We start from the raw sequence: 60,948 nt of genomic DNA, 5'->3' as shown, positions 1-60,948 counted from the left end.
TATATCAGAAATCATGGGGGTAATTTATCCCTATTTATATCAGAAATCTTCTCATGTCGTTTTAATTGAACTCACTGTTTACTCAGTGTCTACTAGGTAGACCAGATTATGCATTATGCATAGCCTCATGCAAGATTTTGGAATTACAAAGATGAACAAAATGGCTGTGGTCAACCCTGACGGAGTCTAGTCTACCTGGAGTGTCGGTCTGTTACTCATATCATACACTGAGCAGTGGTTCTCAAAGTATGGTCTGGGGGCCTCTGGGAAGGGAAGAGGAGTCCCTGAGACACATGTGCGGCTGTGGGTGGAGTCCAAACTATATCCCTATGTTCACAATAATATAGCCTATTCTTGTTACGTGCAGTAGGTATGTTCTATAAGGTGACTGTGACACTGACTCAGTGAATACTAAACTATTGGTCCCAAGGGAAAAATAACATTGTTCCTGCACATCTCTGCTCACAAGATTTTTGTCAATTGCGCAATATAAAACCTGGTCTTTATGCGGGTTTTTGTTTAAAGGCACTTAAGCATGAGGGGATGGGAGGCTTGTGGGTCATCTTTCATTCACCTCCCCAACTTCGCTGGGAGGATCTCGTGACAGGACTTCTTATGGCCTTCTAGGTTCTGATGAGGTGAGAGGCTTTCTGCCCCAGTCCCCTCAACATGGAGTTTCTGAGCAGGAATCTGGAATTCCTGCTCAGCCTGGAATGGGCTCTTCTACAGAGGGTGGCCCACAATGCACACTGCAGTCGACACAGCCCCCTGTGTTTCTGCGTTGTCCCTTCTGGTGTGTGGGACAAAGACCAGGGCAGTTGGCACCCTACATTGGCTGGTTGTATCTACCCTTCGACCAGCCAGGCTCATCCTCAGCCTCGTGTGTGCTTGATAATCAGAGAGACCCAAGGGAGATGCTGGCTAGGCCCACACCCCAGGGACTCTGGTCATAGCTGGGCCATCTCAGCCCCAGATCCCAGCCTGCAACCTGGTGATGAGAACGCTCTTCAAGTTTCAGCCCTCACAGAGGAGCTTTAGTGACAGAGACTAGAAAAAGAAGGAGCAGAGAAGAGGACTTTTTTTTTTTTTTTTTTTGAGAATGTTTAGGTCAAGAAGAGAAGCAGTCTGGATGTGAGGAAATGGCTGGGAATGAAGAGTGGAGATTTAAAGCAAGAGCGCTGCTGAGGGTTCTGATACGCTTAGTCATATTTGACAAAGGTAAGAGAAAATTGGAACCATTTAAAAATTATTCTTTGGTGGTCTAGCTGGTTTCTGTGATCATAACACTGCTTTTCAATTCAGACTGTGGCTTGCTTCATAACCTGTCAATATATAATGATTAACTAGGAATTTCTATGCCTGGGGAGAGACTCATGGTGCATGACACCCCTGAATGTCCCAAATTGCAAAAGAGAGTTCTATTATTTTCTATGTAAGTACAAATTCCTTAAGCTTTCTACAGGCGGTGAAAAGAGAGTGGGCATAAAACTCCAGCAGAACTTCTCAATGGGGGGATGCCTGGGTGGCTCAGTGGTTGAGCGTCTGCCTTTGGCTCAGGGCGTGATCCCAGAGTTCCAGGATCGAGTCCCGCATTGGGCTTCCTGCATGGAGCCTGCTTCTCCCTCTGCCTGTGTCTCTGCCTCTCTATGTCTCTCCTGAATAAATAAATAAAATCTTAAAAAAAAAAAAAAAAAAAAAAAGAACTTCTCAATGGGAATGGTCCTACCATTTGGGGCAGGAAAATTGTTGTGCAGGGCAGTTCCTGGCATTGCAAAAAGGTCTTACCCAGTGAAAATCAAAAGCACCCACTCCTCACTGTGACAATGAAAGATACCACCCCACTCCACACACACGTTTTTTTTTTTTTTTTTTAAAGATTTTATTAGCTCATGAGAGACACACAGAGAGAGGCAGAGACACAGGCAGAGGGAGAAGCAGGCTCCATGTGGGACTGATGTGGGACTCGATCCCAGGACTCCAGGATCACGTCCTAAGCTGAAGGCAGATGCCCAGCTGCTGAGCCACCCAGGCGTCCCCCCCCTTGTTTTAAATACACCCCCCCTTGGGACTGGAACTGCCTCCCTGGAGAACTATTGCCAGTCAAGAGTAGTTGGACAATATCTGAGAAATTCAGCTCAAGCTTCCGCTGCCTGTGTCATACTGTTTAACTTCTGCAGCAACCCATGTTGGTGGGGCAGGGGAGGAGGGGGCCCATCCTGTGAGGCATTCTTATGAACTAAATGTTTGTGTCTTCCCCAAAACTCATGTGTTGAAACCCTACCTCCTCCCCTCACTCTGCCCCCGGCAGCCAAATGTGATATTAGGAGATGGACGTAGTTTGGATTAGATGAGGTCATGAGGGTAGGGCCTGCAGACTGGGATTAGTGCCCTTATAAGAATCAGGAGAGTGCTGGCTTTCCCTCTGCTTCTCTGGATTTGAAGGCACAACATAAAGTTGAGATGTAGATAGCTGGCACTTGAAAGAGGGCCTTCACCAGAACATAGCTGTGTTGGAACCCCAAGCTCAGACTTTTAGCTTCTAGGACTGTGAAAAGTACATTTCTCTGTTTACAAACCACTGAATTACTTCTTTCTTTCTTTTTTTAAATATTTATTTATTTATTCATTCAGAGAGAGAGAGAGAGAGGCAGGCAGAGACACAGGCAGAGGGAGAAGCAGGCCCCATGCAGGGAGCCCGATGCAGGACTCGATCCTGGGTCTCCAGAATCACGCCCTGGGCTGCAGGCAGCGCTAAACCGCTGCGCCATAATTTATTTTAAAAGATTATTTATTTATTTGAGAGAGTGAAATTGAGAGAAATCGCAGAGTGAGGAGAGAGCCTGATGTGGGACTCGATCCCAGGACCCTGAGATCATGACTTGAGCTGAAGGCAGATAGTTAACTGACTGAGCCACCCAGGTGCCCCCCACTAAATTATTTAACTTTAGGCTGAAAGCTCCTTCCCATAATTAACTATATGTTGAAAATAAATTTTATTTATTTCTTTATTCATGAGAGACACACAGAGACAGAGGCAGAGACATAGGCAGAGGGAGAATCGGGCTCCCTGCAGGGGAGTGGGACTCACAACATGAGTCAAAGGGAGACACTCAACTGCTGAGCCACCCAGGTGCCCCTCCTTTGGGGTTTTATTTATTTATTTATTTATTTATTTATTTATTTTTTTTATTTATGATAGTCACAGAGAGAGAGAGAGAGGCAGAGACACAGGCAGAGGGAGAAGCAGGCTCCATGCACCGGGAGCCCGACGTGGGATTCGATCCCGGGTCTCCAGGATCGCGCTCTGGGCCAAAGGCAGGCGCCAAACCGCTGCGCCACCCAGGGATCCCCCGCTGCGCCACCCAGGGATCCCTCCTTTGGGGTTTTAAATTATTTATTTATTTATTTATTTATTTGAGAGAGAAGAGAGAGAGCATGAGGGGAGGGACAGAGGGAGAAGAGAATCTTAAGCAGACTCCCCTCACTGAGCATAGAGCCTGACTCAGGGCTGGATCCCAGGACCTTGAGATCATGACTTGAGCTGAAACCAAGAGTTGGTTGCTCAACCAACTGCGCCATTTAGGCGCCCCTCTTATAATCCTTTGTATTTCTGTGGTGTTAGTTATTATTGCTCTTCTTTTATTTCTGATTTTGATTGGGATTCTTTAAACCAATTTCATTTTTTCATCTGTGCTAGTTCAGTAAATCTGCTAGCGTATGCTAGTGAATATGCTTCCTGTTGTTCTTTGGCATTTACAAACAGCTTAGTAAAAAGTGTTCCTGAAGTAGAATGTAAAGTTGTATAGTAGAAAAGGCTAGGCTGGTGATGTGTTCAAATGAACATATGCCAGTCAAACGGAAAAAAGCAGATGATCAGCCTATAATCTGGCTGTGAGGTCTCTGAGCACCAAAAGTGCAAGATACATCCTTTATAAAACGTAGTAACGGTTTTCTGTTGTAATGTAGCTTAGGCAAAAAGCAACAATATTGATTTTTTCCTTCAGTCTCATGAAACTAAGGATTCTAAATATGCTGAGGTCAGGGACTATTAAAAAATCTTAAATCCTCCTTTAATGTTGGTTGAATTTTTCAATTAAAATTTTTAATTTTTTAGTTTTATTTTTAGTTTATTTAGTTTACTTCTTTACTCAAAGTGTGTCGATAAGTGTTTTTCAATATACCTGTGTGTGAAAACAATGTGAAAAAGACGACTGAGATTTTGATTGTAGGCTTTTGTTTCTACCTTTGAGGAAGTCAGAAGAAAATAATTTTTCTAGTGGAAAATAGAATTAAATGGTAGAAACAGGGAAGTAACACTCAAAAACCTACCGTCCTCCTGTTTTCAAGCTGTTGTCCAGGAATACAGGAAGAATTTTGAATCAGTTTTTTTTTTTTTTTTTTTTTTTGGTCTTCCTTTTCAGAGGCGGGGCTCAAGATTTAGTCTGGAATTCAGATCCTGTTAATGACTGCTCTGTGGCAGCTAAACCGAGAGAACAAGCAGCTGCCCTGTTCATTAATTCAAACAACACCGGGTACAGAGCTTGTGCTGCAGAGCTTTTGCTACGGGATGGAAATCAATGTGTATCCTCAGTGGAAGTTGTGCCTTCAAGGACCTCATGTAAGTAATTTAGCAAGTCAATAGAGCTTCATCATGAAAACTGCAATATGAAAAAAAAAAAAAAGGGAAATAAATTACAAGGAAGAAGAGGAAAACTTTAGTTTTAAATCTATCCCATCCATCTTTTAAAAAATGTCTTTTTACTGCTGTTTCTGGGGTTGCTATTTGTTTCTCTGTTACTGTGCTGGAACTTCTGGTCTAAGCTGTAAGTTGAAAATGAACTCTTTCCCTCAAATTCCTCATGCTTTCATCAGATAAAGTCGGTTTGCTTTTACTTTTTGAATCTTCTGCTTCACAAATGCAATTTACTTCCAGAAATGTGATGTTCATGGCAACTATTTTTACTTTCTTCTTTGATTTTGAAACTTGATGGATAGAGGGGCCCAGCTAAGGCTTCTTTCTCTCCCATTAGCCACCTGCGGGGAAAGGAGTGTGTTTGCTTCTGAGTTAATTAGTATCCAATGGTAATGACAATTACTAGGTTTATTGAAATATAACTATGTCATATAGTGTGCTATATTTTAATGAAATTTATTTAACCTAAATTTTTCCTTGAGGCATATGGAAATCCAGATGTTTTAGGGAATTATCATCACATTTCATCTGGTGATTTTAAAAAATGTATATATTTAAAGATCGTCTAGGGGTGTCAGACTGGCTGAGTCTGTAGAGCATGTGACTCCTGATTTCAGGGTTGGGAGTTCAAGCCCCACGTTGGGCATAGAGATTACTTAAAAAATAAAATATTTTTAAAAGAAAGATCATCTACAGTTAAGAAATAATTTATAAGCAGTTTTTAATCAAATAGCATCATTCTTGCAATTATTTTCGATAGTTAACTTCTAGCTTTATCACTAATGTCTAATCTCTATTTGCCTTCTTCAGTGAGAATATATTATTATTATTTTTTTTTGGTAGCACTCTCACTTATATTTAAATTCAAGGTCAGAGTTTCTGAGTTGGAACTTCTTAGGTTTTCTTTTTCTTCCTCATGTCTTCAATGAAGTCTAAGAAATGGCTGTCTCTGGTTACAAAGGGAATAGTTGTTCTGATTCTCATTTTTCATGTGACTGTTTTTTTTTTAATGTGCCTTGAAATTACCATTTCATCCATCTGCCTAATGTTTGGTGGTTCTATAACTGACTACATGAACTCTGAAATACTCCATGTGGTTTTTAAGTCCCTGTCAAGGTACTCTTCTCCTTCATAATATACCTGTGTTTTCCAATGTTCCGCAACAAAACTTGTCTCCTGTTGGTCTAGTCTCCCATGTACGTTATTATCACTTCCTTATTATGTTCAATCACACCACATTCTCTTCTCGAAAAATGCTCATCTGAAATGTAAAACTGATAGGACTTCATGACAGACTGAAATTGAGAACTAATGGAGAAGTCAAAGAAGTCTCCCAGTTTCTGGGTAGATGAGGAGACCATTCGCTGAGAATGAGAGTAGAGGGCAGCCTGCGTGGCTCTGCGGTTTAGCGCCGCCTTCAGCCCAGGGTCTGATCCTGGAGACCTGGGGATGGAGTACCATGTCGGGCTCCCTGCATGGAGCCTGCTTTGTCTCTGCCTCTCTCTCTCTTTCTGTATGTCTCTCATGAATAAATAAAATCTTAAAAAAAAAAAAAAAGAGTAGAAAAGCCCAAGTTTATGGAGGAGAAGAAAATTTCACTCTGGCCAGTTGATTTGAAGTGCCCATGGAACCTAGCCAAATGCAGGTGTCCTAAAAGGAGTTAGATGTTTGGGTCTGGACTGAGAAAACTAGGCTGGAGTTTCAGATTTTTTTATTTTTTAAATTTTTTTGGAGTTTCAGATTTAGCAGTAATTTAAAATGTTTGTTTGTGAAGCTGTGTGGGTAGATGAGCTTAAGCTGGGAGGATACTAAAGTGAGATGAAAATGAAGCTAAGTGGGGAATTCCGAGAAAACATTAACTTTTAAGTAGTGGTTTGAGGAAGTATAGCAACCAGAGAGGTGGCAGGTAGGCAGGAAATCAGGAACTGTCATGGAAATGTGGGAAGAAGTTTCAAGAATGAGGCAGTGACCACAGTGTAAAGAAGGGGTTAAGAGAAGAGCAGCTGGAGAGCAGAAAAGACTCAGAGCCTGGGTGGTCAGAAAAAGTGAGTGGAGAAAGAGGGAAAGTGGCCAGGAAAGCAGCACTGAATGTTTAACATAACACATAATAAACTGAAGTCCCTGGGTTTCCACAGGGGTTTCCACCCTATAAAATTAAATTTAATAATGTCTAAGAGTCTAATCATCTAGGACTTAGAAAACTGTTATAAGTAGAATATTATAAAAAGAGTTCTGAACTGGCCAAGAGTAAAAGTATAACAAACTGGGCATCAGGGGCATTTAAAAAGTCTGGCGAAACAGGTAGAACAAGAAATGTAGTTGGTGCCTTGGGCTAAGAGTGTGCAGTGTATTTCAAAATAGACCATTTTGTTGGGTGAATTATACCTATCAAAATTCGTATCTCTGACCCATATCATTCTCCAGGTCCCCAGTCTAATGAAAATGACCTTTAGGTACTGCAAATTCAACATATCCAAATCAGAGATCCTTATCACCACCTCAAACCTGCTGCTTCTCTGTTTCAGATCCAGCACTGCCAGCCACCCAGCTGCTTTGAAATAGAAACCTGTCATTCTCTTACAATATCGTCTCTTCAATCCTGTCTCTGCCATCAAGTTCTGACCATTCTTTCTCCACATTCTTTTGATTTCATCCTCTTAATTCCTACTACCACCATCTTTTTTTAACAATTAGTTTTTTTGTTTTGTTTAAAGATTTTATTATTTATTCAGGAGAATACACAGAGAGGAGACAAAGAGAGAGGCAGAGGCACAGGCGGAGGGAGAAGCAGGCTCTATGCAGGGAGCCCGACGTGGGACTCGATCCGGGGTCTCCAGGGTGTCCAGGCTCACGCCCTGGGATGAAGGCAGGTGCTAAACCGCTGAGCCACCCGGGCTGCCCCCACCACCACCATCTTAATTCAGGTCCTGAAATAGGATTCTTAACTGGCCTACCTTCTTCTAGTTCTTCCCCTTCTTTCCAACCCATCTTCCACAAATCTTTTTTTTTTTTTAAGATTTTATTTATTCATTCATAGAGACACACACAGAGAGAGAGGCAGAGACACAGGCAGAGGGAGAAGCAGGCTCCATGCGGGGAGCACGATGTGGGACTCGATCCCAGGTCTCCATGATCATGCCCTGGGCTGCAGGCGCGCTAAACCGCTGCGCCACCAGGGCTGCCCGATCTTCCACAAATCTAATTAAGCAAATCTGATGTCATTCCCTTGACTTAAAAAAAATCTCCCAATTCTAATGAGGAGAAAGAAAGCCTGACCTCCAGGCACGCCTGGGTTGGTTAAGCGTCTGCCTTCAGGTCATGATATTGGGGTTCTGAGATCGAGCCCCACATCTGGTTCTCTGCTCACTGAAGAGTCTAATTCTCCTTCTCCCTCTGTCTCCCCTGCTCATGCTTTCTCTCTCTCAAAGAAATTAAAAAAGGAAGGAAAGAAGAAATCTAAAAGCAAGCAAGCAAGCAAGCAAGCCTGCCTTACCTCAGCAGGACATAACCCAAGGCCCTTGTTGATCTGGCTTTACTTCACATGTTAGCTGCATCTCATTACTTTCTTCCTCCATACATGTAGCCTATAACACCATTAAGTTTCTTCCTGTTCAACTCACCGTGCTTTTTTTTACACTTGATCCACTGTAAAGTCTGAGCAACAGTGTTGTACTAATATGATCATAAGCTTGGGTGCTTGGAGGAGTGTTGATGGGAAATTGAATCCAAGTGACTTGGACCAGTCATAGAGAAAAGACCTGGGATAGCAATGACTCTTTTTTTTAAAAGGTTTTGTTTTTAAAGAAATATCTACACCCAGCATGAGGCTCAAACTTACAACCCTGAGATCAAGAGTTATATGCTCTACTGACTGAGCCAGCCAGGCACCCAGCAATTACTCTTCGATAGGAGATATAATCCCCCCATTTCACTCAAAGCTTGTTAGACTGTATTTCTTACATATGTCATGATTCAAGGAACTATCAGGGAGAAAAGTATACCTAACAGAGTGAACCTCAAGGAATTTATGATCTGATGAGAAAGAACATAATGCTGTCGATTTTTTTAAAGGATTTTTTAATTTATTCATGAGGGACAAACAGAGAGAGGGGCAGAGACACAGGCAGAGGGAGAACAGGCTCTATGCAGGGAGCCCGAAGGGGAGCTCCATCCCAGGACCCCAGGACCATGCCCTGAGCCAAAAGCAGATGCTCAACCGCTGAGCCACCCAGGCATCCATCCTGTCGAACTTTTAATAACAGAGTCAAAGTTAAAGACAAACTAGTTTTAAATACTTCTCCAGTTCTTCTGGAATAGCTATGCAAATTAAACTTTCTGAACTCCAATTAGTCAGGGTTGGCTGAGTTCTTTCTGGCTTACCTCATTTCCCTAGCAGACAAATAAGAAATAAAATTATTTATGGGTTTGAAATACGATACTTTTATAGCTCATAAAGAAAAATACTTAAAAAATCCCAGTAAAGGGCATTTCACAAAAACAAAGACATAGTCATTGTATTTATTTGTACTTTTCTTCTGTAATTGGGAGAGCTGGCATAGGGATGGCTCACAACCAGAGGTACTCTGAAAAGCTGATTGACGTAATAAACTGATTAGTAGTTGAGGGTATATGAGTAGTGATTAAACGGTCCCAAAATATGAATTTCAAAAGGCTCATTTTCTTGTTATGAATATCTTAATCACTACCTTTGTAAGCATATCTTTCAGACTTGTGCTCTTGCAAACCTGAAGTTGACCTGTACAGTGTAGGATGTTACTGAATTACTTTAAGTCAATGTAACCTTAATCCTTACATGCTTTTCCTAAAGGGGAAAGAACTGCTTTCCCATCTATGTCGTCATCAGTGCAACAAGAGTAGTTCTCTCTGGTCTGGGGGGTGCTTATATGACCTGGTTGGGCTATCAACAATCTGGCTTACGCAGTGATATCTGGTTTGTAAGATGTTTTTTACCTTCTTTATGCACTCAAGAGGTTCCTACTCAAATGATATATGGAAATATAAAATTTTCAATATTGGTAAAAAAACCCCCAAAATCTACAGGTGGTTTAATAAGTGCACAAATTCTCAAAATCATATTATTTAGTTACATTTTTTCCTAGCTATAATCTTAACCATGAAGTATTTTAAAAATACATAGTACTTATACACAGAAAAGTGGAGATATCTTAAGTGTATAATTTGAATTCTAACAAACTAAACACACCCATGTAATAAGCACCCAGATTTTTAAAAAAGTGAACATTAACCTGTTCTTTAATTTTTCTTAACTGTGAAGAGAAAAAATTAGGGTTCTTTCTGGATATTTGGTGGTATGGCATGCACCTTTATTATTATTTTTACTTATTATTATTTATTTTTAAGTAATCTCTACACCCAGTGTGGGGCTCCAACTCACAGCCCCCAAGATCTAGAGTCACGTGCTCCATCAACTGAGCCAGCCAGGTAGCCCCCTGGCATGTAACTTTAAAGGCAATATGCCCATCTTGAACATTTCATTGTGGTAGGCAAAATAATAGCTCCCTAAAGATATCCATGTCTTAATCCCTAGAACTTGTGAATATTTCCTTATATAGCAAGGGAGACTTTGCAGATGTGATTAAATTACGGATTTTGAGATGGGGAGATTGTCCTAAGTGGACCCAAGGTAATCACAGGGGTCTTTTCAAGTGAAGGAGGAGGAGAGTCACAGGAGAAGTGATAAGAAGAGGCCAGAGAGGCCACAAAACAAGGAATGAAGGGAGCCTGTAGCTAAGGAAAGGCCTGCACCCTAGGGAAGGCCGACCCACTGATACCTTTAAAAAAAAAAAAAAAAAAAAGACTGATGGGCAGCCTGGGTGGTTCGGAGGTTTGGCGCCGCCTTCAGCCCAGGGAGTGATCATGTCGACTCAGGATCGAGTCCCACAGCGGGATCCCTGCATGGAGCCTACTTCTCCCTCTGCCTGTGTCTCTGTCTCTCTCTCTCTGTGTCTCTTATGAATAAATAAAGTCTTTAAAAAAGAAAAAAAACAAAGACTGATATATATTTGACCTATAACATTAGTTTCAAGTGTACAATGTAATTACTTGGTGTATGTATATATTATGAAATGATCACAATGTGTAGCTAACATCCATCACCACGCATAGTTGCCTAGTTACAAATTTCTTTTCTTATGATACCTATATTGCTGCTTTGATTTGAGCTGGGCGAAACCCATTTCAGTTTCCTAACTCTCAGGACTGTAAGATAATACATTCGTTTTCAGCAACTAGGTTCGAGGTAATTTGCTACAGCAGCAATAGAAAACGAATACACTCTCTGCTGAATCTGTGTCCAGATTCATGTATATTATTGCTCACTTAATAGCTTTATATAGGTACTCCATAAGCATCTCAAACATATCCGAAATTAAAACTTTAGTCCCTCAGCTTTTTTCTCATCTTGGTAAATGGCACCAATCACCCCATTACTAGTGCCAGACACCTGGAAGTCATCCTTGTTTCCTTCTTTTTCTGTTATCCCCTCATACCTAATCCATAATTTTCAATTCTGCTTCCACAGTAAAATCTCATATCATGCATGTGAGTTTCATTGCCACTTTTTTTTTTTTACAATTTGATTCTCTTTAATATGGAATGTATGCATATACTACAAAATACAAAAGATCGTATAAATAGGGCTGGAAGGGCAGCCCTGGTCGCTCAGGGGCTTAGCGCCGCCTTCAGCCCAGGGCTTGATCCTGGAGGCCCGGGATCGAGTCCCACGTCGGGCTCCCTGCATGGAGCCTGCTTCTCCCTCTGCCTGTGTCTCTGCGCCTCTCTGTCTGTCTCTCTCATGAATAAATAAATAAAATCTTTAAACTATATTTTTTAATGTTTTTTAAATCCAACTCATTCCAAGTTTGTCATTGGTGACTCAGTCGTTTGAAAGACCTTTATCAGGCGCCGGGGGAGCCCCCCTCGGGCGGCCCGGGGCGGGGACTGGCGGGAGGTTCCCTAGAGGGGAGGCCTAGGCGGCGCCTCCCCACCTACTGGTCGGCCTTACTTGCATCCTCATCCACACCCCCTCCGTCCTCCAGCAGACGCGCTCCGGGAGAGGCGAGGCCCTAACTCAGGAGAGGGCTCTGCGGCGGTTTCGGTCTGGGCCTACGTCGTGCCTGAGGGAACAGACGGCCTAATCCCCCGCTGGGTGCCAGGCCAAAACAACCACCGCCAGCCAGGACCCGGGGACCCAGCGTGCGCGCGGCTGCGGCGGCAGAGGAGGAGACCGCGCGGGGGCGGGAGCAGAGGCCGGCGAGACCCGGGCCGCCACGACAACGGAAGGCGCCCCGCCCCTCGCCCCCGGCCCCCCTCCAAAAAACCGTTTGGCAAGGGGGTGGGGCTCGGGCGAGCGCAGCCAATCCCAGGGCCGCTCTCAGGTTACGTAAGTGCGCGCTCGCCGACTCGGCGCTCGGGGGCGTGCGAGGCTGGGGTCGAGCCCGGAGGGCTCTGCGCGCGTGGCCGGCCTGCGGAAGCCGTGGGGGCGGCCGTGCGCGGGCCCGCTTTCTGGGGCCGGGTTCGGCTCTCGCCCTCGAGGCGCGGCGGCGGCGGCGGCGTGGGAGGGAGCTGCGCGCCAGCTTGCGGTGAGCGCCCCGCGGCGCCGGGACTCGGGGGCCGGGCCGGGAGAGCATCCTCCGGGCCCCCACGGCCTCTTCCTCCGGCCCCTGCCTTGTGGACCTCCCCGCGTCCCCAGGGCCCGCCCGGACCCGGGCCTCGTCCTGTCCTCCGCAGGCCTGAGTGCCAGGCCCCTCTGTAGTCCCGTTACGGGGTCCGCGGTGCGACCCGCGGAGCAGACAGGTTCCCGGCCCCCCCGCCCCGGGGCAAGCAGCCGGCGGCCCAGACTGGACTCCGTGCCCGGGTAGTGCTGTCCAGGAAGGGGGCGGGCTGTGCTGGGAGGCAGGGTTGTGTCGCGGCGGGTGCAGGAGAGGGCGGGGAGCTCCTTGACAGACCAGCTGCTCTGGGGTGTGAAGGGGTCAACCAGGAGATGACATCGAAGGGCTGGGCTTCCTGACTAGTTCAGGCGTTTATTTTTTTCGCCCAAGTCTGAGCACACCTGTGAAATTGTTAGAGCCAGATAAAGTATTTTTGGTTTCTCTGAAAGAGGAGGGGTGGGCGCGGCTTAGCAGTCTAGATCATTGTTTAACCCAGCTGTGGAGGCCCTGGAAGGAGCCAAACCAAACTAGATGAATCTCAGGCCACTTTTACATTTTTATATACCCCCCACCTCGTTCTCAATCCCGAGTTTCATCCCCGCTGCGCCGAGGGAAGAGTGATCTTTCGTGGCAGGACCCGGAGCAAAATAGGCCCGTGGATGTTAATGATCAGACACTAGGCAAACACGATGTGGCAATATCCTGCGTCCTGGTTTGATTTTAGGTTCTGGTAATTTTTTTTTTTTTTTTAAGATTTTATTTATTCATGAGAGAGAGAGACACACACACACACAGACAGAGGGAGGGAGAAGCAGGCTCCACGCAGGGAGCCCGACACGGGACTCCATCCTGGGTCTCCAGGATCCGGCCCTGGGCTGAAGGCGGCGCTAAACCGCTGAGCTACCGGGGCTGCCCGATTCTGGCAATTCTTAACTGTGGTTTGGGACAAGCAAATTATTTTGGCTGTACCTCAGTGTCCCCCTCTGTAAAATGGGGCTGGTGAGAGGGCTGTCCCGGATGAAATGGTTTTAAGGCTTGTAAAGCTCTTAACACAATGCTTAGCAATTCAGAAGTACTTCTCAAATGTTTGTTGTTACGGTTTCCTCTGCTCAGTGACTGCCTGAGCCAAATGTTCCTGAGTCTTTTCCACAGTTGAGTGGAATGTTTTTCTGGAAAGTGTTGATCACCTTTTGTCAGCATTTAAAACGGGAGAATGCAGGAAGTGGTCTTTAAGAATTGGGTTTCTCAGAGATTGTCAGGGAATTCAAGATGAAAGCCTATTTCTCTGTTATTTATCTGTATTTTAGTTATGATTTTGAAATGGATAGAGGAGATAGGTGCAAATATCTAATCCCTCCTGACTTTCTGACCTTTAGGCTTGAGGGGATTATGGACAACAAACTTACTTTATAGTATCTATTTAAAAGATTTCTGGGCAGCCCGGGTGGCTCAGCGGTTTAGCGCCGCCTTCAGTCCAGGGCCTGATCCTGGAGACCTGGGATCGAGTCCCACATCGGGCTCCCTGCATGGAGCCTGCTTCTCCCTCTGCCTCTCTCTCTCTCTCTCTCTCTCGTCTATGAATAAATAATAAATAAATCTTTAAAAAAAATAAAAGATTTCTTGTTCTTAATAAGGAAAACTTCAAATATGTCTGAAAGGACAAAGACGGTATGACATCCTCTCCCAGTTATCAAGATGCAACACATTAATATGTTTGTTTCACATCTCTGCTTATGGTATAACTTGGTATAAATGTTAGCTAAAGCCTGAAAAGCCTCATTTTTTCCCCCCTTCTCTCCCTTTCTAGAGGTAACTACTTTCCTGAGTTAGTGTGGAACTTTACTGTAGATCAGTAAACAACATATAGTAGTGTTGTGTACACTTTGAAAAACTTTTAAAAAGGTACCCTATTGTATCTAACTTTAGAATTTGCTGTTTTCCTCTAATGTTTGTTTCTGAGATTTATTAATATAGACAAATATAGACATAGTCCAATCATTTTAATTGCCATCTGGTATTCCACTGTGTAAAGAATCGAGTTTTATCTTGTTTGCTTTACATTATACTTGATGCAACTTAAATTGTCCTATTACAGTTTAAGTCCATTTTGCCACTCATTCATTATTTTGCCATTTATCCATTCTATACTGGTTATGGGGACTCTGGCCACAGTTCTCAATATAAAAATATATCTCTGGGATGACCTCTTAGCCAGAACAAATAATAATATATACTGGGCTGAGAAAAAAAAATATTAATTTTGTTTTTGGGGCTTCTATTTGGAAAAGAGAACTAGTTAAGATCTATTACGTGACCTAGTGTCAAGTACTAGATTTAAGATTTCTAAAAATCAGAGACTGGTTTTTCTCAGTTCTGTTTCTCTCAGCTTTCTTTATAGTGCTCTGCACAGAGTTGATACTAAATGTTTGTGACCTTGATTATTTTTACTTTTGGGGCTCTCATAACCCTTCATATCTTTGAAGAGAATGATGGCTGGCCATTTTCAAAACTCTGCACTTTTAGTTTTGATATTTCCAGTGCCTTTAAACTTTCCATTTAAAAAATAAACTTTCCCATTTTGCCATTCAATTCAGAAACAATTAAAAGCATTTTCATTCATTCATTCATTCATTCATTCATTCATTCATTCGAGAGGCAGAGAGACAGAGACATAGGCAGAGGGAGAAGCCGGCTCCATGCAGGGAGTCCAGTGTGGGACTCAGTCCTGGTCTCTAGGATCACGCCCTGGGCTAAAGGTGGCGCTAAACCACTGAGCCACCAGGGCTGCCCTAATTAAAAGCATTTTTAAAAGCAAGGTATGCAACATCCGTTTGTAGAGTGTTAACAAATGTATAATATATGCTGCATGTATATAAGCAAATACATCTGCTTTTCTGTATGCATGATTTATAAAAGTATGCATAAGAAACCAGTAACTCCTAACTTCCAGGGAGACGAACTATGTGGCTGGGGAACACAGATGAGGAGACTCTGCTGTACAGGCTCTTATGACTTCTCAGTTTTAAACCATGTGAATATATTACCTAATTAAAAAAATAAGTTAAAATTATTTTTCAAAACTCCAAACTTCTCCCCCTAAGAAGATATTTTACCGTATTTTTAAGATTTAACTTCTTTCCCCAAAAATGCTTTGGCATTAATAACATTTTTGCCTTTTTCGTAGTTTGTTTATTTGGCTAGTTTAGTCTCAGTTTTGGTAGAATAACCTTTGAGTTACTTGGTAAATATTAAGCATTGCAAGATGAAGTTTACTGTTCTGTTCAAATAAAAACAAATTGACCAGCCATGAAAGATTTGCTTTGCCTCACGCAGCAAGTTGAATATCACCAACAATTTATTCAGCTCAAATTTAATGATCAGTGAAAGAAGGATTATGTAAAGAACATTTAAGACAACCATTTTTGGAAAAATATTTTTGTTTTTAATGATTAGGTAATACTTAGATCTTAGGAATATAACTCTCTTGACAGAATGCTTATTATATTTATAAGTGCTTTCTGTTGGGTGGAATTAGCTTCTACTGGAGATTAAGTTCAGAATGGGCTTATGATGAGGCAGTTTGCGTGCTCACAGAAGTTCAAGCCTAATAGAGATGAGATGGCAGCTGTTGCGATTTTTCCAGCAGGTTTTAGAGTTTACCCTGATCTGAAGGGCAGCTACCCTTCTACTGGCATCCTTCTTCAAGCTTCTCTGTATTCCTGATCACAGATTCTAATATTGACACACTTCGTGAAGCAAAAGCATTGAATAATCCGTGAGGTGGAATTTTACATTGATCTAGAGAAGTTTAAAATGCTCCATAAAACATCTCTTATCCCTTGGCCCTGAGTTTTACTTCGATTGGAAGGTATAGATGGCAGGAGGGAAGGGGTGGGCAGAATAATTGAGCAAATGTATATATATGTTTGGTAGGGCCATAGTACTTGAGGAAGGCAGCAGCTAAAGGGGTGAGGTGAAGAGGAACTGAAGTTTATGTAAAGGTTTTTAAGAAGAGGCAATGCTTAGACTGAGGTTTGAAGGATGAGGAGGAGCCCAGGCCAGAGGGAAAGGAAGTTTTAAGTAGAGGTACTTATATCTTTGAAAGGCACAGAAGAAGTTTGTAGACTCAGTGGTTGAACTGCAGGTACTTTGGTATGGCTTTGGCACAGAGTAAGGGTAATTGTAAGTCAAGAAGTGGTTGGAAAGATGGCCTAGGTCCAGATCAGTAATTTGGACTTTATCCATATGTTGTATATTCTGTGGAGCATGATAATTTATGAACTTTAGAAAGATCGCTCTGAAAGTCTGTGAGAAGCAGGGCAAGACTAGAGATAGGCAAACTACTTCGCGGCAGCTGTTAAACAGTGGTTCAAATCTTAAATGAGGGGTCCATCTAGGGGGAGTCCTGGTGGAGATAAAGAGGAGAAGTTAGATATGAAAGATACTCAGGAGGTGGAGGGGCCCCTGAGTGGCTCAGTCTGTTAAGTGTCTATCTCAGCTCAGGTTTTGATCTCAGAGTTGTGAGTTCAAGTCCAACTCTTGATCTCAGAGTTGTGCATTCCTTCACACCCAGTGTGGAGCCTACTTAAAAAAAAAAAAAAAAAAAAGATATTCAGGAGGTATTCAGAACTGACAGGGCATAGGAGGTACAGAGTAAGGAACCAGAGAAGACAAGGACATCAAGTGTCAAGGCGTTTGGATGAACGGAAGTTCATAACTGAATTAGAGAACAAGAAAGGAGAAATAGCAATGAAGAAAAAGAAAATGAATTCTGATTGGGCCATTGACTTTAAGGTGTGTGAGTCAGGCAATACCTTATAGGCATTTGGAATTGTTGAAAATTAGTAGGCACTGGCTATAGGGGCTAATGAGGTTTATAGCCAGTTATAGGCCTATTTTTAATTTTACTTTCTCTTCCTCAGCACTAATCACAGTGCTTTATGTATAGTGGGTGTTTAGTGGGAAGGTGAATCGATCTCCTTCCTTATAAGTTGTGATTTTGAATCTTGGGGAAGTAATTTTCTCTCTCAAGATGTACATTTCCCTTTCTGTGAGAGAGGGTGTTGAACTAGACCAGTTGTTCTGAGTCACAGTTTTGCAGTAGTCTGGTATGTGGGAATCAGTTGTGAAGTATGGTAAGTAATTTCTAACCAGTGAGCTGATGTTTGCTTGTCTTTTAAATGGGAGCTGATTCATGTCATGGTTACTTACTTGCATTCCAGTGTGTTTTCTTAAGTGTGAGAGAAAGAGGTGGATTTAGTCAGCTGGAATCTCCTAGCTCTGTATGTGCTGGGGTGGGGATTGGGGGCAGGTTACATAGGAGTGGGGGGGGGACAAAGGTTTAAGAAGCACTGTATTAAATGGTGGCTGGAGGCTTGGAACTGCAGCATTCTGTGTTTCTATCTAGGACCTATCATTCTGATGAGAAATCATTTTTATTTTTGCAATTTTAGGAATTCTATTTTAAGAACCTCTCACAAAAGAGACGAGCCATGGAGAAGAATGGGGATAACCGGAAGCTTCGAGTTTGTGTCGCCACTTGCAACCGTGCTGATTATTCCAAACTTGCCCCAATCATGTTTGGCATTAAAATGGAACCTGAGTTCTTTGAACTTGATGTGGTGGTACTTGGCTCTCACCTAATAGATGATTATGGGTAAGATGAAAGCATTTTCTTATGATATTCTTCATTGTAACATGGTGTACTGGAGAGAGCTAGGCTCTTGTAGCCATGTGGACCTCGCCTCAAATCCCAGTTCTCCCTCATAGTTTTTATATGGGCTTGCAGAAGTTGCATCTTCAGTTCCTCAAATAAAAATGGATTGAAAACCTGTGTTGTAGGTTCCTGTGAAGAATGGAGATAGTGATACGAAGTGTCCATCACAATGTGGCTACATGATAGGTGCTTGATAAATGATAGCTGTAAATATTTTTATTATTGCTTGTTACATTCAGGAGAAGTGCCACTTATAAATATCTGTTGTGTGATTCTACTAATGGAACTTCTTGTAATATGTTTTGAGAGTTCTACTAGTACTTCTTTCTTAAAACTCATGGATAGATCGACAGCATATAAAGTAGTAGATATGCAACAAGATTTAAAAAAAATCGAATTTGCAAGATAAAGTAGAATGTAGAATTGCCATTATTTTGATGTTTATCATTAGGTTTGTTATTGATCACAGTCTAAATTTGAAAAATGAAAGTTGGGAAATCTTAGAAGGAACAGAATATCTAAACCAAAGATGAACATTCATTTCGTTCTGGGTAATACAGTGGCATTTATTGCACTCTTGTGGCATAAAAACATTAATGCAGCTTCCAAAGACGGTCAGTAATATATATGAAAGAAGCTTGTGTTAAAGTAAAATTGCCTTTTCAGACTATTCTTTAAAAGCAAGGCAACAACAACAACAAAAGCAAATGAAAATCTACCTCTAAAAACCAGTTTGCTTTAAGGAGAATACTTAGAGAAGAAACTTATGGTTAGCTCAAAAATTCATAGGTCTTAAAAATGTAAAATGAATTCTGGCTATCCACCGGGTTTTCTTACATAGGATGAAGTAGAAGAGAAATTTTAGTTAGAGCCTGAAATGAAGTTTCAGTGGGTTCCTTTACTTGAGTATAGTTCAGGAGTAAGATTAATGGGATGGAGGATCTCAAGGAAATGGTGTTAGGTTTCCCTGTCTGCCTATGTAAGAGTGGAAAGGCAGTATTTGTCTCATGAGACTGTTAAATATGACAATTGGCTGGTACTTAATGGAAAAGTTGTTTAAAGTACATCCTAGGGACTCCTGGGTGGCTCAAGGGTTGAGTCACTGCCTTTGGCTCAGGGTGTGAGGGTGTGATCCTGGAGTTTCCAGATTGAGTCGCACGTCGGGCTCCCTGCATGGAGCCTGCTTCTCCCTCTGCCTGTGTCTCTGCCTCTCTCTCTCTGTCTCTCATAAATAAAATCTTAAAAAAAAAAAAAAGTATATCCTAACATAAGTTGGTTGCTTCTGGGTGAGGAACTGAATCACTGGGAAACAAAAGTGAGAAGGTAGCCTTTTCACTGAAGAAACTTTAGTATTTAAATTTTAAACCATGTGAATGTATTATCTATATTTCAAAGACATTAAAACAAATAAGCTACCCTCTATTTCAACTAGTTGGATAGTTTTTTTAAAAACATCATTCTTATGCTCTTAAGAACTGAGTGAAAAAGGAAATCAAATAAGTAACAACAGACTAGTTAGAAACTCAGTTCATTTATTTCATATGAGTTGTTTTAGGTCTACAGCAAAATTGAGCAGAAGGTACAGAGGTTACCCTATATACCTCTCTGCTTCCACACATGCATAGCCTCTCCCGTTATCAATGTAAGCCTTCCACCTCAAGGGGTACATTTTTTTTTTTACAGTGGAACCTATAGTGACACATCATTATTATCCAAAGTCCATAGTTTATTTTATTTATTTTATTTATTTATTCATGAGAAACACAGAGAGGGGGGAGAGAGAGGCAGAGACACAGGCAGAGGGAGAAGCAGGCTCCATGCAGGGAACCTGATGTGGGACTTGATCCCGGGACTCCAGAATCACGCCCTGGGCTGAAGGTGGCGCTAAACCGCCGAACCACCTGGGCTGCCCAAAAGTCCATAGTTTATATTATGGCTTGACTTGGTGGTATAAATTCTTTTTTTTTTTAAGATTTTATTTATTTATTTGAGAGAGCACAAGCATGAGCAGGGCAAAGAAGGAGAGAGAAAGGGAGAAGCAGACTCTATGCGGAATAGGGAGCCCAATGTGGGTCTCAATCCTAGGACCTTGAGATCATAGCCTGAGCGGACAGCAGATGCTTAACTGACTGAGTCACTCAGGTCCCTCACCCCCCCCCCCCTTTTTTTTTAAGAGCAAGTGAGAGAGTGTGTGTGCGTGTGTGTACATGCAAGTGTGCACTTGAGTAGGGGAAGGGACAGAGGGAGAGAGATCCTAAGCAGGCTGTACATGCAGTGTTGAACCCAATGGGCTCAGTCTCATGACCCTGACATCATGACCTGAGCTGAAATCAAGAGTTGGATGCTTAACTGAGTAACCCAGGTGCCCCTTAGTGGTGTAAATTCTGTATTTTTTTTTTTTTTTTTTAAGATTTTATTCACGAGAAACAGAGAGGCAGAAACATAGGCAGAGGGAGAAGCAGGCTCCCTACAAGGAGCCCGATCCGGAACTTGGTCCCAGACCATGGGATCATATCCTGAGCCGAAGGCAGACCCTTAACCACTGAGCCACCCAGGCGTCCCTAAATTCTGTATGTTTGGATGAATGTATAATGACTTGTATCTACCATTATAGTATCAGGATTGTTTCATTGCCCTAAAAATGTGTTCTATAACCATCTCCATAGGTCTTACCATCTCCATAGATTTGCCTTTTCCAGAATGTTATATAGTTGGAATCATGTTGTATGAAGATGAAGCCACTTCAGATTGTTTTTTTTTCACTTAGTAATATGCATTTAAGTCTCCATGTATTTCTATGTCTTGATAGTCCTCTCTTTTTAGCACTGAATGATAATCCATATTCTGGATGTACCATAGTTTGTTTATCCATTCATCTACTCAAGGGCATCCTAGTTACTTCCAAGTTTGGGCATAAAGCTGCTGTAAGCATCCATTTTGCAGATTTTTGTGTGGACATAAGTTTTTAGCTTCTTTGAGAAATATCAAGGATCCTGATTGCTGGCTTGTATGGTAAGAATATGTTTAGTTTTATAAGAAACCACTGAGCTGTCTTCCAGAGTGGCTGTATCATTTTGTATTTGCACCACCAATGAGTGAGTGTACCTGTTGCTCCACTGTTCTTGTTAGCATTTGGTGATATCAGTGTTCTGATTTTGGCCATTCTAATAGGTGTGTAGCAGTATCTGTTTTAGTTTACATTTCCATGATGACATATGGAGCATCTTTTCATATGCTTATTTGCTGATTTTACATCATTTTTGGTGAGCTGTCTGTTAAGGTCGTTAGCTCATTTTTAAATCAGATTGTTAAAAAAATTTAAAAAAATTAAATAGGTGCCTGGGTGGCTCAGTTAGGCATCTGATTCTTAATTTCAGCTCAGGTCATGTTCTTAGGGTTGTGAGATCAAGCCCCATTGTTAGGCTCCTCGTTGGGCATTGCAGTCTGTTTGAGATTCTCCTTTTGCCTCTGCGCCTCCACCCCTGCCACATGTGTGTGCATGCTCTCTAAAAAAAAAAGTTGTTTTACTGTTGAGTTCTAAGCCCATGGACCAAACAAATTCTAAGGGAAATTAGAAAATCTTTTAAACTGAATAATAAATATTAATATATCAAAATTTGTGGGTACAGATGAAGGAGTGCTTGGAGGAAATTTTTACCTTTAAATACTTTGGTTAAAAAGAAGAAGTTTGGAATCAGTCGTCTGTTTTCACAAGAACAAGATGAGAAAACTCCTAAATAAGTAGAAGGAAGGAAACGATGAAGAGTGGAAATCAATGAAACATAAAAGTAGATTAAGCAATTATTTATAAAAATATTAAGTTGACAAATTCCTAACAGTTTAAGAAAAAGAGAACATGGATTACCAATATAAGATGACAAAGAAGATATCACTACTGATCTTATAGTCATTAAAAGAATATTAGGCCAATAAAATTAGTAATCAATTTATATAAAATGGACAAAGTCCTTGAAAAAACACTACCTACCAAACCAATATAGAATAGAAAATCTCTATAGCACTGTATCAAAGAAATTGAATTCATTATCAGACACTTCCTATAAAAAGAATTTTGCACAAATCTCCCATAAAAAAGATGTTAGAATTCATAAGTGATATCAAACATTTAAGAAATAACACCAATCTTTTTAAGTTTTTTTTAAAGATTTTATTTTTATTTATTTATTCATGAGAGACACAGAGAGAGAGAGAGAGAGAGAGAGGCAGAGATACAGGCAGAGGGAGAAGCAGGCTCCATACAGAGAGCCTGACATGGGACTCAATCCAGGGTCTCCAGGATCAACCTGAGCCAAAACAAAGAGTGAGATGCTTAATCAACTGTGCCATCCAGGTGCCCCAAGAAGCAGACTCTTAACTGCAGAGACTGATAGTTATCAGAGGGGAGTGGGGGAGGGATGGGGGTGAAATAGATCAGGGGACTAAAGAGTACACTTAACCATAACAAGCACTGAATAATGTATTGTTGAATCACTATTTTGTGCATGTGAAACTAATATAACACTGTATGTTAACTATACATGAAATAAACTTAAAAACTTAAAAAGAGGGCAGCTTGGATGGCTCAGCGGTTTAGTGCCGCCTTCAGCCCAGGGTGTGATCCTGGAGACTGGGGATTGAGTCCCATATCGGGCTCCCTGCATGGAGCCTGCTTCTCCCTCTGCCTGTGTCTCTGCTTCTCTCCCTGAGCTGAAATTAAGAATTAAGGTTGTGACCTCAGGTCATGATCTCAGGGTTGGGGGATCGAGTCCGCGTTGGGCTCTACACTCTTTGTGGAGTCTGCTTGTTTCTCTCTCCCTCTCCTGCTACCCCTCCTCCCTGCTCTCTCTCATTTCTCACACTCTAAAATATATTTTTTTAAGATTTTATTTATTTGAGGAGACAGATAGCGAGAGAGAGCACAAATGGGGAGATGGAGAGGCAGGCTCCCCACTGAGCAGGGAGCCGAATGAGAGGCTTAATTCCGGGATCCTGGGACCTCAAGTAGTGCCGAAGGCAGATGCTTATCCAACTGAGCCATCCAGGTGCCCCTAAGATAAATAAATCTTAAAAAATATCAAGGATCTTGATAAAAAAAAAAAAGTCTGCTTCTTGGTTTGTCTTTTTCCCCCTTTGTTTGGAAATAACTTCAATCCTACATAAACTCTTTTAGAAAGAAGAGCAAGGAATTTTCCCAGATTATTATATAAAGTTGGCATAATCTTGGGGCACCTAGGTGGCTTGGTTAAGCGTCTGCTTTTGGCTCGGGTTGTGGTCCAGGGGTCCTGGGAAGGAGCCTTGTATTGAGCCCCCTGCTCAGTGGGGAGTCTGCTTTTCCCTCTGCCCCTACCCCACTGCTGCTTGTGCTTGCTCTCTCAAATAAATAAAATCTAAAAAAAAAAAAAAAAAAAATCATGATAATAAAACCTGACAAAGATGTAAGAAAAAAGTCCAGACTAGTATCCCTTATAAACATAGACATAAAATTAAAAACAATAAGTCACATCCAGCAATATAAAAAACATAATACATCATGACTAAGTGGATTTATCTCAGGAAATCAAGATGGATATATAACATTTGAGAATCAGTGTTATATTTTAACATCTCAACAGTTGTCAAAAACCATTTGACAAAATTAAATCAGTTATGATAAAAACTCATAGCCGGCTTTGAATAGAAGGAAAATTCCACAATCTGATAAAGGCCAGCAGTGAAAAAACCTGTAACTAACACAAAAAGTAAGCTTCCCCCCTGAGATAGCAAGCAAGGTAAGGATTTTTGCTTTCACCACTTCTCTTCAGCTTGTGCTAGACATAACAGGCAGTGCAGTAGAGCAAGAAATAGACAAAAAGTCGCAAAGATTGTCTGTTCAGAGACAACATGGTAGTTTTGGGAAAATACCAAGAAATCTATAAAATGACTACTAGAACATCCATAGGATGTAGAATGATGTATGTAAAGAATCTTTCATGATCTGGGAAAATATTGTATGAAATGGATTAAACATTATAAAATTGTGTTCTCAACCATGTTAAGATATACATAAAATGGCTAGAAAAAAATCAACATCATTTACACTGATAATACTGAGTGTAGGTTTCAAAATTATTATTGAAGCATGAAACAGACTTGAAATTGCATTTCATAGCCAATTTTGTCATTAAAAAATTTTTTTTTTTTTTAATTTGAGAGAGTTCAGGGGGAGGGGCAGAGAGAGAGGGAGCAAACTTCTGCTGAGTGGGGAGCCAGACTCTGGGCTCTCTATTCCAGGACTCCGATTTTGACCTGAGCCAAAGCCAGCAGCTGGCTGCTTAACTGACTGAGCCACCAGGCACGCCTTTATAGCCAATTTGATGCTGTAAAACCTACATTTGCACCCCACTCAGAATTATGTTGCATTAATGTTACAGTACAAATTCAGAAGATCATTTCCATCACTCAGAAATTCATAGTATAGTGACATATCAGGTATCCTGATTCCCTATTTTTTTTTTTTGTTAAAAAATGCATTTTGCTTTTATAGGTAACTTTTTTTATTAGGTAGCATATGTCTTTTAAAAAAAATTTATAAAAAGAGAAAGTCAATCTCCAAAACTTTGGTCTCTGTTTTAATAAAAAAAAATTCTCCTTCAGGTGTTTATCTGGATTGACCTGGGCACTAGTGAGACTTTGCAGGTGCTGGATGTCTTTATTACTTGATCTGGATGGTGGCCACAGATTCATGTAAAAGAATGTATTCTTTTTTTTTTTTTTTTTTTTAAAGATTTTATTTATTTATTCATGAGAGTACAGAGAGAGAGAGGCGGAGACACAGGCAGAGGGAGAAGCAGGCTCCATGCAGGCAGCCTGACATGGGACTCAATCCCGGGACTCCAGGATCCCGCCCAGGGCCGAAGGCAGGCGCTAAACTGCTGAGCCACCCAGGGATCCCCAAAAAGAATGTATTCTTTACATGTATTCATGTAAAAGAATCAGGTGATCTGTACATTTATGATTTGTGCTTTTTAGTTTTTGTGTCTAAGTTATACTTCAGTTTGTCTATTTTAACAAGCAAATTTTATAAAATATTTTTCCCTTCAGGGTTGACATTAGACTGTGTTTTTCATATGCTTTTATGGCCCTATGTTGAAGAACAGGCTCTCACATCTTTATTTCTCTTCTGCTTTAGGAACACATACCGCATGATTGAACAAGATGACTTTGATATTAATACCAGGCTACACACAATTGTGAGAGGGGAAGATGAGGCAGCCATGGTAGAATCAGTAGGCTTGGCCCTAGTAAAGCTACCAGATGTCCTTAATCGTTTGAAGCCTGATATCATGATTGTTCATGGAGACAGATTTGATGCCCTGGCTCTGGCTACATCTGCTGCCTTGATGAATATCCGAATCCTTCACATTGAAGGTGGGGAAGTCAGTGGGACCATTGATGATTCTATCAGACATGCCATCACAAAACTGGCTCATTATCATGTGTGCTGCACCCGAAGTGCAGAGCAACACCTGATATCCATGTGTGAGGACCATGATCGCATCCTTCTGGCAGGCTGCCCTTCCTATGACAAACTTCTCTCTGCCAAGAACAAAGACTACATGAGCATCATTCGGATGTGGTTAGGTATGTATCAAACTTTATTTAGTCTAATGGTTGTTTTTTTCAGTTTGTGTATGTTTCAGTTTTTTAGAAACTATAGAATATTCCATAGATAGAATATTCCATCAGAATTCAGAAGGCTAAAGTTTTAGTTCATAGATCTCCCCCTATGGTATGACTTCACGTCTCTGAGACTCACTTTTTCTGTGGAATAGTCTTAATGCAGATTGAATTTTTTCAATCTGTGCTATAATTTATAGAATGGAATAATTTTAAGCCATTAATTATGCTATGGATGAGTATTTAGTTACAAGGACAGATTCTGATATAACAAAAAATGGGGGAGAAACAAGCTATAAAATTATATGTATAATATGCCATTTTAATAAAATTATAATGAAAAGGTTAGGAAGTATGTATGCCAAATCATTTATAGTATTTACTCCTGGCAAGTAGAGTTATAGGTGTTTTGGTTTTTGTTTTCCTGTATTTTGTTTTTTAGTGCAATATAAAAGACTTTTTTTTTTTTTAATTTATTTATGATAGTCACACACAAGAGAGAGAGAGAGAGAGAGAGAGAGAGAGAGAGGCAGAGACACAGGCGGAGGGAGAAGCAGGCTCCATGCACCGGGAGCCCGACGTGGGATTCGATCCCAGGTCTCCAGGATCGCGCCCTGGGCCAAAGGCAGGCGCCAAACCACTGCGCCACCCAGGGATCCCTAAAAGACTTTTTTTAAAGAAGATTTATTTATTTGATAGAGAGGGCAAGGTGGGGGAGGGGCAAGGGGCAGAGGGTAAGGAAGAGAGAATCCCAAGCAGACTCCATGCTGAGCACAGAGCCTGATGCAGAGCTTGATCCCATGATTTTGAGATCATGACCTGAGCTGAAACCAAGAGTTGGATGCTTAACTGAGTGTGCCACCCAGGCATCCCTGAAAGAACTATTTTTAATTTTAATGTCTTTCATATGAGATTGTTGGAATACTCAGATAATGTTAAAAGCAGTAAGCTGTAAGTATTTATTAATATAGCGATATTGATTATAATTAAAACAAAAGTCATAGTTGTACCATTGGGAGTATCCCTGCAAATAGCCTTAAGTTCTGATATCTTCACTGATCAATGATCTAGCTTACTGGAAATTCCTTTTTTTTTAATAAGAGACAAAGAAAATAGTTTTATAAACAGAATGTCAACTGGTTAATTTATTTTTATTTTATTTTATTTTATTTTTTTTTAATTTTTATGTATTTATGATAGAGAGAGACGGAGAGAGGCAGAGACACAGGCAGAGGGAGAAGCAGGCTCCATGCACCGGGAACCCGACGTGGGATTCGATCCCGGGTCTCCAGGATCGCGCCCTGGGCCAAAGGCAGGCGCTAAGCCACTGCGCCACCCAGGGATCCCTCAACTGGTTAATTTATAGTGAGAGTACTATCTAGAGGGCAAATCAAGACCAGTCTTCTAGTTAGACGCTTAGTACTTTTTTAAGAGGTAGATTTATAGTATAGTGAAATTAATGAATAGGAAATTGACTTAGTGGGGCACCTTGATCTCAGAGTTGTGAGTTCAAGCCCTGTGTTGGACTCCACACTGGGTGTGGAGCCTACTTAAAAAAAAATTGGGGGATCCCTGGGTGGCTCAGCGGTTTAGCACCTGCCTTCAGTCCGAGGTGTGATCCTGGGGTCCTGGGATGGAGTCCCACATCAGGCTCCCTGCAGGGAGCCTGCTTCTCCCTCTGCCTGTGTCTCTGCTTCTCTCTCTCTGTGTGTGTGTCTCTTATGAATAAATAAACAAAATCTTAAAAAAAAATTGATTTAGTGATTGTGTATATGTATTTTTTTTAGCAAGTGGGGGGAGGGGCAGAGGGAGACAGTCCTCAAGCAGACTGCCCACTGGGTGCGGAGCCCACTGTGGGGCTTGATCCCACAACCCATGAGATCATGACTTGAGACAAAATAAAGAGCTCAACTGACCCAGCCACCCAAGTGCCTTGTGATTGTGTATATTTTTAACCTAGAGCACATCAGGATAGGAGAGGGAATAGGGCTTTCCTACTGAGTTAATCCATTCTATGTGTATCTTACCCTTGGACAGATACTAGTTATCAAGGAGTCTGTCTAGATAATGCCAATGGAACAAATTCTGTCACTTCAGACTCCTTTTTGTATGCTTAAAAAAAAAAAAAGGTTTTACTTATTTATTTGAGAGAGAGAGCATGAGCTGGGGGTGGGAAGGCCAGAGGGAGAGGGAGAAGCAGACTCCCCACTGAACAGAGAGCCTGATGTGGGGCTCTATCCCAGGACTCCGGGATCATGACCTGCGCTGAAGGCAGACACTTAACTGAACCACTCAGGTGCCCCTCCTTTTTGTATGCTTCTAAGTAAACACTCTTCCATTTTGATTGTACTGTTTGCTCTAGACAGATTCTGAAAACTTTGTATTTCTGGAAAACTTGTAATGAATAGAAAATAACCCTTAGAAAGCAAAATGTGGCAAGATTGTACTTGTGGGGCTTACGGTTCTATTTGGAACCATTTCAGCAGTCTCTTTATGAAAAGAAGGATGACAAAATAGCAAAACTAGATTTTTTTTCTTAAGACAGTGGAAAAGACGACAGTGAGTTCAAGTAATAATGTTTTGTACAAAACGTGTAACTGCTTCTCCACCTGCAACTTTTGATGGTATCATTCTGCTTATAGGAAGAATGGGGTTAGGTAGGCCGTTTAGAATGTAGCTTATCATCAGAACATGAATAAATAACAGTTGTAGTAGAAATATTAGCAAAATGAAAAAAGACTTGGGGCACCTGAGTGGCTCACTTGGTTAAGTGTCTGACTCTTGATTTCAGCTTAAGTCATGGTCTTGAGATTGAGCCCTGTGTATGGCTCTGCACTGGGCATGGAGTCTGCTTAAGATTTCCCTCTTCCCCTCCCTCTCTAAAAAAAAAAAAAGAAAAGTTAAAAAGACTTAAATTCCTAATAATGAAAGAAATATCACAGTAAATAGAGAACTTTACAACATGAAACAAAAGTTTGATACCTTAATGGAAAGGGCTGTATATAAGGGCTGGGTGAGACAAAGCAGGTGATGTCAGAAGTTGCACATTGAGGAGCAAGAGGCTTCATGTTTAGCCTCTTCCTTCCAGTCCCCACCAATGAGAAAATGCAGTACCCAAGAGACATAAACCTTAGAAGATGGAAGGGTGTCTCCAGGAAGGTAAGGATCCTATGCACTGCAGGGAAATAGGTATTACTGTTATTTCTTGTTCTCTTAGTTATGTTAGCTATGCAGTAAAGTAATCTTGAGCTTCATCAGTTCATTAATATTGCTGATAATTCATTAGGAACACTGGTTAGAAATGGGGAAGATTTACATTTTTCTAATGGTTTGAAATATTTTGGATTTTAAAGCACACATTCTAGTGACTATGGTAGCAAGTGCCTTTGTAAAATGTTAACTTTGCTGGATTCTTGGACTTGTTCCTGTAAGTTTTTACCGTTTGATCCTATATTCAGATACTCTGCCTGGAATGTGACAAACTTTTTTTCCTTAGAATTTTTAAGCACAGACTTTGGGGTCTTGCTTTTTAGAATCTGCTTCTTCCTTTTTAAGATTCTTAACTAATGAAGCAGTGTGGTTTGATTTTCTTTAAACAGGTGATGATGTAAAATCTAAAGATTACATTGTTGCGCTACAACACCCTGTGACCACTGACATTAAGCATTCCATAAAAATGTTTGAATTAACATTGGATGCACTTATCTCATTTAACAAGCGGACTCTAGTTCTGTTTCCAAACATTGACGCAGGTAATTGAAAATGAAGTTATGCCACCTACTTTTCTGATTTTTATGTTTCTATTATGTCTTCTTTTGACTGCCCCTCCTATCTTGCTTATCTTGTCATTGAAGCCATTATAGTTTGAAATGCATTCTAATTGTTAGGGTATCACCAAGTTGTTGTAGTAGATTGAAGTTTGTGATTTTTTTTTTTTTCCAAGTTTATTAGAAACTGAAGAGGAAAGAAATACTACAAAAAATATCTTCAATCTCCCTGTATTTCCAAATTTAGTCTCTTCTCTCCAGTTTCCACCAATGAGAAAATGCAGTAGCTAAAGGATACTAATGGTAGAAGGTCAAAGGGTGTTTCTAGGAAAGTCGTGATTTTAGTGAGTGCTGCAAAACAGCCACTATTGTTATTTCTTGTTCTCTAACTTATTTATATTAGCTATGCCTTAGTCTTGAGCATAGGCAGTTGAGAGCTGGAGTCCCCAACCAATTCATCCTCAAGCCTGACCTGGTTGACTGCCTACTGGTAGATGCTAGTAGTAGCCTTTGGTGCTGGTGAGACCTTCAGCAGGTTAATGGGAAGATGAAATAGAAATGAGAAATGCAGAGCAGGGCCTGACACTGCAGAGTTTTCAATGACTGGTTTAGCTGACACCACTCATTGCTGAGCTTTTAGGCATTTTTTGAAGAAGGAGGTAGGACCCTTCTCTGCAATACCAAGATGTCACCATCTTACTCTGAAAGTATCCCTCTCTTAGTGTCTCTTGAATAATCTTTTAGGGGAAAGAAAGTAGGATATTAGTTGGAAAAAAGAAATTAAGAACTCCCAACCCAGGTTCCATCCAGGTAATATGCTATTATTTCAAAAACTTTAATATTGATATTAATCTTTTCAATTTTCTGTAAACATTTGGTAATGTAGTTATAGGTCTCTCATTCAATATTCATTGTCAGTGATACTCCATTTTAAGACCACTTTCCTGATTGTATACACTTTAGAATTAGAGAGGTCAGAGAATTAGACCCTAGAAAAGCAAAGGGTCCCAGGAATATCTAAATCATGTCTGCTACTCATGTTTCCTCCTCACAGGGCTTTTGATAAAATACATATAAGGAGCAATAGGGAAATAAGAATCATGGCATTCCTTTATCATTATGTGGTGTAGGGCCGAATTCCCCAATGTTGGAGAATAGGAGGAGTGTCTGGTTTAGGGTTAAGGCCAGAGAAAGCCTTCTTTGAGCCCAAATCTGAATCTTGGAATAGTAGCATCTTCTGGTATACCAGATACTACAATAATTATAGTTGATGACTTGGCATACTTTGACAGAACTGGGCGTAGAGGGAGGCGGCTAGGCCTGCTGTAAGGAGGTTTACCCCAAGTCTGTTACCTATCTTGCCTCATAGAGAAAGGTTAAAAAGAGAGAAGAGCATGCCCAGCTTCTCTTAAGTCAGTAACTCCTACCCACTGGTGAACAGTGTGGTAACATGGTGTAGTCTGTGGTCTCTGTCCTACTGTCTAACCAGTCTTGATTAGCAACCTTGTCTTTCTTCTAGGTGGTCACTAGGCAAGAGTAGAGGCAAGCAGAGAGGCCTTAAATATTGCTTCCCCCCTTACAGCTGTAAAATTTTTAAAAATCATGCAATTGAAATAAAATATCAGCTATAGTGTATCAGAATCTACATGTATTTTCTTGGAGCTTAGACCCAAGTGGGAGTGGTATCCTGTTGAGCTCTTGTTAAGGCATGAGCAGAGCTGATACAGAGGCTCACTGATCAGCTTGGTGTGTGGAGCCCTAGACCTTTCAGTTTAGTAACTCCCATCCTAAGAGAGAGAGAGACTCTTGGCCTGTCTTGAACCTCTAAATTGCTGTTTAAGGTAAAGCTTTTATTGGGGCATTAATAAAAGGTATTTACTTTACTGAGTGCTGTTTGAAAAATCCCAACTGCTGCTGTTTAAAGTGCCTAGATGAGTTGAAGCAGAGGGCTAACCAGCCATTTTAGATATTCATCATTCCTGGAAAGATCAGTAATTAAAATTACTATCTCCCTCATAACCATTGTGAATTTTTATAGGGTGATTTAAGTGGGGCTTATTTGCCAATGAAAATGGTTTCTTTATCTCATAAACCATTTAACAGGTGGTTCTTTTCATTTTCACAGGGAGCAAAGAGATGGTTCGAGTGATGCGGAAGAAAGGCATCGAGCATCATCCCAATTTCCGTGCAGTTAAACATGTCCCATTTGACCAGTTTATACAGTTGGTTGCTCATGCAGGTTGTATGATTGGGAACAGCAGCTGTGGAGTACGAGAGGTTGGAGCTTTTGGAACACCTGTGATCAATCTAGGAACACGTCAGATTGGAAGAGAAACAGGTATTTACCTCAGTTTGTGTCTCAGTTGACTAGAAATATATATGGAATCAGTGGCTCCTGCCCTATGGTGAACACAGTGTGATCACCGTCCTGCTGTCTGATCAATCGGATTAGCAGCTATGCCTCCCTTATTAGGCAGAAACTAGGAAAGTGTGAGGAGGGAGGCATTAAATATGGGCTCCCCTTCATGCATCTGTGACTTTTAAAAAATCATATATTTGAATTATTACAAGGCTTGCATGTATCAGTGCTGGCATGTATTTTTATGAACAAGTGCATGAATGAGGTTAATGACCATTTGTGGCCTAAAATCTATAAATAGCACAAATTTTTTTAGAGCTCCACTTAACATTTTTATTGTCTCTAATGTCAGAGCTAAGAGTTTCTTAGCTGATTATGGTCCTTGATGGCTGTGTTTAAGATACAATGATTGAATGTGTTATATGAATGCTAATCTTTCATTTGTGGGTACAGTAGAATGCCTTTAATGAGTACTTTAGAGCATAGAAATTCTAAACAAGATGTCCCCTTAATAACTAAAGTGTAAGAAGGATTATTATTAATGAATTTGCTAACTGAGCTAGATCTTATTCTTAAAATTTAGTCCAAGTTCTAATAGTATCCATGCAAATATATTTCTGTAGCTAATGGAAAAGTGTATGTACTTTTGAACAAAAAACTGGACTAGAATCAAAGAAGTTAACTCCATCTTTGCTCTTTCTCTGTTCATAATTGCTACCCTATTTTCTGCTATCCTTAGATCTTCTTCCCTTTCATTCACAACATACTTGTTCCCTACTTCACCATTGACAATACCATTGAATGGAAATTCTCTCAACTTCATTCATTAAGAAAGTATTTAATAAGCACCTACTATGTGTAGACACTGCAATTTTGGCAGTATACTAGACTAACCAGGGCTGAGGTCTCATGTAACTTTATTCTAGTGGGAGGGGAGATAGATGATAAACTAAAAAAAAAAAAAAAAAAGAAAAGTATCAGACTTTCTGTGTGCTGTGCAGGCTGTAACTCAAGATAATATGATGGGATACATTAGAGGGCATAAGGGAAAGCCTTCTTGAGGAGATGACACTTCAGCTGAGACCTGAATAACAATCTATGTGAGGATCGAGGAGAAGCAGAAGGAACAGCCAGTGTGAAGACCCCAAGGTGGGAACAAGCCTGATGTATTTGAGAAACAGAAGGGCTAATGTAGCTATAGGTGATGGGCAAGAGAAAGAGTGATACAAGATGATGTTAGAGAAGGAGGCAGACATTTGTAAGCCAGGGTAAATAATCTGGGGTTTATTTTTAAGAATCGTGGGAAGCCATTTATGGGAAGAGGACACGATGTGACTTGCATTTTGGAAAGATCACTCTGCTGCTCTATGGAAAGTAGAATGTGGTGGGACAGGAGTGGAATCAGGGAGACCAAGAGATTATTTCAGTTGATATGAGAGATGATAGTGGTTTAGAGTACCTGGAATAACAGAGATGGACAAAAGTTAGATTTGGGGTTTATTAGAGTACTTGCTGCTGCTTGGATGTGAGCAGTGAAAGGAAAAAAATTTTAGATTTTTGGATTGAGCAGTAGGGGTACTCTTTTCTGACACAGAGGATACTGCAGGAGGAACACATTTGGGAAGGGTGGAATTAAGAGTTCTCTAATGGCCATGTTAAATCTGAGATGCCTGTTAGATACCAAAGTGGACATGGCAGGCAAGCAGCTAGATAGTTCTAGGGAGAGTCAGAGTTGGAGATAGAAATTTGAGAGTGATTGGCATATGGATAGTGTTTAGTTTAAGATATTATTAGTTCGTGTACTGTAACAGAGAGACCCAAAATAATAGTGCCTAAGCAAGCTAGATTTTCTTTGTTTCTCATTGGTTTAGCTCTCTGGTCATCAGAAAATTAGTGTCTGTCTTCTTGATGGATGATCCAATTCTTGCTGTCAAGTCCACATTTTAGTCATGGGGCAGGAAGAGAGGGGAAAGTGTCCTTCCTTTTAAAAGAATAAGCTGGAAATTGCTAGTATTTCTTCACATATCCTGTCAGAACATAGTCACAGGATCATATATAACTGTAGGGGAAGCTGAAGAATATAGTCTTTAGCTGGATTATCAGATACTCAGCTAAAAATTCTGATACTAGTACAGAGAAAGGATAATGGTGTACTCTGCCAGAGATGTCCTTTAAAACGAAGGGACTACATGAGATTGCCCAGAGATGACATAAATAGAGAAGAGAATGGAGCCCAGGACCAACCCTGGAGATGGAGCCCTTCCTCATTTAGAGTTCTGGTGAGGAGGAAGGGGCCAGAAGGAAGACTGGAAAGGACTGCCAGTGGGGTCAGAGGAAACCCAGGAGGGTGATAGCATTAAAGCCGAGGGGAAAAAAAGTGATTCAAGGAGATGGTATGGAACATTGCTCGGAGTTCAGGGATGATGTGAACAGAGAATTGAATGCTGGGCTTGCAGCAGGTTTTTGTTGTTAAAGGCAGTCTTGTATATTCCATCACCATACTTATATAAACACATGCCCATTCATCCTTTTCTTCTTGTCTATTTATTTTGGAGGGCATGGCCTCTCTCTGTCCTGCCCGCTGCTCTGCCTTCTTGATCGTGTTCTCAATCCCCACCATTCCTGCCTTCTCTGGGGCCTGAGGGGCATCCTTTCTCTGCCATGATCTTCAGCCTTCTCATCATTGAAACATGCCTTGGCCTCTCACATTCTAGAAACAATGACCCCACACCTCTCTAGCTACCATTCTTCTGCTCGTCTCTTCTTAGCCAGGTCTATTGAAACATATGGCTATTTTCACTGTATTTACTCCATATTGGTCAGAAAGTATATGGAGACAAAGTGAATAGCTGACTGGCTGATAGACTGACCAGCCTCACCTGGGCAGCTGATAAACAGCTGGCAGAGTAGATGGAAGTCAGGGTGGATAAAAGAGTGAACACACTAGATGACTAGATGAAGTGGGAGGGGTAAATGGGTGCTAGATTCATGCATGTCATTTATTTTGCTAAATCCACAAGAACTTGATATATTGTCTTTGGGAATAAAGGACCCTAGTGTTCTTAAGTACTTGATACATGGAAATCTTGCTGAGAGGTTTAAAAGCTATAAAGGAGAAAAGTTGTTCTTTAAGAAGACTCATTTGAAGTCTTCTGAGTTTCAGGCCTAATTATGAACACAGCACAACACATTGCTAATTTCTTTATTCTTTGGACATTTCCACTTCCAAATCATTGTAATGTGTCACTGGGTTCACCTAGGGGAGAATGTCCTTCATGTCCGGGATGCTGATACCCAAGACAAAATACTGCAAGCACTGCACCTTCAGTTTGGTAAACAATACCCTTGGTGAGTATATACCCTTCAAATCTATTGATTTAAAAGGGAGCTGCCTTGGGTACCATTTTAAAGCTGTGATCTTTCTTTATTTTAAAAGATTTTATATATTCATGAGACACACAGAGAGGGGGAGAGAGAGAGAGAGACAGAGACACAGACACAGGCAGAGGGAGAAGCAGGCTCCATGCAGGGAGCCTGATGTAGGACTCGATCCTGGGACTCCCGGATCATGCCCTGAGCCGAAGGCAGACGCTTAACTGCTAAGCCACCCAGTCCTCAGTCATTTTAACAGAGCTTTCATTCTACATCCCTACGGGCCCCCTAGCTGCCAATGAGACAGGGCTTGCTAATATAACCCCTCTTATTCTACCAAGGGTTCAAATGGAGGATAAGTTATGTGTCTCAGTTAATTAATATAGCGCTTCTACCAGGAAATACTTCTTTAGCCTACTCTGACTTTTTGTAAATAGTAGAAAATAAATTATTTTCTTTAAAAACAGTCTAGTGCAGCATTGTAATTTAGACTGCTTTCCTTTCTATTTCAATTAATGAGATTTTCCTATATGTGAATGTTTGAATTCTGAAAATATTTTTCCTGATAAATGTAAAGACTAAAAAAGCAATAAGTAAATAAATTTGTCCCAAATTATGTTCTGAAATTGGCTTAACAAAGATAATTTTTCCTTCATGATAGACATATTTGTTAACGGTATCTCAGGCTGGAAATAGTTGTATTTCAATCAGCAGTGGAATCAGACATTCCATTGGTAATGTGCATGTACTTAGTTACTATGTTGCTGGAGATATCAGATGTTGTTATTTGAAAATGAAGCACAACTTTATTACCTGAAGTCTCAGTTTCTATTAGTACCATGTTCTCTGTATCATTTAACATGTATGAAAGAAGCATTTAATTTAATTGACTTTTTTGTTACTGCAGTTCAAAGATATATGGGGATGGAAATGCTGTTCCGAGGATTTTGAAGTTTCTCAAATCTATTGATCTTCAAGAGCCACTACAAAAGAAATTCTGCTTTCCTCCTGTGAAGGAGAATATCTCTCAAGATATTGACCATATTCTTGAAACTCTAAGCGCCCTGGCTGTTGATCTCGGTGGGACAAACCTCCGAGTTGCAATAGTCAGCATGAAGGTAATTTAGTTCCTAAGTCATAACTTCATATCCCATATAAATAATTGATTTTTTTTTAAGTGTGATTGGAAGGTAGGACTAGGAATATACCTACAAATGAGATTGTAATCATTTGCTCACAGTATTGACTTTTGGATCCATTACAATGTTTGTCTATTTTACTAAGCATTAACACTTAAAAGAAAAATTCTCCAGGAATCCTAGTTAGTAGACTTGAATTGACAGTGGAAGACCCCTTAGGTAACCAGAGAGGGCTCTTGCCATTCAGGAGACCTGGAATTCTATACTTTGTAACAGCGCAGATCATGCTGATTACTGTCGCTACCCCCGGGGAGGGTATCCACAAATGGTGAAGGGAATTGCACCTTCTCTAGAACGTGGTTTTAGTTGAGTGCAGCATTCCTTCAGTTCCTTAACCAGAAGATCAGCACAGTGTTGATGGAAACTGAGAGAGCCTTCATAAAAACATAAATTGTTTGTGTTAAAATGATCCCTGATGACTTAAGAATAAACCTAGCAGAAAAACCATTGCTCGAAATATTGTAGATATATAAAATTTTAGGAGTCCATGAGAAGTGGCAAGGATTTCAAAAATAAAGTTGTTTAGGTCAAATAAAGCAAAACAAAACAATTTTCTCAAGAAAAGCTAATGGTTTCCTTTGTAAATACTCTTTAAAAAGCATTGATAGAAGATTTTCTTAACCAAGAGATGATCTATCAGTAGCCAGAACCCTTTGTAGTGGTCAAATTCTAGAAACACTATTCAAATCAGGAAGAAAGAGGTTTTCTGCAACATTATTGCACATAATTCTGGAAGTTATGAAGGGCGTAAAAGCAAGGAACAAACAGCACAAGTGGAGATTGTACACAGAGTAAAACAAAACATATTATAGCCAGTATGAATAAACAAGCTTGCAGAATTAGTAAGAAATCTGAGTAAAATAGCTAGATGTTATGATAAATATATACCAATAACTTTCTACTTACATGAAATTTTAGGCAAAGATTTTTGAGTTTTCCTATAAGCGAGCATTTGTCAACCTGACTGCACATTAGCATTACCTAAAGCTTTAAAAAAATATATAGATACCTGGGTCCCACCCTAGACTAATTTGAATCTCTGGGCAGGGCGTCCAAGGCATCAATATTTGTTCAAAGCCCAGGTGATTCTGCTGCATGGGGACATTGAGAGGTGTAACTTTAGGTTTGTTTGCTTGCTTGTTTATTTCTCTTAAGTAGGCGCCACATCCAGTGTGGAGCCCACCTTAGGACTCAAACTCACGACTATGAGAAGTAAGACCTGAGCCAAGATCAGGAGTCAGACACTTACCTGAGCCACCCAGGCGCCCCTAACTTTGTTTTTAATGACAGTCATTAGACACAGCTAATTTACCCTTGTAAATGGGTAAAATCCATTAATAAAAGAATGGAAAAGGAGCATATTCAGAACAACCAGAAAAATTATAAGAATTCTCTAAACCAAAAAACTCTGTAAAGGCTTGAAAAATATCCTGAATGGGAGTGCTGAGTATTTTTTTAAATGTCAGCACTTTCCAAATTGAATTATAAGTTTAACATAATTCTAGCCAACATTTTAATGGGATTTTTAAAAGTTTGACAATGATGGGACACCTGGGTGGCTCAGTGGTTGAGTGATTTGCCTTTAGCTCAGGGCGTGATCCTGGAGTCCCGGGATTGAGTCCCGCATCCCGCTCCCTGCATGGAGCTGCTTCTCCCTCTGCCTATGCCTCTGCCTCTCTCTCATGAATAAATAAGTAAAATCTTTATAAAATAAATAAAATAAAAGTTTGATAATGCTTTTCTGAAGTTTACCCAAAATAATGCATAAATGAGAATAGCAAAGAAAAATTTTACAAAAAGAATACTTTAGGAGACTCTCCTTGACTGGTATTAAAACATATCACAGGGCAGACCCAGTGGCTCGGTGGTTTGGCGCTGCCTTCAGCCCACGGTATGATCCTGGAGTCCCGCGTCGGGCTCCCTGCATGGAGCCTGCTTCTCCCTCTGCCTGTGTCTCTGCCTCTCTCTCTCTCTCTCTCTCTCTCCCTCTGTCTCTCATGAATGAATGAATGAATGAATGAATGAATAAATAAATAAATAAAACATCACAAAGCGCAGTAATTTAAACATCATAGAACTGTGCTATTATTGGCTTCAGTTATGGGAGGTGATTAAAGCTTACCTCCTTAGGATATTTATTTAGTTGCCTTAGTTTTTTAAGCAAGGAAATTTTGTCATCCCAAAAGAATAAACTATGACCTTTTAATGAAGATTGAGATTAGCTAACATTCACTTTATGCTTGACAGGGGCCCCTGTGGTTTGCTGTGGAGTTGCCACTGCTTCAGTTAGCCATATGCCGGAATGGCTTCCCAGGGATCCCCTGAGCAGTCATTTAAATCTACAGTACTCTCTGTCCTATATAGCAAAGTCTGATTTATTGTGAAGAGGGTCAGAAGATTCATGGGATGCTCCTTGGGTAATAAGATCAATGAGACAGGGCTTGTTTTCTTTCTTTCTGTTTTAGGGTGAAATTGTTAAGAAGTATACTCAGTTCAATCCTAAAACCTATGAAGAGAGGATTAATTTAATCCTACAGATGTGTGTAGAAGCTGCAGCAGAAGCTGTAAAACTCAACTGCAGAATTTTGGGAGTAGGTGAGATTGTGAATTGCATATTCAAGAAATGTTCTTTTTGATATACAGAATTGACTGAGTTCTGTTGCATGACTGACCATAAGGTCACTGCCCTTTGTATGTGGCTCCAGGTCCTATATGTGGGCCTCACGGATGAGGTCTTTCTGAAATACCAGTAATCATTACGGGTACATTGGTGGGGAGCTACAGGTTTAGCTCAGAATTGCCTGACATTTCCTTGCAATCTTTGGTAATATTTGTCCTAGGAGATCTTGGGTGAGTTAATTTGTGTTTGAAACCCAGGGAGTTGGCAGACTTTTCGAAGATTGTGTGTGAGAATTATTTCCCTTGTGTGTGTGGTGGAGCTCAGGTATTTCTACGGGTGGCCGTGTAAATCCCCGGGAAGGAGTCGTGCTGCATTCAACCAAACTGATTCAAGAATGGAACTCCGTGGACCTCCGGACCCCGCTGTCTGACACCTTGCATCTCCCCGTGTGGGTGGACAATGATGGCAATTGTGCTGCCCTGGCGGAAAGGAAATTTGGCCAAGGAAAGGGCCTGGAAAACTTTGTGACACTTATCACAGGCACAGGTGAGGGGAGGATGAGGAGGTTGCTTCAGGAGCTAGACCGTGTGTTGGGGCGCACCTCAGCGTCAGCCAGGCAGCGTGTAAGTCCACTCTAGTGTTAACCTCCTGCTTGAGTAGAGCCAGAAGGGGAGCCCCATGGGAGGGCAGAAGGCCCTTTCAGGCTTTGCCCAGCATGTGCCCTGCCCTGGGCATGCATGTGGACCTCACATTCTCAGGAACTTGTCTGATCCGTTCAGAGCCCTTACTCCCCAAAGCTGCTCGTTCCTAGCTTCTCCACCCAGTCTTTTTGGTTAGTATCATATTTGCCTTAACTCTCAGCTCTTATGCTAGGCAGTGGAGACTAATGAATATATTTTTCCTTTAAATGTCTGTGACAAACACCCCCAGGGGTAGCCCCCTCAAGTTCTGAGGTAGATGACATAAGAAGCCCTTTGAGCTGGTCCTCTAGGAGCTGCCAAGTTGGTCAGAACAAACAACCACAGTGTTTTGAAAATAGTCTTGCTCCCTCCATACTGCCATCTTTGCTGAGAATGTGGGCTGGTTTGAGGCCACCAAGATTGGGAGCGGGCGGTGGGACCAGAAAATACCAGAAAGTTCGCTTATTAAAATTCAGCGTTTCTTTTTTTTTTTTCTCCCTTGATTAAGCTTTCTTGATTGCTAACTAACAAACCTGTTAGTTTCCAAAATTGCAAAAAAAAATTGGTTCTGACAGTTTTTGCCAGTTTATTCATTGCTTTAGTGGAGGGATGGAATTTTGGAATTGCCTGCTCTGCCATTTTTGCTGATGTCCTAGTTTAGTTTTGGAATGAGGAAATAGGCTCTGCTGGTAGGTGGTTGAGCCACCATTTGATCCCAGATATAGCTAATCTCAAAACTTGTGTGCCCTTAAACTCTACATTACACCACCACCTCTAGGAGCTCAGGTCCTTCTCTTAGTCTCAGACACAGTTTTAGCAAGCTTGGATATCATTTCCTAGATTTCCTGTCTGAGATAGTTTGCAAATTAAGAGGGGTGGAGTTGAAGAGTAGGTGCCACAGGAAGTAACTGATGGCAGGATAAGTCTGAAAAGTAGAGCCTTCTCAGGCTTTTCTCCTTAACAACTCCTAAACTCTGCAAAACAAGAGAGTCACTGATACTCATAATCACTGAGTCACAGATTTTTAGACATGGTGGCATTAAGAAGAGGCAAAATCATAGTTTATATTCTCTGTTTAAGAAAGAAGATGATGTATGATGTATTTTGGAAAGATGGTATTTTCTTGGGTTTCCCCTATAGCAGAGCCCAAGATGAGGACTTAGGGGTGGGTATTTTATGTTGGAGGTGATCCTGAGAAGTAGGAGTGTAAGAGTGAGAAGAGTAGAACAGAGTAGGTGGAAAGCCATTATCCAAGTTGCCTTGAGGACAGTGGGAGCTAAAATCTACCAGAACCTTCCAAGAAGTCTACAGAATACCATTCAGAGTTGTTGACTGGATGACTAGGCTCTTACATTAGTATTGGAGATGGCCTCAGTGAGGAGACAGGCAGTGTGAGTTTGAGGTGAGCCTGAGCCTGTGTGGATCTGTTCCCCACGGAGAGCCAGGTAGATGCAACACAGGGTTGCAACATTAGAGTTAGGGATCTGCTTAAAATATTTCCCTCAAAAATACTTCCAGGTAAAGTGTTGGCCAAGTTTCAGTTATTCAGGAAAAGAGGCAGCATAAAGAACCTTACATTCTAAAGCTTTGCTAAACAGACGAGGCATTGCTATATCACAGCTTCCTGTTTGAGGTGAAGAGCCACCTCAGTGATTATTATCTTTTGCTGTAGGAATTGGCGGGGGGATCATCCATCAACACGAGTTGATCCATGGAAGCTCCTTCTGTGCTGCAGAACTTGGCCACCTTGTTGTGTCTCTGGATGGGCCTGACTGTTCCTGTGGAAGTCATGGGTGTATTGAAGCATATGCCTCTGGAATGGCCTTGCAGAGAGAAGCAAAAAAGCTACATGATGGTTGGTTTTTTTTCTCCTGAGGAATTAAATAGCTAAGTGGTAGACAAGTATTTCAAAGTAGAGATTTCAAAAACAGCTCGATACTGAAGGCTTAGAACTTTTATCCTTCTCACTTCCCAGAGGAAAGGTGGTGCTTCCTCATACCAAAGCTCTGAAATTCCCCTTAGTCCTGACCCATATTAACACTTTCCCCTCCAGTGGTGGGGATGGACAAGGGTCTTGAGCTCCAGGATAACAGAGACAATTTGATTTTTGTTCCTTCAGCCCCTAGCCAAAGAAGTAAATGGATTAACATATTACAGTTGTGAACTCTGAAAAGTCTATTTGAATTAAAGTTATTTCTGGACATGTTATAAAAGTCAGGATGGGTTCTATCTAGTCTAATACAAGAGGGAGTCATTTACTATTATTATAATATACTGTCAAATGCACCGAGAATGATGGCCAAGGAATATAGATGCATATAAGGAGGATACCAGTGTTCCCTCCCTGCCCTCTTCATACAGGGAAGGGAGCGTTAGGGTGCTGTCCGGGGGTTGTGAGAGGGTAAACAGAATTAGCAGGACAAGTTGGGATGAGCCAGGGACGCTTTCGAGCTTGGGAAGCAGTGTGGTTGCATAAAAGGCAAGGTGGATAGAGCATAGCAATAAGTAGGCCAAGACCAGCAGCTAATGGAGAAGCCATTGAGAACTTCTAGGGGAAACACATGATCAGATCAGAATTTTAGACTCTTTACTAAAATGTAACTTTTTGTTTTCTGGGAGAAAAATAGTTGTTGAATAGAGTAGCTTTAGATGGTACAGTTCTAGAGTGATGTCCAGTTTTCTAGGTGGACAGGCTGGGAATATAAAAAGAGGAGCAGGTTGTGGCAGAAGGGGATGGCTCGGTGCCTGTGGGACTTTGGGTGGAGATGTGTAGAGGGTAGCTGGCTGTGGGGGTCTGGCGCTCAGGAGAGATGAATGGGTTGGAGGTGGGGATTTGGGAATCATCAGCCCTGAGGTGTGGCAGTTAAACCTCTGAATGAGACTTGGAGTGAGGCAGGTGTCAGGGTAGAATCCGGCAAAGCAGCATTTAATGGGCAGAAAGGAAAACTGGGAAAGGGTAAACTCACAGCAGCCAGAGGGAGAGTGTTTCAAGGAGAGAGTAGTTGGGAATGTCAAGGGCTGTTAATAAGTAAATCAGAAAAGTTCAATGGCTTTGGCCATGGGGACATCATTTGAAACCCTGCAAACTTTGTTCTTCAATTTCATTGTTATCATTAGCCTCCCTTAGGAGCCTGTTTGGACATTTTTTTTTTTCCCTAATCCTCCCCCTGCCGCAACATGTACCACAGATCTACTGTTTATCTGTTTGTGTTTATGTAACTATATGTATAAAAAAGAGTAGGCTTTTTAATTTTTTTTTCCTGAAGAACCAGTTTTTGTCCTCCTGGGGGAAAAAAACTTATCTTAAGAGAGAGCACATTCAAATAGGGGGAGCAGAAGCCTGACCACAGAGTAAAAGGGAAGAAGTGCCTTGAGAGTGTGGAGGTTGTGGAGTCCCCGGAAAGTCCCTGAGCAGGGAGAGGAAATGAGCTGCAGCACCTGGGTTGTCTGAGAGAGGGAGAGGAGGAGGGAAGGTGTGCAAATACAGGCATGTGTTTAGATGGGGGCAGAAAAGTCAGGGAACCCCTGCCCTGTGGCACCCTTTTTCAGAGAGGTGGGCAGTTCGGAGCTCTCCTGGTGGTGGGAGCAGAGTAAAAGGTCTGAGGTTGGAAGCTGAGGAGAGCCCTGAGGAGGAAGGGGAGAGAGCTGGCCGGGCTAGGTAGCAACCTGCACAGTTGGGATTTTCTCTCGTCAGAGCCCAAGTGTGATAGCAGATGAGGAGGAGGTCTGACCTGGGCTGATGAGGGGTGGTGAGGGGCAGAAAAGACCAGGACTACAGATAATAGACTTCACTGAGCGCTGACTCTGGCCAGCATTTAACTAAGTTCTTTACGTCCATTATCTCATTTAGTTCCTTAAACAATCCTGCCAGAGTGTGTTTTGTAGAGAAGAGAGTATAGAGGTGATGTGACACAGATGGGGTTGTGCAGCTGGTAGTGACCGAGTTGGCAACTGAACCCCTGGCCATGTCGGTTCTTTAGGCGCTGCCGTAGAATATGGGGCCTTCGCAAGTGATGTGACATGCATCTTGGTTGGATAAAGAAAGGAGATAAATACCTAGAAGTTTCTGTTTCATGTGGAAGTGAGAAGTAAGGAGGCTAGAGGGCTGGATAGGAGGCTCAGATCCGAGTTGAGGATTTTCCAGTTGGGGAAGTTCTGGGTGATGTGTAACCTAGGCAGCAAAAAGGCAGCAGTGGCCTCTGGAGTCCTGTATGTGGACATTTGTGAATGATAAGCTTTGCAAATGTGAAAAGAAAACACTGTCTTCCCACTTGGGGGCCTGCTGCTTGCGGGCAGACTTCGAAGCTTGGCCCCCTGTGGGGCTGCCACAACTGGCTAATGACCACTGCTTCTCACCTCTGCTCAAACAGAAGACCTGCTCTTGGTGGAAGGGATGTCCGTGCCAAAAGACGAGGCCGTGAGTGCAGTCCATCTCATCCAAGCTGCGAAACTTGGCAACGTGAAGGCCCAGAGCATCTTGAGAACAGGTGAGCATGTGACTCCAGGCAGCTGTGCCACAGGGTAGCCCTCAGACTGCCCAGGGATCCCACACATACCCAGCTGCCCTGGGGATCAGCACTCCAGAATGTGTTCAGAGGTGTTTTTCCTGCTTTCTGAGAGAGAAAAAGGGAATGGCATTCAAGGTATTTGGCAGCATTGCCTTTATTAACAGATTTTGTTTTGTTTTATAACTACAAATAAACTACTTATTCATTTTATAGGAAATCTAAAGAAATATAGGAGATTAAAAAAAGTATCACTTCATGTTTACCATACACAGATGAACTATTAACATTTCCTTCCAGTCTTCCAATTTTTTTTATATATAGTTGAGAACCTATGGCATAGTATATAGCATACCTAGCTTTTTAAATTTCAAACTATAACATCATTTTCTCATAGTAAGAACAAATCATGAATAGCTTTACAAGTACTGCCTTCTGTTCTGGGCTACTGACTCCACCATCCTCTGATGTGGTGGTGGTGGTGGTGTTTTAAAGATTTTATTTATTTGAGAGAGAGTACAGGCAGGGAGGGGAGGGAGAGAGAGTACAAGTAGGGAGGGAGGGAGGGAGAGAGAGAGAAGTACATTCCCCCCCTGAGCCAGGAGTCCAAAGCTGAGTCAAAGGCAGACTCTTAAACCACTGATCCACCCAGGCACTCCCTCTGGCGTTTTTGATTTGGCTCTCCCGAGACTTACTTTCATTTTTGTTTTCTTGTAGCTGGAACAGCTCTGGGTCTTGGGGTTGTGAACATCCTCCACACTATAAATCCTTCCCTTGTGATCCTGTCTGGCGTCCTAGCCAGTCACTACATCCACATCGTCAAGGACGTCATCCGCCAGCAAGCCTTGTCTTCGGTTCAGGATGTGGATGTGGTGGTTTCAGATTTGGTGGATCCTGCCCTGCTGGGTGCCGCCAGCATGGTTCTGGACTACACAACTCGCAGGATCTGCTAGGCCTCCCAGGTGTGGACGTGGACCGAGACTCAGAGCTGCTTTGTGGAATCAGGCTTTTAGACGAGCATTTCTTAAAAATCAGATTTGGTATTTAAATTTGGTATTTGGCAGGTGACTTTGGCAGTTAATTTTTTGCTTTTCATCTCCTCTTCCAAAGTCACCTTTCCTAACCCCATTTTCGTGGCTGCTGCTCTTTCTGGGTTCATTTTAGCTCAAACCCTGTAAGTATCAGTCACAATCTTCTGTGCCAAAGGAGCTGTCATCGTAGAGGAGGATGCCTTAGGGCTCTGCTTACGACCTAGACCTGCAGGCCTTGCCTGGAGGGAGGCTCCAGACTGGAGTGGAGATTATTAATCCTTCTTCCTCTGACCCGAAACTCAGATTGTAGAAGGGGATCCATCCAATCAGGAAGCAGAAGGAAATCTCACTGTGAAAGGCTTAAGTAAACTTTTTTTTTTAAAAACCAGTGTTACTGAGGTATTTTTAAAAGTGTACAATTTGATGAGCTTTGACCTCCATATATACCTGTGAAACCATCACTGCAATCAAGACATTGGACACATCTGTCACCCCCAAATGTCTGCCCTAAGATGTTATTTGTTATTATTCTTGCATAATCTTGAGCAACTTTAGGGACCTGGATGACAGTGGCCTTAGTGACCTTATCCTTATCTTCTTAAGGACAGCTGAGAAGCCACTAAGACTTACAGCCTCTGAAAGGAGATTAACCACCCCCAAAGGATCTTCATTACTGACAGATACCTTTCCATTCAGTAACTTTTCTTTCTTTCTTTTTTTAAAAAAATATGTATTTGAGAGAAATAGAGCGCACATGCGTGCACAAGTGGAGGGGTAGAGGCAGAAGGAGAGAAGCAGACTCCCCTATGACCAGAGAGCCTGATGCATGTGGGGCTCAGTCCCACAACCCTGAGATCATGGCCTGAACTCAAGGCAGATGCTTAACCAGGCGTCCCTTTGATAACTTTTCATACTAATGTTGAGGATGACCCTGTTTTATCTATTAATAGCTGTGTTTGTAGAGCCCATATCTGTGATGTGGACTGTGGCAAAATAAGATTCTGTGCTTTCACTGGTGTTAAGAAGGCCAAGGTTCTTGCTATCAATTTTAATGTCGGAGAACTACTAATACCCATCATTTATTAAGTGCCTACTGTATACCAGGCTCTGAACTAGGTGCTTCATATACATTATTCTAAATTCTTAAAACCTGGGAGGTGATGTCCTAATTTACATTTTATATGATCCTAAACTAAGTCTTGGTGTGTTTAAATGATGGTACCTAAAGCCAAGTGGCGACTGAGCCTTAGAAAAACAGGGTTTGATTCCAGGTCCCTCTGTGCTTTTCTGCTAAGCCACCCAGCCTCTCATATAAAAAACTTGCAAAATGTGAATATATCCTAATTTACTTTAGACTACCTGCAGCTTTAATAAGATGGACTCAATTTGTCTTTGATGCTGTCCCTCGATAAATTTAATCGAATATTCCTTTATGCTGTAGACATTTTGCCAATACAGTATTTGGTCTAATGACAGATTTTTTATGGGTACTTTTAGATCTAAAACATATGCATGTTTCAGATTACTTTAGGAAAACCTGAAGGTTTCCATTGTTTTGGTGTTAGCATACAAAATAAAGCGAAAGAATTAATATTGCATTTGAAATCCTTCCTTCCTGGTGGGTTAATGTGAAAAGATAGATTGGTTGATTCCTAGAATTTGACCAGCCCTGAAGTAATCTTCAGGTCCTGGTTATTGTTGAAAAATTCCACAGTGATTCCTAGGAAGGAAGCTAGCTAGTCTGCTTGGCTCTCAGTGTCTGGGGTGAGGTGGTATGCTCCGAAGGGGCATCCGTTGTTCCTTGGTGACATCTGTAACTGCTCTGTACACCAGAGTTGCATTGCTACCAAGTTTCATACCAAATATTTGGAAGGATGGTACTAAATCTAAAACCAAATCTTAGTTTTTATTAAATTCATGGAAAGGTTAATATATTCCAACATAATTATTTACTTATAGTGAAATAATCACACATTAATTTATTTTATTGTAAATATTTTTATGTTACTGTTCTGAGCCAAATTCTAAAGAAAAAATAAAATATATTTCTTTGTGGAAATCCTAACATTTTTGCATTTTGTTTTATTTAACTCTCTAGCTAAAAGTGTCTTCCCGTAAGAGATTTATATTGTTGCACTGTTTTACTTTTTAAAGGTCATGTAACTTCTTAAGGCATCTAATAGGAATTTCTTAACCAAAAACAAATTTTTTTTGTTAATAGGAAGCATTGCTATATAGCATTTATATATATAGCAAAATGATCACCAGAGTAAGCCTAGTTAAGAACTATCATACAAACAGAACTTTTCTCTCCTGTGATGAGAATGTGTAAGATCTACTCTTGTAGCAGCTACAAGATATACAGTATAGGCATACCTCATTTTACCGCGCTTCACAGATACTGTGTTTTTTACAAATTGAAGGTTTGTGGTAACCCTGCCTGCATCACATAAGTCTATTGGCACCATTTTTCCAACAGCATTTGCTCACTTTGTGTCTCTGTCACACTGTAGTAATTCTTGTAGTATTTCAAACTTAATCATTGTATTTGTTGCAGTGATCGGTGATCTTCAATGTTACTATTGTGCTCTGGGGGCATGAACTGTACCCATAAAAAATGGTGAACTTAATTGGGAAATGCCTGTATTCTGTTCCATTGACAAGCCGTGTCTCCATCCTCTCCCTCTCTTCACCCCTCCCTATTCCCTCAGACACATAGTGAAATTCAGCCAATCAATAACCCTACAGTGGCCTCTATGTATTCAAGTGAAAGGAAGAGTTACACATCTCTCACTTTAAATCAGAAGATAAAGATGAGTGAGAAAGGCATGTCAAAAGCTGAGACAGGCTAAAGCTAGGCTTCTCGTGTCAAATAGCCAACCTGTGAATGGAAAGGAAAAGTTCTTCAAGGAAATTAAAAGTGTTACTCAAGTGAACACACAAAAGGTAAGAATTATTGCTGATATGGAGAAAGTTTTAGTGGTCTGGTCTGGATAGAAGATCAAAGCAGCCACAACACTCCCTTAAGCAAAAGCCTCATTCGGAGCAAGGCCCTAACTCTCTTCAATTCTATGAGGGCTGAGAGGTGAGGAAGCTACAGAAGAAAGTTGGAAGCTAGCAGGGGTTGCTTCATGAGGTTTAGGGAATGAAACTGTCTCCATGGAAGTGCTGATGTAGAGGCTGCACCAAGTTCTCAGAAGATCCAGCTAAGAGAATTCATGAAGGTGGCTGCACTAAACTACAGATTTTCAATGAAGACAAAACAGCCTTATATTGGAAGAAGATGCCTTCTAGGACTTTCATAGCTAAAGAGGAGAAGTCAATGTCTGGCTTCAAACTTCAGAGGACAGGCTGACTCTCTTGCTAAGGGCTAACGCAGCTGGTGACTTAAGTTGAAACAGTGTTTGTTACCATTCTGAAAATCCTAGAGCCCTTAAGGATTATGCTCAATCTACTCTACCTGTGCTCTGTAAATGGAACAAAGCCCAGATGACAGCACATCTGTTGACAGCATGGTTTGCTGAATATTTTAAGCTCATTGTTGGGACCTGCTCAGAAAAAAAGATTCCTTTCAAAATATTACTGCTCATTGACAAGGCAACTGGTCACCCAAGAGCTCTGATGGAGATGTACAATGACATTAATGTTGTTTTCAAGCCTGCGAACAAAACATCCACCCTGCAGCCCATGGATGGAGGAGTCATTTCAACTTTCAAGCCTTATTAAGAAATATGTTTCGTCAGGCTATGGCTGCCATAGATGATTCTTCTGATGGATCTGGGCAAAGTTAATTGAAAACCTGGAAAGGATTCACCATTCCTGATGCCATTAAAATTTGTGAGGTGCCTGAGTGGTTCAGTTGGTTGAGTGTCCCAACTCTCAGCTCAGCTCTTAATCTCAGGGTCGTGAGTTAAAGCCCCATGTTGGGTTCTGTGCTGGGTATGGAGCCTACTAAAAAAAAAAAAAAAAAAAAGATTCATGGAAGAGGTCAAAATATCAATATGAGGGGCGCCCGGGGAAGCTCAGTTGGTTAAGCTTCTGCCTTCAGCTCAGGTCGTGATTCGGGAGTCCCAGGATTGAGCCCAGCACTGGGCTCCTTGTTCGGCTGGGAGCTGACTTCTGCCTCTCCCTGCTCATGCTCTCTCTCTCGCTGTCTCTCAAATAAAATACTAAAAAAAAAAACAAAACAAAAAAAAACATGAACAGCAGTTTGGAAGAAGCTGATTGCAACCCTCACAGGATGACTGAGGGGTTCAAGACTTTAGTGGAGGAAGTAAGTGCAGATGTGATGGAAATAGCAAGGGAACTAGAATTCGAAGTGGAGCCTGAAGATGTGTCTGAATTGCTATAACCTCGGGATAAAACTTTAATGGGTGAGGAGTTGCTCTTTATGGATGAGCAAAGAAAGTGGTTCTTGAGATGGTATCTACTGCTGGTGGAGATGCCGTGAAAGCTGCTGGAATGACAGGAGCAAATTTAGAAATTACATAAACTTGGTTGATAAAGCAGCAGCAAGGTTTGAGAGAACTGACTCCAGCTTCAAAGGAAGTTCTATTGTGGGTAAAATGCTGTCAAACAGCATCAAACGCTACAGAGCAATTGTTCATGAAAGGAAGAATCTACTGATGCGGCAAACTTTACTGTTGTCTTATTTTATGAACTTGCCCCAGCTGCCCCATCTGCCCCAGCCTTCAGCAACCACCACCCTCACCAGTCAGTGGTCATCAACTTCGAGGGTAGACTCTCCACCAGCAAAAAGAGAACTCACTGAAAGCTCATGATGGTTAGCATTTTTAGCAGTTAAGTATTTTTTAATTAAGGTATGTACATTTTTTAGACACAATACTATTACGTACTTCACATATTACAGTATAGCATAAACAATGCACTGAGAAACCAGAAAATTCATGACTCACTTTATTGCAATGGTCCCTCTTGCAGTGGTATGGGACTGAACCTACAGTACCTTCAAGGTAGGCCTATTATTAACTGTAATTGCCATGCTGTACCTTACTTCCCCATGGCTTATTTTAGAACTGGAACTTTGTTGCCTCTTGACTCCCTTTACCCATTTCACCTATACCCTCCCTACCCCTCACATCTGACAACCACCAGTTTGTTACTGGTTCTCTGTATCTATAAGCATGGCTGTTGCTTTTTGGTTTTCAGATTCCACACACAAGTGAGATCACACAGTATTGGTCTTTCACTGACTTTGCCCTCAAGGTCTATCCATGTCACAAATGGTAATATTTCATTCTGTTTGATGGCTAAATAATATTTCATTGTGTACTTGTGTATATACAGAAAAATACATACATACACATTTTCTTTATTCATTTATCCCCTGATGACACTTAGGTTGTTTCCATATGTTGGCTATTATAAACAATACTGCAGTGAACATGGGGGTGCATTTGTGTTTTCAAGTGAGTCTTTTCATTTTCTTTGGAAAAATACCCAGAAGTGGAATTGCTGGATCATATGGTAGTTCTGCTTTTATTGAATTTTTAAAGATCATTTATTTTAGAGAGTGAGAGTGCAAGTGTGAGTGGGGGGAGGGGCAGAGGAGAGAATCTCAAGCAGACTCCCCACTGAGCATGGAGCCCGACTTGGGGCTTGATCTCAAGACCCTGAGGTCCTGATCCCTGCTGAGATCAAGAGTCAGAGCTTAACTGACTGAGCCATCCAGGTGCCCCTGGTAGTTTTACTTTTAAATCTTTGAAGAACCTCCATACCATTTTCCACAGCGGCTGCATCAATTTGCTTTCCCACCAACACAGCACAAGGGTTCCCATTCCTCCACATTCTCACTGACACTTGTTTTTTATAATAGCCATTGTTAACAGGTAAAAGGTGATGTCTCACTATGGTTTTGATTTGCATTTCCCTGATTAGGGATATTAAGCATCTATTCATCTGCTGGCCATCTGTGGATCTTTAGAAAAATGTCTACTGAGATCCCTTGACCAATTTTTAATTGGATCTTTTTGGTTTGTTTTTGCTATTGAGTTATGGGAATTTTAAAATATATTTTGGACATTAACCCCTTATTAAATACGAGTTGCAAATACTTTCTCCCACTCATTAGGTTGCCTTTTTGTTGGTTTCCCTTTGCTATGCAGAAGCGTTCTGGTTTGATGTAGTCCTACTTGTTCATTTTTGCTCTTGGGGTCAGATTAAAAAAATCACCGAGATTGATGTCAAGGAGCTTACTGCCAATATTTCAGGTCTTACCTTCAAGTCTTTAATCCACATTGAGTTAGTTTTTGTGTGGTATAAGATAGTGATCTAATTTTCTCAATATCATTTACTGAAAAGACGGTCTTTCTTGTTTTTTTTTTTTTTTAAGATTTTATTTATTTATCCATGAGAGACACACAGAGAGAAAGGCAAACACATAGGCAGAGAGAGAAGGCTCCATGCAGGAAGCCCAATGTGGGACTCGATCCCGGTACCCCAGGATCACGCCCTGAGCCAAAACCAGACACTCAACTACTGAGCCACCCAGGCGTCCCAAGACGGTCTTTTCTTGATTATATATTCTTGCCTCCTTTGCCATAAATTAACTGACCATATATCCATAGGTTTATTTCTAGACTCTGTTCTGTTCCATTGATACAGGTCTGCTTTTATTATTTATTTTTTCAGGTCTGCGTTTATGCCAATACTATACCGTTTTGATTACTGTAGCTTTGTAATACAGTTTGAAATCAGGGAGCATGCATGATGCCTCCAGCTTTGTTCTTCCTCAAGATTGTGTTCGCTATTTTAGGGTTCCACACATTTTAGGATTTTTTTTTTATTTTAAGATTTATTTATTTGGTGTGGGAGAGGGAGAGTCTTAAGCAGACTACATACTGAGCACGGAGCCTGATACAGGGCTTGGTCTCACAACCCTGAGATGAAACCAAAGGTTAGTCACTCAGGCACTTAGGATTGTTTTAAAATATGCCACTGAAATTTTGAGAGATTGCATTGAATCTGTAGGTTGCTTTGAATATTTTAATAATATTCTAATCCATAAATATGCAACATCTTTCCATTTGTTTTGTCTTCAATTTCCTTTGTTAATGTCTAAGGGTTTTTAGTGTACAGTTCTTTCACATCTTTGTTTAAATTTATTCCTGGGTATTTTGTTCTTTTTGATGCCATTATAAATGGGACTATTTTCCTAATTTCTCTTTCTGGTAGTTTGAGTATATAGAAATGCAAGAGATTGCTGTATATTGGTTTTGTGTCCTGTAACTTTACTGAATTTATTAGTTCCAAGTTTCTTGGTCTTTACGGTTTTCTCTATATAATGTCACATTATCTGCAAAGACTGACAGCCTTTTGTTTTTCTTGCCTAATTACTCTGGCTAGAACTTCCAATACTATGTTAAAATTTGAAATTTGATATTAAAAGCAAAGTGGCCCAAAGAAGTTTGAAACTAAATGCTGAACACTGAGTTGCTGTACTAACTCCTTTTTATGGAGCCCCATGTGGGTAATGGAAGAATCAGAAACAATTTCAAGTTATTGCTACTGTGGAACAAACCACCTCAAAACTTAAGAAGTTCAAACAATAATCCTTTTTCTTATGGTTTCTGTGGATCAGGAATTTAGCAAAGGCTCTATTTGGCAGTTCTGACTCAGGGCATCTGATGCAATTGCAGTGACAGTGGCTAGAGCCGGAATAGCATGAAGTTAGAGCTCTAGGAACTGGCCAGGTATTTGTTTGTTGTTTCAGGATCTCACCGTGTGGGCTGGTTTGGGCTTTCTCACAAATGTGGCTTCAGGGTGATATTTTTACACGGTGGTACAAGGACTACTGGCCTGTGTAGTTTGCATGTTCCAACAAACCAGCTGTGAGCTTGTTGCGTTTTATGGTCTGGCTGTGGAAGTCCCCTAACAGTACTTTTGTTAATACTAACTAGTCCCCTTTTGATTGGGGGAAGGTCAGATTTTACTGATCTTTTACGACTGCCACATCTACTCTCAAGAAGCCCATCTGGTGTAAGAGGCAAGACAGTACCAAAAGGTAAGGTGCCCCAAGTAGAGGGCCATGGGAGCTCACGGAAGGCATTGGTGGAGGTTACCTTTGAGCTGTTCTTAACCTGGCTGGAAGGGCATTAGCAAGGCCCAGAAGTGGCTAAAGGGAAGGATTGAGCTAAGAGGCCAGAAATGTGAACCAGATCAAAGAATGCCCAATTAAGCAGCTTGGGGGGAGGGGGGAGAGACACGGGCATAAAAGTAATGAAGGCTCCTTTCCCCTACAGATATAATTACCATAGGAAAGATGGTGGATTTTCCTTCTTGCCAATACCTACCCTTCTCCTGAATGGCATTACAGGAATTTACATCAGTCTCTAACTTAGGAATAACACCAGATAGCTATAAGCAGATTTCTGATTTGGCTTTGCTTGAACCATCACCTAAAATGTGACAGGATGAAGACAGAACACATGTGTTGAAGCCCGAATGAAGCACAATCTAAGTGGTACCCACTGTATATATCAGTATGGTCCAGAACGGTGACGGAAATGTTCTCTAACATGTCCTGTGCAGTTGCGATGCTATCTAACCACATGTGGCCATTGAGTGTATGAGATCTAGGCCTAGAAATGTATTTTAAATTTAAATAACGACGTGAGCTTAGTGTATTGACCAGTAAGTCCTAGTTGAAGGATCTGACACTGAAGTACGAACAGTTGCTATGGCTAGCACAGACCCCAACATATGCTGCAGGAATCCAGAGTAATGGGATTAGCCACAAAATAATGCCATCCTGATTCAAGTTTACTGGCTGAATCCGAAGGAATTCTATATCCAGAGAGACCCCTGTTGAAAAATACTATCCAAGGCCCTGAAGTAGGGACAGTGAGTGACAAGCACCAGCTGGGAGAAAATGGGTTGATGAGAGGCACAGCTCTAACCTCTCGTTGCCCACTTGAGATAATTTTTAGCCATGGAACTCCCTTTCTCCAAATGGAGACTCCCAGAGAATCCTACTTGAACTTTTAGTTCAAGGCAGGGATGGTCAAAAGGCTTGGCCACCTCAGTCCTAGAAATTAACTGGAAATTTCATCATCTCCAACCTGCAGTAGGACTTGAGGTCAGTAATGAAGCTTCATGTTTATTGTTTGAAACAAATTTATTCTGAGAATAATGCACAAAAGTAGAGGTTGAGGCTACCTTTGGGAGGCTTCCCCCCTCTTTTCCTCCCCCTCCTCTCTGCCTGCCAGGGAGAACACAGCTGAAGGAAACATGCAATCACAAACAATGATCAACTCTAAAGACAAAAGGTTTGGTCCAAAAGAACTCAACATAATTAATCCAATTACTGTGAAGAGCTTCACTGAGTAGGATTAAGATATTGCAGATGTAGTGTTTCCACAGGATGGCTCTTCAGTGCACCAAGGGGGCCTGCTTGAGGGAGATGAGGACAGAGCGCATGCGGGAGACATCTTTGGCCTGCTTGCTGGACTTGGGGTTAAAGTCACACAGCCGGGCCACCCGTTCCCACTCAGTGCCTGGGGACGACTCGTCTATGTCGTTTACAAAGGCTTCTTCTGCTGCCCTGGAAGCAACAACAGAATATGTTGGTTTAATGCAGAACCCCTTGTGAGCTCCCTGGCGGCTGCCTCGTTATAGAATTGACTGCCTCTTCACGCCTGACTTAATGGCATTCTGGTTTTCCAAAGAGTAACAGCCCCTGGCTCAGGTCAGACTTGGGAGCAGGCTCGGGGCCAGTTCTCCTAGGCACGGAGTGCCCGGACTGCTGTGTAAAATGTTGGAATACAGGTGTTTGGTTCAGGGCTCACTCTCTCTCTGTCTCTGTTGGTACAGAGCATTAAAAAAGCAAGTCCTTAGCCAGCTATGCACTGCCTTCATCAACAGGAGCAAAGCAGCAAGCTGGTCAAGAAAGTGAACAGTAGTTTCTGTTGGGCTCTGAGTTTCAAGTGAATTGAGACACTTCTAAAAAGCCCACCGGTCACAGCACGAGAGCCTCTGGATTTATTCCTAAGGCTGGAGAGAAACAGGGCAGATCAAAAGGAGTTCAAGACACAGCTCCCATGCGAGCAGGCACTAGAGACTAAAGCCATTCTGGAAGGGGGTTTGTTGGGACATTCTCCAGTTCAGCTGAAAGTTGACCAATTTCCCTCCAGCCAGGTTCCTTGAGCCCCTCATGGCCCGCTCAGGAAGGGGTGGGCGCCTAGGGGCTGCAGAGCCAATCAGTGTTAGCCACTCTGTGGTAAGCTGCTGCTCCCACGTTCTTTCTCATCACGGTCAGCCCACCCCCAGTTGGGAAGGAACTGGTGGTGGGAGCTACACCCGGAAAGGACAGTGGAAAGAGGAGGAAAGACACACTCTATTCATCTACTCCAACAAGCATCACGGGCAAAGCGAAAGCGATGGAGATGACTGGTCTGTGGGGACGGAGGGGTGGCACTCTCACAGGGATGGCCGTGGCAAACACTGCTGAAGCCCAGAGCCACTACAACACTGCGACTTCATGGCACACACAGTTAGGGGCAGTGAGAAAGGTTTACTTAACTGTTCTAGGCTGTAGCAAGGATGGTTTATGTTTGTGCTTAAAGGTGAAGAAAAGAAACGAGAGAAACTTTAGGTCAGATATAGAAAATGAGAATGAGCTCAATGCAGATGGGTCAGTAAAGCTAGACATGCCCTTGCCACTCCATCTACACTTGGGAACGTGCAGCTGGCTTTGCTGGGCCACCCTGCTGCCCAGCAAACCCAGACTCGACCTTTCCAGTCTCCATTTCTACTCCAGAGAGAATGTGCAAAAAATCAATCCAACACCACCTGTAAGTCCAGCATTTCACAAATCTCATTGCAAATGCATCTGGGGACCCAGGAAACCCCAACTCTGTATTCTAAAGGGAGGAGCATGTCAAGGTCACGGGCCCTACGCAGCTCTATGGCCATGAGCCTACCTTCCACCCTGCCCTGCAAGTTGTCCTTCCTTCTACCCTCGTCTCCTTTGTATCAAAATTGAGTCCTAATTTTTGAGGAAAACAGCAGCAAGAATTGTCTCCAAGTCTTCTCTGGCAATACTGTTTTGAAAATAAGAGTCCTTAAGTATTTTTCCAAGAAGATGCAGTTTTCTTTGGGGGGAAAAGCCACAGTGGCCCCTTACCAGACAGCTTTGGCTAGCTCGGCTTAAAAAAAAGCTGGGGATTTTTTTGTGCCCAACTGGGGAGACAGGCATCAGAAGCGGGCCACTAAACCATTTCCAACCTAGAGAAACCATTACAGACCACCCCCCACCAGGAGACAACCTCCTCTGCTCGCAAGGGAGAAGCAACCAATCCCACATGTTCAAAATAACCAATGTAGAAAATACTGCCCTCACTGGCTCCCAAGCCTGGAGGCAGCAGTGGTGGCAGCAGAGCTTAGAGCCCACCCCAGGCCCAAAGCCTTCCCCAACAAGGTCACAAATGACCCACATTTTAAAAGGGAATCTGCTTCCTTCCCTCCAAAATCCTGAATGTGATAAAAGGCTATCAGAGTTAAAGGGAGTCACACTTCTGCAAGACAATCGATAGATCATATCCCTAACTTTATAACTCTTAGGCAGTCCGCAGAGTGCCAACTGGAAGTAATTTAGAAAGCAAAGAAACTTGTGACATAACAGGAGCATTAACTCTAAACAAAAGGTAGAATCAAAACAGGAAAAGGAATTAGTTTTGCAACATACACATAACCAATCACGTCAGCGAAGGGTTGTTTGTAGAAAGCTTCATCTGCCACCCTAGACAGCAAGAGGTCCAAAAGGCAGGCAAGCAGGCAGGAAAAAAGAGAGAACATTGAGAAGCAGAAACATCTCACATCCATAACAGAGGCACGACTGTGCTCCGGGGGCTGCTCCCGAGGCTCCGCGCGGCGGAGGGGCCTTCTGGGGACGCTCCTGGGCGCGCCCTGCCACCTCCTGCCCGGCCTCATCCCAGCACGAGCCAGCACTCCTCAGCACCCACTTCCAGGGAGGCCCTTCCAGAGCTACCGTGTCCATTCCGTCCAGTCCTCAACCCCGGCAAGTGAGGGCGCGGCGTGCTCATTGACACTTGCCAGGGAACGGAGCAGGCGGCCTGGGGAGGAAGTCGCCTACCCCAGCCCAGGCAGCCTGCGGGCGCTTTCCACTGGCAGCGCCGCCGCTTCCCAGCTGCCTCGGTCCGCCTCACCAGGCTGGAGCGCTGCGCCCCAGGCCACTTCTATCTTGGGAGTATCTGCCTACTGCTTCCCTACTCTGACTGCATGGGATCAGTTTTCAGCATCCTGGGAACAGAGGTGGATTTCAAAATCCCCACCTTAGAGGAAAAAGCTGCTGGACACAAGTAGTCTAGAGGAAAGAACTGCAGCCGGTTCTGGCTCCGGCTTCCTGTCTGTCCCTGAATACCCTGGTCCGTCTGCTCAGTCCATGCCAGACCTGATGCTGTCACAAGGGGTAGCCCAGAAACCAGAACTTCACTTAACCCTTGTACACCAATAATGGATCAAAACGGCAGGGCTCGGGGACAGAAAGGAAAGGGGGCATGCTGGGTAGAAGCATTTCTACCCCAGAGGACAGGCGCGCTTAGACCTTGTCACCCCAGGCTGAATCCCTGAGACCAGCCAGCCCACCCCCTCCACTGTGGGTGAGCAGGAAACCTGCCCCCAGGAGTCTTACCCTGTCCTTTGCCAGGTCAGTTTGGGGCACAGGAGTGGAAGGGACATTTTTAAGGACCATCAATGCCTGCTCATTAACCTAGGCTCACACATTTATTTGAAGGAAAATTCTAGTAATTTTATTTCAGTTTATTTTTAAACTCACACATAGCCTTCCTTCTTTCCCGTTTTGGCTTATACATAGGTGGTGTTTTGTGGAAATTTAAAGAAAGCAAAAAGAACAGCCTGATTGTAACTCTAAGTGAGTCAGCAGGAAAACAGTTGTTTGTGGGCAAAATGAGTGGGTGGGAAAGGAAAGGCAGGCCACCTTGTAAACATAATCCTTCTAGTGTACACAAAGGGCTAACCCTAATCAATTTCAACTTGTGCTTGCTTCTACTGGAAGAAAATAAAGGTTGAAGGACTCTGGTCAAGACATCACTAAGACAACAAAAGCTTGAATGACAGGCTTTTGCTCCTTTGCAGCTAGCCCCCAGACTAAAGAACTTGTCACTGACAGCATAGCCCCATTACAGACAAATGGAACAAATGGAAAATGATGACAAACATAGGCGGCCTCTCTACCTGTTTGTTCTTCACTCACCAGAGGGGCCTGCAAGCAGCAATCCTCAGGGAAGCCTGTGGGAAACGGGAGGAGGAACGTGGGCCTGACCACAGGGTGCTCAGGAGGCGACACACATAAAGAGCCCCCGGTGGGCATGGAAAAAATGTTTGCCATCACTGAGAATCATGGATTCCCCAAACTTTTGTAAGTCTTGAAAGAGGTGAAAAGTTAGCACCAGAGCTACCTGTAAAAGGGGAAATGTTTCTGTCACGGTTTGGAAGGGAACATGGTCTGGGGTCTCAGGTAAACACTGTTATGACTGGCTCCCATGGAGATTTTTTTCCCCCACAAGGTGTCACTAATAACTCATGGCTCTTCTGAAGCGATACTTGGGCCCCAAGTGGGGATTAAAGAAAAGCCAAACTGAGGAGGGACACCAGACTACAGATGCCATGAAGGCAAGATGTGTTGACTGTCATCTGCCTACTGCCCAGCACCATGCCTGGCACACGTGTGCTGATTTAGTTCAGGGTACCTAGAAGGCAGGAGGCCTGATGCTATACCCTCATAAAAACAGGCCCTCGCTACCTACCACATTTCTTCTTTCAAACTGCTCTGCCTCCCTCACCTTTGGGGTTCCTTTAAACATCCAGCTGCTGCTAAAGTCATCCAGAGAAAAGGACACATGCTTGAAATGAGCATTCTTCTTTTACTCCTAACATTCGCTATTTACCTATAGACACAGTGCCTTTACATAAATGGACCTATTCCTTTAGCCCCATGGGATGCTGCTTAGAGAGTCAAACATGGAGGGAGAGTGGCCAGCAATGTTAAAGTCTCCAGGGGTTGGAAGAAGTCCTCCACAATGGCTGTAAATGGCTCCTGCCCCTGCCCATGAAGAAAACTTGGAATAAAGTGTCAAAACCATCCTTTCTATCCTGGAACCCTGGTGACGATGACCAGTGTGCTACTAGTTTTACACAGTCAGCCCAAGGCTTCAAGGTTTCTCCGAGGCAAGTGACCTCGTTTTGAAACAGTTCTATATTCTCCATGAGTGGCAAGTTTAAGTCTCTTCCCTTCTCTGCAACTTGGGAGGTTCATCCGTGAGACCATTCAACCCAACATTCTACAATTCTAAGAAAGGCACTAAAGCTCTAAATCCAAACTGAAGGGACTAACCTGGAAACTGAGCTCCTAAAAACAGGCTTATTTGCTCCAAGGACAGCTGAAGCTGTATATAGAGCCCCTGTCTTCACAGGAGGGATACAGGTTAGCAAAACTGGCTTGAAAAAATTTCAGCCATTAGAAGCCTATTCCCAACATAGTCATTTACGTCTGAGAATCTGTACATCAATTTGTTTACGCATCAGGGATCCTGAACAGGGAGGATCAGCCTGGTTTTACCAAGTACTTCAGGGCAGAATGACTCATGGGCAACTTGGTAGGATAAACAGGGCTTCACACGGTGCTTGCACCAAGTACCCATGTACCCACTCTTCTTCCCTTAGAGATCTGAACTTGTACCTGGGGTAAATCATCTTGAGTGAGCACAGAATAAAGCAGCCTGGACCTGTCAGCACTTCAAACTGATCGCAAGCTCAGGAGAACCCCTGGTAGCTAATGCTACCCTGAGCAACTCAACACCAAGACCAGAGAGCAGTCCTCACCATACTAATCACACACAACTTCACTTAGATCCCAAGAGGCACACCTAGAGAATACATCCCCACAGGACACAAGCTGCAGCCTGCCATCTAAGGGGCAGCTGACAGAACCAAGGATGGCCAACAAATAGGTAGCTGGAGGCTACCGCACAGAACAGTCCAGTTATGTTCTGCCGTAGCTGCCCTACAATAAATAGCTCAGGCTGGCTGGCAAAGCAGTCTGTTCCTTCTTTTCTAGCACATTTCCATCTAAAAGCTGTCAGAGACAAGAGCACTTAAACTCTGAGGGTAGGAACCTAAGGCTCTTTACCCTGAAAATTACAAATACCCCAGGGCTCAGTCTGGCCTTTCTCTCAACTGAGGTAGTGGAGTGACCACTGAGTGAGAGATGGGCTCTGAATCCAGTAGGGAAGGCCACTGACCTGGCCTTGAGGCCAGCAGCACTGCTCCATCTTTCTCTGAGCTGCTTCCAAGTGGACTTTAAGCGAGGAATAGTAAAGACCAACGGTGCTGCTGGTCAGTGGGGACAGGAGCACGAACTTGGTTTCTCCCCACAACTACTTAACCTTCAGTAGTAAATAAGCACACTGTGAAGAACATTTTTAAAAAGTCAAATCAAATTTTTCTTAGACACAGAATTACCCAGAAAACCCTTAATTCTGAAGTCACCATGTCTGAACATCCTTGGCTACTTAATTACAAACTGTTTTGTCACCCCTGTTACAGGCCCCTTTTTCTGTTAATGGACCCCTTTGTAAAGCAGCTTTCAGAGGGCAGGGTTA

At 42.1% G+C, this 60,948-nt stretch overlaps 2 protein-coding genes and 1 long non-coding RNA gene across 9 annotated transcripts in view; 1 reads left to right on the top strand and 2 right to left on the bottom strand.

The window, feature by feature from the left end:
• Nucleotides 1–3,365: 3,365 nt before the first annotated feature.
• Nucleotides 3,366–12,090, bottom strand: LOC144322455 (uncharacterized). Its single transcript, XR_013388099.1, has 3 exons — nt 11,739–12,090; nt 5,834–5,967; nt 3,366–4,658 (listed from the first exon to the last, which is right to left on the bottom strand). It is a non-coding gene; the product is annotated as an uncharacterized LOC144322455 (long non-coding RNA).
• Nucleotides 4,452–47,354, top strand: GNE (glucosamine (UDP-N-acetyl)-2-epimerase/N-acetylmannosamine kinase). Of its 4 annotated transcripts, none has more exons than XM_077912523.1 (12): nt 4,454–4,618; nt 17,838–18,040; nt 25,269–25,720; nt 29,356–29,508; nt 31,649–31,861; nt 35,143–35,230; nt 36,162–36,372; nt 38,919–39,048; nt 39,398–39,619; nt 41,426–41,608; nt 44,124–44,240; nt 44,976–47,354. In XM_077912523.1, exons 1-12 carry the CDS (start codon nt 4,463–4,465, stop codon nt 45,209–45,211), a joined length of 2,364 nt encoding a protein of 787 aa, XP_077768649.1. In that variant the 5' UTR covers nt 4,454–4,462; the 3' UTR covers nt 45,212–47,354. The 4 variants fall into 4 exon arrangements, with proteins under 4 accessions (XP_077768650.1, XP_077768649.1, XP_077768651.1 ...); XM_077912525.1 differs by lacking the exon at nt 4,454–4,618 and adding an exon at nt 11,783–12,116; XM_077912526.1 differs by lacking the exon at nt 4,454–4,618 and adding an exon at nt 12,163–12,315.
• Nucleotides 47,355–54,406: 7,052 nt separating this feature from the next.
• The window catches only part of CLTA (clathrin light chain A), a 21,503-nt gene continuing 14,961 nt past the window's right edge, over nt 54,407–60,948 (bottom strand). Inside the window, exons 5-7 of one of the 4 annotated variants that reach the window (XM_077912527.1) lie at nt 56,994–57,047; nt 55,830–55,865; nt 54,407–54,851 (exon numbers count right to left, since the gene is read on the bottom strand). In XM_077912527.1, the coding sequence (XP_077768653.1) occupies nt 54,680–54,851; nt 55,830–55,865; nt 56,994–57,047 (262 nt within the window). In that variant the 3' untranslated portion in view covers nt 54,407–54,679. The remainder of the gene's footprint in view (nt 54,852–55,829; nt 55,866–56,993; nt 57,048–60,948) is intronic. The other 3 variants (XM_077912528.1, XM_077912529.1, XM_077912530.1) reach the window with 3 other exon arrangements.

Source organism: Canis aureus, chromosome 10 (assembly GCF_053574225.1).
Source record: "Canis aureus isolate CA01 chromosome 10, VMU_Caureus_v.1.0, whole genome shotgun sequence".
NCBI classification, from domain to species: domain Eukaryota; kingdom Metazoa; phylum Chordata; class Mammalia; order Carnivora; family Canidae; genus Canis; species Canis aureus.
This window is presented reverse-complemented; position numbering and strand designations above follow the sequence as displayed.

Bases quoted from the DNA above. Each gene is read 5' to 3' on its own strand.
- GNE (XM_077912523.1), top strand. From the start codon at position 4,463: ATGACTGCTCTGTGGCAGCTAAACCGAGAGAACAAGCAGCTGCCCTGT. The intron at 25,721-29,355 runs GTATGTATCAAA...TTCTTTAAACAG, and splicing joins CATCATTCGGATGTGGTTAG to GTGATGATGTAAAATCTAAA. The intron at 44,241-44,975 runs GTGAGCATGTGA...GTTTTCTTGTAG, and splicing joins CCAGAGCATCTTGAGAACAG to CTGGAACAGCTCTGGGTCTT.